The sequence below is a fragment of the Pholcus phalangioides genome, unplaced genomic scaffold (genome assembly GCF_987345545.1).
Source record: "Pholcus phalangioides strain wild (caught in Gottingen) unplaced genomic scaffold, Ppha-v1.0 ptg000017l_1, whole genome shotgun sequence".
In the NCBI taxonomy this organism is placed as follows: Eukaryota; Metazoa; Arthropoda; class Arachnida; order Araneae; family Pholcidae; genus Pholcus; species Pholcus phalangioides.
The window spans coordinates 22,011,683-22,083,771 of record NW_028301610.1 but is presented as its reverse complement, the minus strand read 5'-3'; positions in this window follow the sequence as shown (position 1 = coordinate 22,083,771).

Genomic DNA, 72,089 nt, shown 5'->3' with positions numbered 1-72,089 from the left:
AAAGCACGCAGATAAAATTCAATAGTAACAGTAGATGCAGTATGTAGAGTACTATCACAGAATTTTTAGTATTGCGTCCCACGAGGAACGTCTTGGGCCCCAGACGCCAATTTGCCATTTTTGATTGTCACGCTATATCTCCCGATAGAAAGCACGCAGGCAAAATTCAAGAGTGTCAGTAGTTGCAGTACGTCAAGTGCTATCCCACGAGTTTTAGTATTGCGTTTCACAATGAAAGTCTTGGGCCCTAGATGCCAATTTGCTATTCCAGTTTGTCACGCTATATCTCCCGATAGAAAGCACGCAGGCAAACTTCAAGAGTATCATTAGTTGCAGTACGTCAAGTGCTATCCCACGAATTTTAGTATTGCGTCCCACAATGAATGTCTTGGGCCCTAAACGCCGATTTGCCATTTCAGTTTGTCACGCTATATCTCCCGATAGAAAGCACGCACGCAAAATTCAAGAGTGTCAGTAGTTGCAGTACGTCAAGTGCTATTCCACGAATTTTGGTATTGCGTAACAGGACGAACGTCTTGGGCCCGAGACGCCAATTTGCCATTTTTGATTTTTACGCTATATTTCCCGAAAGAAAGCACGCAGACAAACTTCAAGAGTGTCAGTAGAGTCAGTACTTAAAGTACTATCCCATAATTTTTAGTATTGCGTCCCACAATGAACGTCTTGGGCCCTAGACGCCGATTTGCCATTTCAGTTTGTCACGCTATATCTCCCGATAGAAAGCACGCACGCAAAATTCAAGAGTCTCAGTAGTTGCAGTACGTCAAGTGCTATCCCACGAATTTTAGTATTGCGTCCCACAATGAACGTCTTGGGCCCTAGACGCCGATTTGCCATTTCAGTTTGTCACGCTATATCTTCCGATAGAAAGCACGCAGGCAAACTTCAATAGTGTCAGTAGTTGCAGTACGTAGAGTACTATCCTAGGAATTTTAGTATTGCGTCCCACGGCGAACGTCATGTGCCCCAGACGCCGATTTGCCATTTTAGATTGTCACGCTATATCTCTTGACAGAAAGCACGCAGATAAAATTCAATAGTATCAGTAGATGCAGTACGTAGAGTACTACCACAAAATTTTTAGTATTGCGTCCCACGACGAACGTCTTGGGCCCCAGACGCCAATTTGCCATTTTTGATTGTCACGCTATATCTCCCGATAGAAAGCACGCAGGCAAAATTCAAGAGTGTCAGTAGTTGCAGTACGTCAAGTGCTATCCCACGAATTTTAGTATTGCGTCCCACAATGAACGTCTTGGGCCCTAAACGCCGATTTGCCATTTCAGTTTGTCACGCTATATCTCCCGATTGAAAGCACGCACGCAAAATTCAAGAGTGTCAGTAGTTGCAGTACGTCAAGTGCTATCCCACGAATTTTAGTATTGCGTAACAGGACGAACGTCTTAGGCCCCAGACGCCAATTTGCCATTTTTGATTTTCACGCTATATCTCCCTAAAGAAAGCACGCAGACAAACTTCAAGAGTGTCAGTAGAGTCAGTACTTAAAGTACTATCCCATAATTTTTAGTATTGCGTCCCACAATGAACGTCTTGGGCCCCAGACGCCGATTTGCCATTTCAGTTTGTCACGCTATATCTCCCGATAGAAAGCACGCACGCAAAATTCAAGAGTCTCAGTAGTTGCAGTATGTCAAGTGCTATCCCACGAATTTTAGTATTGCGTCCCACAATGAACGTCTTGGGCCCTAGACGCCGATTTGCCATTTCAATTTGTCACGCTATATCTTCCGACAGAAAGCACGCAGGCAAAGTTCAATAGTGTCAGTAGATGCAGTACGTAGAGTACTATCCTAGGAATTTTAGTATTGCGTCCCACGGCGAACGTCATGTGCCCCAGACGCCGATTTGCTATTTTAGATTGTCACGCTATATCTCTTGACAGAAAGCACGCAGATAAAATTCAATAGTATCAGTAGATGCAGTATGTAGAGTACTATCACAGAAGTTTTAGTATTGCGTCCCACGACGAACGTCTTGGGCCCCAGACGCCAATTTGCCATTTTTGATTGTCACGCTATATCTCCCGATAGAAAGCACGCAGGCAAAATTCAAGAGTGTCAGTAGATGCAGTACGTAGAGTACTATCCTAAGAATTTTAGTATTGCGTCCCACGGCGAACGTCATGTGCCCCAGACGCCGATTTGCCATTTTAGATTGTCACGCTATATCTCTTGACAGAAAGCACGCAGATAAAATTCAATAGTATCAGTAGATGCAGTATGTAGAGTCCTATCACAGAAGTTTTAGTATTGCGTCCCACGACGAACGTCTTGGGCCCCAGACGCCAATTTGCCATTTTTGATTGTCACGCTATATCTCCCGATAGAAAGCACGCAGGCAAAATTCAAGAGTGTCAGTAGTTGCAGTACGTCAAGTGCTATCCCACGAGTTTTAGTATTGCGTCCCACAATGAACGTCTTGGGCCCTAAACGCCGATTTGCCATTTCAGTTTGTCACGCTATATCTCCCGATAGAAAGCACGCACGCAAAATTCAAGAGTGTCAGTCGTTGCAGTACGTCAAGTGCTATCCCACGAATTTTAGTATTGCGTAACAGGACGAACGTCTTGGGCCCCAGACGCCAATTTGCCATTTTTGATTTTCACGCTATATCTCCCTAAAGAAAGCACGCAGACAAACTTCAAGAGTGTCAGTAGAGTCAGTACTTAAAGTACTATCCCATAATTTTTAGTATTGCGTCCCACAATGAACGTCTTGGGCCCTAGACGCCGATTTGCCATTTCAGTTTGTCACGCTATATCTCCCGATAGAAAGCACGCACGCAAAATTCAAGAGTCTCAGTAGTTGCAGTACGTCAAGTGCTATCCCACGAATTTTAGTATTGCGTCCCACAATGAACGTCTTGGGCCCTAGACGCCGATTTGCCATTTCAGTTTGTCACGCTATATCTTCCGACAGAAAGCACGCAGGCAAAGTTCAATAGTGTCAGTAGATGCAGTACGTAGAGTACTATCCTAGGAATTTTAGTATTGCGTCCCACGGCGAACGTCATGTGCCCCAGACGCCGATTTGCCATTTTAGATTGTCACGCTATATCTCTTGACAGAAAGCACGCAGATAAAATTCAATAGTAACAGTAGATGCAGTATGTAGAGTACTATCACAGAATTTTTAGTATTGCGTCCCACGAGGAACGTCTTGGGCCCCAGACGCCAATTTGCCATTTTTGATTGTCACGCTATATCTCCCGATAGAAAGCACGCAGGCAAAATTCAAGAGTGTCAGTAGTTGCAGTACGTCAAGTGCTATCCCACGAGTTTTAGTATTGCGTTTCACAATGAAAGTCTTGGGCCCTAGATGCCAATTTGCTATTCCAGTTTGTCACGCTATATCTCCCGATAGAAAGCACGCAGGCAAACTTCAAGAGTATCATTAGTTGCAGTACGTCAAGTGCTATCCCACGAATTTTAGTATTGCGTCCCACAATGAATGTCTTGGGCCCTAAACGCCGATTTGCCATTTCAGTTTGTCACGCTATATCTCCCGATAGAAAGCACGCACGCAAAATTCAAGAGTGTCAGTAGTTGCAGTACGTCAAGTGCTATTCCACGAATTTTGGTATTGCGTAACAGGACGAACGTCTTGGGCCCGAGACGCCAATTTGCCATTTTTGATTTTTACGCTATATTTCCCGAAAGAAAGCACGCAGACAAACTTCAAGAGTGTCAGTAGAGTCAGTACTTAAAGTACTATCCCATAATTTTTAGTATTGCGTCCCACAATGAACGTCTTGGGCCCTAGACGCCGATTTGCCATTTCAGTTTGTCACGCTATATCTCCCGATAGAAAGCACGCACGCAAAATTCAAGAGTGTCAGTAGATGCAGCCAGTAGAGTACTATCACAGAATTTTTAGTATTGCGTCCCACAATGAAAGTCTTGGGCCCTAGATGCCAATTTGCCATTCCAGTTTGTCACGCTATATCTCCCGATAGAAAGCACGCAGGCAAACTTCAAGAGTATCAGTAGAGTCAGTACGTAAAGTACTATCCCAGAATTTTTAGTATTGCGTCCCACGAAAAACGTGCCTCGCGCCAGACGCCAATTTGCCATTTTAGATTGTCACGCTATATCTCCCGAAAGAAAGCACGCAGACAAACTTCAATAGTATCAGTAGATGCAGTATGTAGAGTCCTATCACAGAAGTTTTAGTATTGCGTCCCACGACGAACGTCTTGGGCCCCAGACGCCAATTTGCCATTTTTGATTGTCACGCTATATCTCCCGATAGAAAGCACGCAGGCAAAATTCAAGAGTGTCAGTAGTTGCAGTACGTCAAGTGCTATCCCACGAGTTTTAGTATTGCGTCCCACAATGAACGTCTTGGGCCCTAAACGCCGATTTGCCATTTCAGTTTGTCACGCTATATCTCCCGATAGAAAGCACGCACGCAAAATTCAAGAGTGTCAGTCGTTGCAGTACGTCAAGTGCTATCCCACGAATTTTAGTATTGCGTAACAGGACGAACGTCTTGGGCCCCAGACGCCAATTTGCCATTTTTGATTTTCACGCTATATCTCCCTAAAGAAAGCACGCAGACAAACTTCAAGAGTGTCAGTAGAGTCAGTACTTAAAGTACTATCCCATAATTTTTAGTATTGCGTCCCACAATGAACGTCTTGGGCCCTAGACGCCGATTTGCCATTTCAGTTTGTCACGCTATATCTCCCGATAGAAAGCACGCACGCAAAATTCAAGAGTCTCAGTAGTTGCAGTACGTCAAGTGCTATCCCACGAATTTTAGTATTGCGTCCCACAATGAACGTCTTGGGCCCTAGACGCCGATTTGCCATTTCAGTTTGTCACGCTATATCTTCCGATAGAAAGCACGCAGGCAAACTTCAATAGTGTCAGTAGTTGCAGTACGTAGAGTACTATCCTAGGAATTTTAGTATTGCGTCCCACGGCGAACGTCATGTGCCCCAGACGCCGATTTGCCATTTTAGATTGTCACGCTATATCTCTTGACAGAATGCACGCAGATAAAATTCAATAGTATCAGTAGATGCAGTACGTAGAGTACTACCACAGAATTTTTAGTATTGCGTCCCACGACGAACGTCTTGGGCCCCAGACGCCAATTTGCCATTTTTGATTGTCACGCTATATCTCCCGATAGAAAGCACGCAGGCAAAATTCAAGAGTGTCAGTAGTTGCAGTACGTCAAGTGCTATCTCACGAATTTTAGTATTGCGTCCCACAATGAACGTCTTGGGCCCTAAACGCCGATTTGCCATTTCAGTTTGTCACGCTATATCTCCCGGAAGAAAGCACGCAGACAAATTTGAATAGTGTCAGTATATACAGTACGTAGAGTAATATCCCACGAGTTTTAGTATTGCGTAACAGGACGAACGTCTTGGGCCCCAGACGCCAATTTGCCATTTTTGATTTTCACGCTATATCTCCCTAAAGAAAGCACGCAGACAAACTTCAAGAGTGTCAGTAGAGTCAGTACTTAAAGTACTATCCCATAATTTTTAGTATTGCGTCCCACAATGAACGTCTTGGGCCCTAGACGCCGATTTGCCATTTCAGTTTGTCACGCTATATCTTCCGACAGAAAGCACGCAGGCAAAGTTCAATAGTGTCAGTAGATGCAGTACGTAGAGTACTATCCTAGGAATTTTAGTATTGCGTCCCACGGCGAACGTCATGTGCCCCAGACGCCGATTTGCCATTTTAGATTGTCACGCTATATCTCTTGACAGAAAGCACGCAGATAAAATTCAATAGTATCAGTAGATGCAGTATGTAGAGTACTATCACAGAAGTTTTAGTATTGCGTCCCACGACGAACGTCTTGGGCCCCAGACGCCAATTTGCCATTTTTGATTGTCACGCTATATCTCCCGATAGAAAGCACGCAGGCAAAATTCAAGAGTGTCAGTAGTTGCAGTACGTCAAGTGCTATCCCACGAGTTTTAGTATTGCGTCCCACAATGAACGTCTTATGCCCTAAACGCCGATTTGCCATTTCAGTTTGTCACGCTATATCTCCCGATAGAAAGCACGCACGCAAAATTCAAGAGTGTCAGTCGTTGCAGTACGTCAAGTGCTATCCCACGAATTTTAGTATTGCGTAACAGGACGAACGTCTTGGGCCCCAGACGCCAATTTGCCATTTTTGATTTTCACGCTATATCTCCCTAAAGAAAGCACGCAGACAAACTTCAAGAGTGTCAGTAGAGTCAGTACTTAAAGTACTATCCCATAATTTTTAGTATTGCGTCCCACAATGAACGTCTTGGGCCCTAGACGCCGATTTGCCATTTCAGTTTGTCACGCTATATCTCCCGATAGAAAGCACGCACGCAAAATTCAAGAGTCTCAGTAGTTGCAGTACGTCAAGTGCTATCCCACGAATTTTAGTATTGCGTCCCACAATGAACGTCTTGGGCCCTAGACGCCGATTTGCCATTTCAGTTTGTCACGCTATATCTTCCGACAGAAAGCACGCAGGCAAAGTTCAATAGTGTCAGTAGATGCAGTACGTAGAGTACTATCCTAGGAATTTTAGTATTGCGTCCCACGGCGAACGTCATGTGCCCCAGACGCCGATTTGCCATTTTAGATTGTCACGCTATATCTCTTGACAGAAAGCACGCAGATAAAATTCAATAGTAACAGTAGATGCAGTATGTAGAGTACTATCACAGAATTTTTAGTATTGCGTCCCACGAGGAACGTCTTGGGCCCCAGACGCCAATTTGCCATTTTTGATTGTCACGCTATATCTCCCAATAGAAAGCACGCAGGCAAAATTCAAGAGTGTCCGTAGTTGCAGTACGTCAAGTGCTATCCCACGAGTTTTAGTATTGCGTCCCACAATGAAAGTCTTGGGCCCTAGATGCCAATTTGCTATTCCAGTTTGTCACGCTATATCTCCCGATAGAAAGCACGCAGGCAAACTTCAAGAGTATCATTAGTTGCAGTACGTCAAGTGCTATCCCACGAATTTTAGTATTGCGTCCCACAATGAACGTCTTGGGCCCTAAACGCCGATTTGCCATTTCAGTTTGTCACGCTATATCTCCCGATAGAAAGCACGCACGCAAAATTCAAGAGTGTCAGTAGTTGCAGTACGTCAAGTGCTATTCCACGAATTTTAGTATTGCGTAACAGGACGAACGTCTTGGGCCCGAGACGCCAATTTGCCATTTTTGATTTTTACGCTATATTTCCCGAAAGAAAGCACGCAGACAAACTTCAAGAGTGTCAGTAGAGTCAGTACTTAAAGTACTATCCCATAATTTTTAGTATTGCGTCCCACAATGAACGTCTTGGGCCCTAGACGCCGATTTGCCATTTCAGTTTGTCACGCTATATCTCCCGATAGAAAGCACGCACGCAAAATTCAAGAGTGTCAGTAGATGCAGCCAGTAGAGTACTATCACAGAATTTTTAGTATTGCGTCCCACAATGAAAGTCTTGGGCCCTAGATGCCAATTTGCCATTCCAGTTTGTCACGCTATATCTCCCGATAGAAAGCACGCAGGCAAACTTCAAGAGTATCAGTAGAGTCAGTACGTAAAGTACTATCCCAGAATTTTTAGTATTGCGTCCCACGAAAAACGTGCCTCGCGCCAGACGCCAATTTGCCATTTTAGATTGTCACGCTATATCTCCCGAAAGAAAGCACGCAGACAAACTTCAAGAGTGTCAGTAGATGCAGTACGTCAAGTAATATCCCACGAATTTTAGTATTGCGTAACAGGACGAACGTCTTGGGCCCGAGACGCCAATTTGCCATTTTTGATTTTTACGCTATATCTCCCGAAGAAAGCACGCAGACAAACTTCAAGAGTGTCAGTAGAGTCAGTACTTAAAGTACTATCCCATAATTTTTAGTATTGCGTCCCACAATGAACGTCTTGGGCCCTAGACACCGATTTGCCATTTCAGTTTGTCACGCTATATCTCCCGATAGAAAGCACGCAGGCAAACTTCAAGAGTATCAGTAGAGTCAGTACGTAAAGTACTATCCCAGAGTTTTTAGTATTGCGTCCCACAAAAAACGTGCCTCGCGCCAGACGCCAATTTGCCATTTTAGATTGTCACGCTATATCTCCCGATAGAAAGCACGCAGGCAAAATTCAACAGCGTCAGTAGATGCAATACCTTAAGTAATATCCCACGAATTTTATTATTGCGTCCCACAACGAACGTCTTGGGCCCTAGATGCCAATTTGCCATTTCAGTTTGTCACGCTATTTCTCCCAGCAGAAAGCACGCAGACAAATTTCAGTAGTGTCAGCAGATGCAGTACGTAGAGTACTATCACAGAATTTTTAGTATTGCGTCTCACGACGAACGTCTTGGGCCCCAGACGCCAATTTGCCATTTTAGATTGTCACGCTATATCTCCCGACAAAAAGCACGCAGGCAAACTTCAATAGTGGCAGTAGATGCAGCACGTAAAGCACTATCACAGAATTTTTAATATTGCGTCCCACAACGAACGTCTTGGGCCCCAGACGCCAATTTGCCATTTTAGATTGTCACGCTATATCTCCCGATAGAAAGCACGCAGGCAAAATTCAAGAGTGTCAGTAGTTGCAGTACGTCAAGTGCTATCCCACGAATTTTAGTATTGCGTCCCACGACGAAAGTCTTGGCCATGGATGCCGATTTGCCATTTGAGTTTGTCACGCTATATCTCCCGGCAGAAAGCACGCAGACAAATTTCAATAGTGTCAGTATATACAGTACGTAGAGTAATATCCCACGGATTTTAGTATTGCGTTCAATGACGAACGTCTTGGGCCCCAGACGCCAACTTGCCATTTTAGATTGTCACGCTATATCTCCCGATAGAAAGCACGCAGACAAAATTCAAGAGTGTCAGTAGTTGCAGTACGTCAAGTGCTATCCCACGAATTTTAGTATTGCGTCCCACAATGAACGTCTTGGGCCCTAAACGCCGATTTGCCATTTCAGTTTGTCACGCTATATCTCCCGATAGAAAGCACGCACGCAAAATTCAAGAGTGTCAGTAGTTGCAGTACGTCAAGTGCTATTCCACGAATTTTAGTATTGCGTAACAGGACGAACGTCTTGGGCCCGAGACGCCAATTTGCCATTTTTGATTTTTACGCTATATTTCCCGAAAGAAAGCACGCAGACAAACTTCAAGAGTGTCAGTAGAGTCAGTACTTAAAGTACTATCCCATAATTTTTAGTATTGCGTCCCACAATGAACGTCTTGGGCCCTAGACGCCGATTTGCCATTTCAGTTTGTCACGCTATATCTCCCGATAGAAAGCACGCACGCAAAATTCAAGAGTCTCAGTAGTTGCAGTACGTCAAGTGCTATCCCACGAATTTTAGTATTGCGTCCCACAATGAACGTCTTGGGCCCTAGACGCCGATTTGCCATTTCAGTTTGTCACGCTATATCTTCCGACAGAAAGCACGCAGGCAAAGTTCAATAGTGTCAGTAGATGCAGTACGTAGAGTACTATCCTAGGAATTTTAGTATTGCGTCCCACGGCGAACGTCATGTGCCCCAGACGCCGATTTGCCATTTTAGATTGTCACGCTATATCTCTTGACAGAAAGCACGCAGATAAAATTCAATAGTAACAGTAGATGCAGTATGTAGAGTACTATCACAGAATTTTTAGTATTGCGTCCCACGAGGAACGTCTTGGGCCCCAGACGCCAATTTGCCATTTTTGATTGTCACGCTATATCTCCCAATAGAAAGCACGCAGGCAAAATTCAAGAGTGTCAGTAGTTGCAGTACGTCAAGTGCTATCCCACGAGTTTTAGTATTGCGTCCCACAATGAAAGTCTTGGGCCCTAGATGCCAATTTGCTATTCCAGTTTGTCACGCTATATCTCCCGATAGAAAGCACGCAGGCAAACTTCAAGAGTATCATTAGTTGCAGTACGTCAAGTGCTATCCCACGAATTTTAGTATTGCGTCCCACAATGAACGTCTTGGGCCCTAAACGCCGATTTGCCATTTCAGTTTGTCACGCTATATCTCCCGATAGAAAGCACGCACGCAAAATTCAAGAGTGTCAGTAGTTGCAGTACGTCAAGTGCTATTCCACGAATTTTAGTATTGCGTAACAGGACGAACGTCTTGGGCCCGAGACGCCAATTTGCCATTTTTGATTTTTACGCTATATTTCCCGAAAGAAAGCACGCAGACAAACTTCAAGAGTGTCAGTAGAGTCAGTACTTAAAGTACTATCCCATAATTTTTAGTATTGCGTCCCACAATGAACGTCTTGGGCCCTAGACGCCGATTTGCCATTTCAGTTTGTCACGCTATATCTCCCGATAGAAAGCACGCACGCAAAATTCAAGAGTGTCAGTAGATGCAGCCAGTAGAGTACTATCACAGAATTTTTAGTATTGCGTCCCACAATGAAAGTCTTGGGCCCTAGATGCCAATTTGCCATTCCAGTTTGTCACGCTATATCTCCCGATAGAAAGCACGCAGGCAAACTTCAAGAGTATCAGTAGAGTCAGTACGTAAAGTACTATCCCAGAATTTTTAGTATTGCGTCCCACGAAAAACGTGCCTCGCGCCAGACGCCAATTTGCCATTTTAGATTGTCACGCTATATCTCCCGAAAGAAAGCACGCAGACAAACTTCAAGAGTGTCAGTAGATGCAGTACGTCAAGTAATATCCCACGAATTTTAGTATTGCGTAACAGGACGAACGTCTTGGGCCCGAGACGCCAATTTGCCATTTTTGATTTTTACGCTATATCTCCCGAAGAAAGCACGCAGACAAACTTCAAGAGTGTCAGTAGAGTCAGTACTTAAAGTACTATCCCATAATTTTTAGTATTGCGTCCCACAATGAACGTCTTGGGCCCTAGACACCGATTTGCCATTTCAGTTTGTCACGCTATATCTCCCGATAGAAAGCACGCAGGCAAACTTCAAGAGTATCAGTAGAGTCAGTACGTAAAGTACTATCCCAGAGTTTTTAGTATTGCGTCCCACAAAAAACGTGCCTCGCGCCAGACGCCAATTTGCCATTTTAGATTGTCACGCTATATCTCCCGATAGAAAGCACGCAGGCAAAATTCAACAGCGTCAGTAGATGCAATACCTTAAGTAATATCCCACGAATTTTATTATTGCGTCCCACAACGAACGTCTTGGGCCCTAGATGCCAATTTGCCATTTCAGTTTGTCACGCTATTTCTCCCAGCAGAAAGCACGCAGACAAATTTCAGTAGTGTCAGCAGATGCAGTACGTAGAGTACTATCACAGAATTTTTAGTATTGCGTCTCACGACGAACGTCTTGGGCCCCAGACGCCAATTTGCCATTTTAGATTGTCACGCTATATCTCCCGACAAAAAGCACGCAGGCAAACTTCAATAGTGACAGTAGATGCAGCACGTAAAGCACTATCACAGAATTTTTAATATTGCGTCCCACAACGAACGTCTTGGGCCCCAGACGCCAATTTGCCATTTTAGATTGTCACGCTATATCTCCCGATAGAAAGCACGCAGGCAAAATTCAAGAGTGTCAGTAGTTGCAGTACGTCAAGTGCTATCCCACGAATTTTAGTATTGCGTCCCACGACGAAAGTCTTGGCCATGGATGCCGATTTGCCATTTGAGTTTGTCACGCTATATCTCCCGGCAGAAAGCACGCAGACAAATTTCAATAGTGTCAGTATATACAGTACGTAGAGTAATATCCCACGGATTTTAGTATTGCGTTCAATGACGAACGTCTTGGGCCCCAGACGCCAACTTGCCATTTCAGTTTGTCACGCTATATCTCCCGATAGAAAGCACGCACGCAAAATTCAAGAGTGTCAGTAGTTGCAGTACGTCAAGTGCTATTCCACGAATTTTAGTATTGCGTAACAGGACGAACGTCTTGGGCCCCAGACGCCAATTTGCCATTTTTGATTTTTACGCTATATTTCCCGAAAGAAAGCACGCAGACAAACTTCAAGAGTGTCAGTAGAGTCAGTACTTAAAGTACTATCCCATAATTTTTAGTATTGCGTCCCACAATGAACGTCTTGGGCCCTAGACGCCGATTTGCCATTTCAGTTTGTCACGCTATATCTCCCGATAGAAAGCACGCACGCAAAATTCAAGAGTGTCAGTAGATGCAGCCAGTAGAGTACTATCACAGAATTTTTAGTATTGCGTCCCACAATGAAAGTCTTGGGCCCTAGATGCCAATTTGCCATTCCAGTTTGTCACGCTATATCTCCCGATAGAAAGCACGCAGGCAAACTTCAAGAGTATCAGTAGAGTCAGTACGTAAAGTACTATCCCAGAATTTTTAGTATTGCGTCCCACGAAAAACGTGCCTCGCGCCAGACGCCAATTTGCCATTTTAGATTGTCACGCTATATCTCCCGAAAAAAAGCACGCAGACAAACTTCAAGAGTGTCAGTAGATGCAGTACGTCAAGTAATATCCCACGAATTTTAGTATTGCGTAACAGGACGAACGTCTTGGGCCCGAGACGCCAATTTGCCATTTTTGATTTTTACGCTATATCTCCCGAAGAAAGCACGCAGACAAACTTCAAGAGTGTCAGTAGAGTCAGTACTTAAAGTACTATCCCATAATTTTTAGTATTGCGTCCCACAATGAACGTCTTGGGCCCTAGACACCGATTTGCCATTTCAGTTTGTCACGCTATATCTCCCGATAGAAAGCACGCAGGCAAACTTCAAGAGTATCAGTAGAGTCAGTACGTAAAGTACTATCCCAGAATTTTTAGTATTGCGTCCCACAAAAAACGTGCCTCGCGCCAGACGCCAATTTGCCATTTTAGATTGTCACGCTATATCTCCCGAAAGAAAGCACGCAGACAAACTTCGACAGTGTCAGTAGATGCAGTACTTGAAGTACTATCACAAAATTTTTAGTATTGCGTCCCACGACGAACGTCTTGGGCCCCAGACGCCAATTTGCCATTTTAGATTGTCACGCTATATCTCCCGATAGAAAGCACGCAGGCAAAATTCAACAGCGTCAGTAGATGCAATACCTTAAGTAATATCCCACGAATTTTATTATTGCGTCCCACAACGAACGTCTTGGGCCCTAGATGCCAATTTGCCATTTCATTTTGTCACGCTATTTCTCCCAGCAGAAAACACGCAGACAAATTTCAGTAGTGTCAGCAGATGCAGTACGTAGAGTACTATCACAGAATTTTTAGTATTGCGTCTCACGACGAACGTCTTAGGCCCTAGATGCCGATTTGCCATTTCAGTTTGTCATGCTATTTCTCCCGGCAGAAAGCACGCAGACAAATTTCAATAGTGTCAGTAGATGCAGTACTTGAAGTACTATCACAAAATTTTTAGTATTGCGTCCCACGACGAACGTCTTGGGCCCCAGACGCCAATTTGCCATTTTAGATTGTCACGCTATATCTCCCGATAGAAAGCACGCAGGCAAAATTCAACAGCGTCAGTAGATGCAATACCTTAAGTAATATCCCACGAATTTTATTATTGCGTCCCACAACGAACGTCTTGGGCCCTAGATGCCAATTTGCCATTTCATTTTGTCACGCTATTTCTCCCAGCAGAAAACACGCAGACAAATTTCAGTAGTGTCAGCAGATGCAGTACGTAGAGTACTATCACAGAATTTTTAGTATTGCGTCTCACGACGAACGTCTTGGGCCCCAGACGCCAATTTGCCATTTTAGATTGTCACGCTATATCTCCCGACAAAAAGCACGCAGGCAAACTTCAATAGTGACAGTAGATGCAGCACGTAAAGCACTATCACAGAATTTTTAATATTGCGTCCCACAACGAACGTCTTGGGCCCCAGACGCCAATTTGCCATTTTAGATTGTCACGCTATATCTCCCGATAGAAAGCACGCAGGCAAAATTCAAGAGTGTCAGTAGTTGCAGTACGTCAAGTGCTATCCCACGAATTTTAGTATTGCGTCCCACGACGAAAGTCTTGGCCATGGATGCCGATTTGCCATTTGAGTTTGTCACGCTATATCTCCCGGCAGAAAGCACGCAGACAAATTTCAATAGTGTCAGTATATACAGTACGTAGAGTAATATCCCACGGATTTTAGTATTGCGTTCAATGACGAACGTCTTGGGCCCCAGACGCCAACTTGCCATTTTAGATTGTCACGCTATATCTCCCGATAGAAAGCACGCAGACAAAATTCAAGAGTGTCAGTAGTTGCAGTACGTTAAGTGCTATCCCACGAATTTTAGTATTGCGTCCCACAATGAACGTCTTGGGCCCTAAACGCCGATTTGCCATTTCAGTTTGTCACGCTATATCTCCCGGAAGAAAGCACGCAGACAAATTTGAATAGTGTCAGTATATACAGTACGTAGAGTAATATCCCACGAGTTTTAGTATTGCGTAACAGGACGAACGTCTTGGGCCCCAGACGCCAATTTGCCATTTTTGATTTTCACGCTATATCTCCCGAAAGAAAGCACGCAGGCAAACTTCAATAGTGTCAGTAGATGCAGTACGTAGAGTACTATCCTAGGAATTTTAGTATTGCGTCCCACGGCGAACGTCTTGGGCCCTAGACGCCGATTTGCCATTTCAGTTTGTCACGCTATATCTCCCGATAGAAAGCACGCACGCAAAATTCAAGAGTCTCAGTAGTTGCAGTACGTCAAGTGCTATCCCACGAATTTTAGTATTGCGTCCCACAATGAACGTCTTGGGCCCTAGACGCCGATTTGCCATTTCAGTTTGTCACGCTATATCTCCCGATAGAAAGCACGCACGCAAAATTCAAGAGTCTCAGTAGTTGCAGTACGTCAAGTGCTATCCCACGAATTTTAGTATTGCGTCCCACAATGAACGTCTTGGGCCCTAGACGCCGATTTGCTATTTCAGTTTGTCACGCTATATCTTCCGATAGAAAGCACGCAGGCAAACTTCAATAGTGTCAGTAGATGCAGTACGTAGAGTACTATCCTAGGAATTTTAGTATTGCGTCCCACGGCGAACGTCATGTGCCCCAGACGCCGATTTGCCATTTTAGATTGTCACGCTATATCTCTTGACAGAAAGCACGCAGATAAAATTCAATAGTATCAGTAGATGCAGTACGTAGAGTACTACCACAAAATTTTTAGTATTGCGTCCCACGACGAACGTCTTGGGCCCCAGACGCCAATTTGCTATTTTTGATTGTCACGCTATATCTCCCGATAGAAAGCACGCAGGCAAAATTCAAGAGTGTCAGTAGTTGCAGTACGTCAAGTACTATCCCACGAATTTTAGTATTGCGTCCCACAATGAACGTCTTGGGCCCTAAACGCCGATTTGCCATTTCAGTTTGTCACGCTATATCTCCCGATAGAAAGCACGCACGCAAAATTCAAGAGTGTCAGTAGTTGCAGTACGTCAAGTGCTATCCCACGAATTTTAGTATTGCGTAACAGGACGAACGTCTTAGGCCCCAGACGCCAATTTGCCATTTTTGATTTTCACGCTATATCTCCCTAAAGAAAGCACGCAGACAAACTTCAAGAGTGTCAGTAGAGTCAGTACTTAAAGTACTATCCCATAATTTTTAGTATTGCGTCCCACAATGAACGTCTTGGGCCCTAGACGCCGATTTGCCATTTCAGTTTGTCACGCTATATCTCCCGATAGAAAGCACGCACGCAAAATTCAAGAGTCTCAGTAGTTGCAGTACGTCAAGTGCTATCCCACGAATTTTAGTATTGCGTCCCACAATGAACGTCTTGGGCCCTAGATGCCGATTTGCCATTTCAGTTTGTCACGCTATATCTTCCGACAGAAAGCACGCAGGCAAAGTTCAATAGTGTCAGTAGATGCAGTACGTAGAGTACTATCCTAGGAATTTTAGTATTGCGTCCCACGGCGAACGTCATGTGCCCCAGACGCCGATTTGCCATTTTAGATTGTCACGCTATATCTCTTGACAGAAAGCACGCAGATAAAATTCAATAGTATCAGTAGATGCAGTATGTAGAGTACTATCACAGAAGTTTTAGTATTGCGTCCCACGACGAACGTCTTGGGCCCCAGACGCCAATTTGCCATTTTTGATTGTCACGCTATATCTTCCGATAGAAAGCACGCAGGCAAAATTCAAGAGTGTCAGTAGTTGCAGTACGTCAAGTGCTATCCCACGAGTTTTAGTATTGCGTCCCAAAATGAACGTCTTGGGCCCTAAACGCCGATTTGCCATTTCAGTTTGTCACGCTATATCTCCCGGAAGAAAGCACGCAGACAAATTTGAATAGTGTCAGTATATACAGTACGTAGAGTAATATCCCACGAGTTTTAGTATTGCGTAACAGGACGAACGTCTTGGGCATCAGACGCCAATTTGCAATTTTTGATTTTCACGCTATATCTCCCGAAAGAAAGCACGCAGACAAACTTCAAGAGTGTCAGTAGAGTCAGTACTTAAAGTACTATCCCATAATTTTTAGTATTGCGTCCCACAATGAACGTCTTGGGCCCTAGACGCCGATTTGCCATTTCAGTTTGTCACGCTATATCTCCCGATAGAAAGCACGCACGCAAAATTCAAGAGTCTCAGTAGTTGCAGTACGTCAAGTGCTATCCCACGAATTTTAGTATTGCGTCCCACAATGAACGTCTTGGGCCCTAGACGCCGATTTGCCATTTCAGTTTGTCACGCTATATCTTCCGATAGAAAGCACGCAGGCAAACTTCAATAGTGTCAGTAGTTGCAGTACGTAGAGTACTATCCTAGGAATTTTAGTATTGCGTCCCACGGCGAACGTCATGTGCCCCAGACGCCGATTTGCCATTTTAGATTGTCACGCTATATCTCTTGACAGAAAGCACGCAGATAAAATTCAATAGTATCAGTAGATGCAGTACGTAGAGTACTACCACAAAATTTTTAGTATTGCGTCCCACGACGAACGTCTTGGGCCCCAGACGCCAATTTGCCATTTTTGATTGTCACGCTATATCTCCCGATAGAAAGCACGCAGGCAAAATTCAAGAGTGTCAGTAGTTGCAGTACGTCAAGTGCTATCCCACGAATTTTAGTATTGCGTCCCACAATGAACGTCTTGGGCCCTAAACGCCGATTTGCCATTTCAGTTTGTCACGCTATATCTCCCGATAGAAAGCACGCACGCAAAATTCAAGAGTGTCAGTAGTTGCAGTACGTCAAGTGCTATCCCACGAATTTTAGTATTGCGTAACAGGACGAACGTCTTAGGCCCCAGACGCCAATTTGCCATTTTTGATTTTCACGCTATATCTCCCTAAAGAAAGCACGCAGACAAACTTCAAGAGTGTCAGTAGAGTCAGTACTTAAAGTACTATCCCATAATTTTTAGTATTGCGTCCCACAATGAACGTCTTGGGCCCCAGACGCCGATTTGCCATTTCAGTTTGTCACGCTATATCTCCCGATAGAAAGCACGCACGCAAAATTCAAGAGTCTCAGTAGTTGCAGTACGTCAAGTGCTATCCCACGAATTTTAGTATTGCGTCCCACAATGAACGTCTTGGGCCCTAGACGCCGATTTGCCATTTCAGTTTGTCACGCTATATCTTCCGACAGAAAGCACGCAGGCAAAGTTCAATAGTGTCAGTAGATGCAGTACGTAGAGTACTATCCTAGGAATTTTAGTATTGCGTCCCACGGCGAACGTCATGTGCCCCAGACGCCGATTTGCTATTTTAGATTGTCACGCTATATCTCTTGACAGAAAGCACGCAGATAAAATTCAATAGTATCAGTAGATGCAGTATGTAGAGTACTATCACAGAAGTTTTAGTATTGCGTCCCACGACGAACGTCTTGGGCCCCAGACGCCAATTTGCCATTTTTGATTGTCACGCTATATCTCCCGATAGAAAGCACGCAGGCAAAATTCAAGAGTGTCAGTAGTTGCAGTACGTCAAGTGCTATCCCACGAGTTTTAGTATTGCGTCCCACAATGAACGTCTTGGGCCCTAAACGCCGATTTGCCATTTCAGTTTGTCACGCTATATCTCCCGATAGAAAGCACGCACGCAAAATTCAAGAGTGTCAGTAGTTGCAGTACGTCAAGTGCTATTCCACGATATTTAGTATTGCGTAACAGGACGAACGTCTTGGGCCCGAAACGCCAATTTGCCATTTTTGATTTTTACGCTATATTTCCCGAAAGAAAGCACGCAGACAAACTTCAAGAGTGTCAGTAGAGTCAGTACTTAAAGTACTATCCCATAATTTTTAGTATTGCGTCCCACAATGAACGTCTTGGGCCCTAGACGCCGATTTGCCATTTCAGTTTGTCACGCTATATCTCCCGATAGAAAGCACGCACGCAAAATTCAAGAGTGTCAGTAGATGCAGCCAGTAGAGTACTATCACAGAATTTTTAGTATTGCGTCCCACAATGAAAGTCTTGGGCCCTAGATGCCAATTTGCCATTCCAGTTTGTCACGCTATATCTCCCGATAGAAAGCACGCAGGCAAACTTCAAGAGTATCAGTAGAGTCAGTACGTAAAGTACTATCCCAGAATTTTTAGTATTGCGTCCCACGAAAAACGTGCCTCGCGCCAGACACCAATTTGCCATTTTAGATTGTCACGCTATATCTCCCGAAAGAAAGCACGCAGACAAACTTCAAGAGTGTCAGTAGATGCAGTACGTCAAGTAATATCCCACGAATTTTAGTATTGCGTAACAGGACGAACGTCTTGGGCCCGAGACGCCAATTTGCCATTTTTGATTTTTACGCTATATCTCCCGAAGAAAGCACGCAGACAAACTTCAAGAGTGTCAGTAGAGTCAGTACTTAAAGTACTATCCCATAATTTTTAGTATTGCGTCCCACAATGAACGTCTTGGGCCCTAGACACCGATTTGCCATTTCAGTTTGTCACGCTATATCTCCCGATAGAAAGCACGCAGGCAAACTTCAAGAGTATCAGTAGAGTCAGTACATAAAGTACTATCCCAGAATTTTTAGTATTGCGTCCCACAAAAAACGTGCCTCGCGCCAGACGCCAATTTGCCATTTTAGATTGTCACGCTATATCTCCCGAAAGAAAGCACGCAGACAAACTTCAACAGTGTCAGTAGATGCAGTACGTCAAGTAATATCCCACGAATTTTAGTATTGCGTCCCACGACGAACGTCTTAGGCCCTAGATGCCGATTTGCCATTTCAGTTTGTCATGCTATTTCTCCCGGCAGAAAGCACGCAGACAAATTTCAATAGTGTCAGTAGATGCAGTACTTGAAGTACTATCACAAAATTTTTAGTATTGCGTCCCACGATGAACGTCTTGGGCCCCAGACGCCAATTTGCCATTTTAGATTGTCACGCTATATCTCCCGATAGAAAGCACGCAGGCAAAATTCAACAGCGTCAGTAGATGCAATACCTTAAGTAATATCCCACGAATTTTATTATTGCGTCCCACAACGAACGTCTTGGGCCCTAGATGCCAATTTGCCATTTCAGTTTGTCACGCTATTTCTCCCAGCAGAAAGCACGCAGACAAATTTCAGTAGTGTCAGCAGATGCAGTACGTAGAGTACTATCACAGAATTTTTAGTATTGCGTCTCACGACGAACGTCTTGGGCCCCAGACGCCAATTTGCCATTTTAGATTGTCACGCTATATCTCCCGACAAAAAGCACGCAGGCAAACTTCAATAGTGACAGTAGATGCAGCACGTAAAGCACTATCACAGAATTTTTAATATTGCGTCCCACAACGAACGTCTTGGGCCCCAGACGCCAATTTGCCATTTTAGATTGTCACGCTATATCTCCCGATAGAAAGCACGCAGGCAAAATTCAAGAGTGTCAGTAGTTGCAGTACGTCCAGTGCTATCCCACGAATTTTAGTATTGCGTCCCACGACGAAAGTCTTGGCCATGGATGCCGATTTGCCATTTGAGTTTGTCACGCTATATCTCCCGGCAGAAAGCACGCAGACAAATTTCAATAGTGTCAGTATATACAGTACGTAGAGTAATATCCCACGGATTTTAGTATTGCGTTCAATGACGAACGTCTTGGGCCCCAGACGCCAACTTGCCATTTTAGATTGTCACGCTATATCTCCCGATAGAAAGCACGCAGACAAAATTCAAGAGTGTCAGTAGTTGCAGTACGTTAAGTGCTATCCCACGAATTTTAGTATTGCGTCCCACAATGAACGTCTTGGGCCCTAAACGCCGATTTGCCATTTCAGTTTGTCACGCTATATCTCCCGGAAGAAAGCACGCAGACAAATTTGAATAGTGTCAGTATATACAGTACGTAGAGTAATATCCCACGAGTTTTAGTATTGCGTAACAGGACGAACGTCTTGGGCCCCAGACGCCAATTTGCCATTTTTGATTTTCACGCTATATCTCCCGAAAGAAAGCACGCAGACAAACTTCAAGAGTGTCAGTAGAGTCAGTACTTAAAGTACTATCCCATAATTTTTAGTATTGCGTCCCACAATGAACGTCTTGGGCCCTACACGCCGATTTGCCATTTCAGTTTGTCACGCTATATCTCCCGATAGAAAGCACGCACGCAAAATTCAAGAGTCTCAGTAGTTGCAGTACGTCAAGTGCTATCCCACGAATTTTAGTATTGCGTCCCACAATGAACGTCTTGGGCCCTAGACGCCGATTTGCCATTTCAGTTTGTCACGCTATATCTTCCGACAGAAAGCACGCAGGCAAAGTTCAATAGTGTCAGTAGATGCAGTACGTAAAGTACTATCCTAGGAATTTTAGTATTGCGTCCCACGGCGAACGTCATGTGCCCCAGACGCCGATTTGCTATTTTAGATTGTCACGCTATATCTCTTGACAGAAAGAACGCAGATAAAATTCAATAGTATCAGTAGATGCAGTATGTAGAGTACTATCACAGAAGTTTTAGTATTGCGTCCCACGACGAACGTCTTGGGCCCCAGACGCCAATTTGCCATTTTTGATTGTCACGCTATATCTCCCGATAGAAAGCACGCAGGCAAAATTCAAGAGTGTCAGTAGTTGCAGTACGTCAAGTGCTATCCCACGAGTTTTAGTATTGCGTCCCACAATGAACGTCTTGGGCCCTAAACGCCGATTTGCCATTTCAGTTTGTCACGCTATATCTCCCGATAGAAAGCACGCACGCAAAATTCAAGAGTGTCAGTAGTTGCAGTACGTCAAGTGCTATTCCACGATATTTAGTATTGCGTAACAGGACGAACGTCTTGGGCCCGAAACGCCAATTTGCCATTTTTGATTTTTACGCTATATTTCCCGAAAGAAAGCACGCAGACAAACTTCAAGAGTGTCAGTAGAGTCAGTACTTAAAGTACTATCCCATAATTTTTAGTATTGCGTCCCACAATGAACGTCTTGGGCCCTAGACGCCGATTTGCCATTTCAGTTTGTCACGCTATATCTCCCGATAGAAAGCACGCACGCAAAATTCAAGAGTGTCAGTAGATGCAGCCAGTAGAGTACTATCACAGAATTTTTAGTATTGCGTCCCACAATGAAAGTCTTGGGCCCTAGATGCCAATTTGCCATTCCAGTTTGTCACGCTATATCTCCCGATAGAAAGCACGCAGGCAAACTTCAAGAGTATCAGTAGAGTCAGTACGTAAAGTACTATCCCAGAATTTTTAGTATTGCGTCCCACGAAAAACGTGCCTCGCGCAAGACGCCAATTTGCCATTTTAGATTGTCACGCTATATCTCCCGAAAGAAAGCACGCAGACAAACTTCAAGAGTGTCAGTAGATGCAGTACGTCAAGTAATATCCCACGAATTTTAGTATTGCGTAACAGGACGAACGTCTTGGGCCCGAGACGCCAATTTGCCATTTTTGATTTTTACGCTATATCTCCCGAAGAAAGCACGCAGACAAACTTCAAGAGTGTCAGTAGAGTCAGTACTTAAAGTACTATCCCATAATTTTTAGTATTGCGTCCCACGACGAACGTCTTAGGCCCTAGATGCCGATTTGCCATTTCAGTTTGTCATGCTATTTCTCCCGGCAGAAAGCACGCAGACAAATTTCAATAGTGTCAGTAGATGCAGTACTTGAAGTACTATCACAAAATTTTTAGTATTGCGTCCCACGATGAACGTCTTGGGCCCCAGACGCCAATTTGCCATTTTAGATTGTCACGCTATATCTCCCGATAGAAAGCACGCAGGCAAAATTCAACAGCGTCAGTAGATGCAATACCTTAAGTAATATCCCACGAATTTTATTATTGCGTCCCACAACGAACGTCTTGGGCCCTAGATGCCAATTTGCCATTTCAGTTTGTCACGCTATTTCTCCCAGCAGAAAGCACGCAGACAAATTTCAGTAGTGTCAGCAGATGCAGTACGTAGAGTACTATCACAGAATTTTTAGTATTGCGTCTCACGACGAACGTCTTGGGCCCCAGACGCCAATTTGCCATTTTAGATTGTCACGCTATATCTCCCGACAAAAAGCACGCAGGCAAACTTCAATAGTGACAGTAGATGCAGCACGTAAAGCACTATCACAGAATTTTTAATATTGCGTCCCACAACGAACGTCTTGGGCCCCAGACGCCAATTTGCCATTTTAGATTGTCACGCTATATCTCCCGATAGAAAGCACGCAGGCAAAATTCAAGAGTGTCAGTAGTTGCAGTACGTCCAGTGCTATCCCACGAATTTTAGTATTGCGTCCCACGACGAAAGTCTTGGCCATGGATGCCGATTTGCCATTTGAGTTTGTCACGCTATATCTCCCGGCAGAAAGCACGCAGACAAATTTCAATAGTGTCAGTATATACAGTACGTAGAGTAATATCCCACGGATTTTAGTATTGCGTTCAATGACGAACGTCTTGGGCCCCAGACGCCAACTTGCCATTTTAGATTGTCACGCTATATCTCCCGATAGAAAGCACGCAGACAAAATTCAAGAGTGTCAGTAGTTGCAGTACGTTAAGTGCTATCCCACGAATTTTAGTATTGCGTCCCACAATGAACGTCTTGGGCCCTAAACGCCGATTTGCCATTTCAGTTTGTCACGCTATATCTCCCGGAAGAAAGCACGCAGACAAATTTGAATAGTGTCAGTATATACAGTACGTAGAGTAATATCTCACGAGTTTTAGTATTGCGTAACAGGACGAACGTCTTGGGCCCCAGACGCCAATTTGCCATTTTTGATTTTCACGCTATATCTCCCGAAAGAAAGCACGCAGACAAACTTCAAGAGTGTCAGTAGATGCAGTACGTAGAGTACTATCCTAGGAATTTTAGTATTGCGTCCCACGGCGAACGTCATGTGCCCCAGACGCCGATTTGCCATTTTAGATTGTCACGCTATATCTCTTGACAGAAAGCACGCAGATAAAATTCAATAGTATCAGTAGATGCAGTACGTAGAGTACTACCACAAAATTTTTAGTATTGCGTCCCACGACGAACGTCTTGGGCCCCAGACGCCAATTTGCCATTTTTGATTGTCACGCTATATCTCCCGATAGAAAGCACGCAGGCAAAATTCAAGAGTGTCAGTAGTTGCAGTACGTCAAGTGCTATCCCACGAATTTTAGTATTGCGTCCCACAATGAACGTCTTGGGCCCTAAACGCCGATTTGCCATTTCAGTTTGTCACGCTATATCTCCCGATAGAAAGCACGCACGCAAAATTCAAGAGTGTCAGTAGTTGCAGTACGTCAAGTGCTATCCCACGAATTTTAGTATTGCGTAACAGGACGAACGTCTTAGGCCCCAGACGCCAATTTGCCATTTTTGATTTTCACGCTATATCTCCCTAAAGAAAGCACGCAGACAAACTTCAAGAGTGTCAGTAGAGTCAGTACTTAAAGTACTATCCCATAATTTTTAGTATTGCGTCCCACAATGAACGTCTTGGGCCCTAGACGCCGATTTGCCATTTCAGTTTGTCACGCTATATCTCCCGATAGAAAGCACGCACGCAAAATTCAATAGTATCAGTAGATGCAGTATGTAGAGTACTATCACAGAAGTTTTAGTATTGCGTCCCACGATGAACGTCTTGGGCCCCAGACGCCAATTTGCCATTTTTGATTGTCACGCTATATCTCCCGATAGAAAGCACGCAGGCAAAATTCAAGAGTGTCAGTAGTTGCAGTACGTCAAGTGCTATCCCACGAGTTTTAGTATTGCGTCCCACAATGAACGTCTTGGGCCCTAAACGCCGATTTGCCATTTCAGTTTGTCACGCTATATCTCCCGATAGAAAGCACGCACGCAAAATTCAAGAGTGTCAGCAGTTGCAGTACGTCAAGTGCTATTCCACGATATTTAGTATTGCGTAACAGGACGAACGTTTTGGGTCCGAAACGCCAATTTGCCATTTTTGATTTTTACGCTATATTTCCCGAAAGAAAGCACGCAGACAAACTTCAAGAGTGTCAGTAGAGTCAGTACTTAAAGTACTATCCCATAATTTTTAGTATTGCGTCCCACAATGAACGTCTTGGGCCCTAGACGCCGATTTGCCATTTCAGTTTGTCACGCTATATCTCCCGATAGAAAGCACGCACGCAAAATTCAAGAGTGTCAGTAGATGCAGCCAGTAGAGTACTATCACAGAATTTTTAGTATTGCGTCCCACAATGAAAGTCTTGGGCCCTAGATGCCAATTTGCCATTCCAGTTTGTCACGCTATATCTCCCGATAGAAAGCACGCAGGCAAACTTCAAGAGTATCAGTAGAGTCAGTACGTAAAGTACTATCCCAGAATTTTTAGTATTGCGTCCCACGAAAAACGTGCCTCGCGCCAGACGCCAATTTGCCATTTTAGAGTGTCACGCTATATCTCCCGAAAGAAAGCACGCAGACAAACTTCAAGAGTGTCAGTAGATGCAGTACGTCAAGTAATATCCCACGAATTTTAGTATTGCGTAACAGGACGAACGTCTTGGGCCCGAGACGCCAATTTGCCATTTTTGATTTTTACGCTATATCTCCCGAAGAAAGCACGCAGACAAACTTCAAGAGTGTCAGTAGAGTCAGTACTTAAAGTACTATCCCATAATTTTTAGTATTGCGTCCCACAATGAACGTCTTGGGCCCCAGACGCCGATTTGCCATTTCAGTTTGTCACGCTATATCTCCCGATAGAAAGCACACACGCAAAATTCAAGAGTCTCAGTAGTTGCAGTACGTCAAGTGCTATCCCACGAATTTTAGTATTGCGTCCCACAATGAACGTCTTGGGCCCTAGACGCCGATTTGCCATTTCAGTTTGTCACGCTATATCTTCCGACAGAAAGCACGCAGGCAAAGTTCAATAGTGTCAGTAGATGCAGTACGTAGAGTACTATCCTAGGAATTTTAGTATTGCGTCCCACGGCGAACGTCATGTGCCCCAGACGCCGATTTGCTATTTTAGATTGTCACGCTATATCTCTTGACAGAAAGAACGCAGATAAAATTCAATAGTATCAGTAGATGCAGTATGTAGAGTACTATCACAGAAGTTTTAGTATTGCGTCCCACGACGAACGTCTTGGGCCCCAGACGCCAATTTGCCATTTTTGATTGTCACGCTATATCTCCCGATAGAAAGCACGCAGGCAAAATTCAAGAGTGTCAGTAGTTGCAGTACGTCAAGTGCTATCCCACGAGTTTTAGTATTGCGTCCCACAATGAACGTCTTGGGCCCTAAACGCCGATTTGCTATTTTAGATTGTCACGCTATATCTCTTGACAGAAAGAACGCAGATAAAATTCAATAGTATCAGTAGATGCAGTATGTAGAGTACTATCACAGAAGTTTTAGTATTGCGTCCCACGACGAACGTCTTGGGCCCCAGACGCCAATTTGCCATTTTAGATTGTCACGCTATATCTCCCGATAGAAAGCACGCAGGCAAAATTCAACAGCGTCAGTAGATGCAATACCTTAAGTAATATCCCACGAATTTTATTATTGCGTCCCACAACGAACGTCTTGGGCCCTAGATGCCAATTTGCCATTTCATTTTGTCACGCTATTTCTCCCAGCAGAAAACACGCAGACAAATTTCAGTAGTGTCAGCAGATGCAGTACGTAGAGTACTATCACAGAATTTTTAGTATTGCGTCTCACGACGAACGTCTTGGGCCCCAGACGCCAATTTGCCATTTTAGATTGTCACGCTATATCTCCCGACAAAAAGCACGCAGGCAAACTTCAATAGTGACAGTAGATGCAGCACGTAAAGCACTATCACAGAATTTTTAATATTGCGTCCCACAACGAACGTCTTGGGCCCCAGACGCCAATTTGCCATTTTAGATTGTCACGCTATATCTCCCGATAGAAAGCACGCAGGCAAAATTCAAGAGTGTCAGTAGTTGCAGTACGTCAAGTGCTATCCCACGAATTTTAGTATTGCGTCCCACGACGAAAGTCTTGGCCATGGATGCCGATTTGCCATTTGAGTTTGTCACGCTATATCTCCCGGCAGAAAGCACGCAGACAAATTTCAATAGTGTCAGTATATACAGTACGTAGAGTAATATCCCACGGATTTTAGTATTGCGTTCAATGACGAACGTCTTGGGCCCCAGACGCCAACTTGCCATTTTAGATTGTCACGCTATATCTCCCGATAGAAAGCACGCAGACAAAATTCAAGAGTGTCAGTAGTTGCAGTACGTTAAGTGCTATCCCACGAATTTTAGTATTGCGTCCCACAATGAACGTCTTGGGCCCTAAACGCCGATTTGCCATTTCAGTTTGTCACGCTATATCTCCCGGAAGAAAGCACGCAGACAAATTTGAATAGTGTCAGTATATACAGTACGTAGAGTAATATCCCACGAGTTTTAGTATTGCGTAACAGGACGAACGTCTTGGGCCCCAGACGCCAATTTGCCATTTTTGATTTTCACGCTATATCTCCCGAAAGAAAGCACGCAGACAAACTTCAAGAGTGTCAGTAGAGTCAGTACTTAAAGTACTATCCCATAATTTTTAGTATTGCGTCCCACAATGAACGTCTTGGGCCCTAGACGCCGATTTGCCATTTCAGTTTGTCACGCTATATCTCCCGATAGAAAGCACGCACGCAAAATTCAAGAGTCTCAGTAGTTGCAGTACGTCAAGTGCTATCCCACGAATTTTAGTATTGCGTCCCACAATGAACGTCTTGGGCCCTAGACGCCGATTTGCTATTTCAGTTTGTCACGCTATATCTTCCGATAGAAAGCACGCAGGCAAACTTCAATAGTGTCAGTAGATGCAGTACGTAGAGTACTATCCTAGGAATTTTAGTATTGCGTCCCACGGCGAACGTCATGTGCCCCAGACGCCGATTTGCCATTTTAGATTGTCACGCTATATCTCTTGACAGAAAGCACGCAGATAAAATTCAATAGTATCAGTAGATGCAGTACGTAGAGTACTACCACAAAATTTTTAGTATTGCGTCCCACGACGGACGTCTTGGGCCCCAGACGCCAATTTGCCATTTTTGATTGTCACGCTATATCTCCCGATAGAAAGCACGCAGGCAAAATTCAAGAGTGTCAGTAGTTGCAGTACGTCAAGTGCTATCCCACGAATTTTAGTATTGCGTCCCACAATGAACGTCTTGGGCCCTAAACGCCGATTTGCCATTTCAGTTTGTCACGCTATATCTCCCGATAGAAAGCACGCACGCAAAATTCAAGAGTGTCAGTAGTTGCAGTACGTCAAGTGCTATCCCACGAATTTTAGTATTGCGTAACAGGACGAACGTCTTAGGCCCCAGACGCCAATTTGCCATTTTTGATTTTCACGCTATATCTCCCTAAAGAAAGCACGCAGACAAACTTCAAGAGTGTCAGTAGAGTCAGTACTTAAAGTACTATCCCATAATTTTTAGTATTGCGTCCCACAATGAACGTCTTGGGCCCTAGACGCCGATTTGCCATTTCAGTTTGTCACGCTATATCTCCCGATAGAAAGCACGCACGCAAAATTCAAGAGTCTCAGTAGTTGCAGTACGTCAAGTGCTATCCCACGAATTTTAGTATTGCGTCCCACAATGAACGTCTTGGGCCCTAGATGCCGATTTGCCATTTCAGTTTGTCACGCTATATCTTCCGACAGAAAGCACGCAGGCAAAGTTCAATAGTGTCAGTAGATGCAGTACGTAGAGTACTATCCTAGGAATTTTAGTATTGCGTCCCACGGCGAACGTCATGTGCCCCAGACGCCGATTTGCCATTTTAGATTGTCACGCTATATCTCTTGACAGAAAGCACGCAGATAAAATTCAATAGTATCAGTAGATGCAGTATGTAGAGTACTATCACAGAAGTTTTAGTATTGCGTCCCACGACGAACGTCTTGGGCCCCAGACGCCAATTTGCCATTTTTGATTGTCACGCTATATCTTCCGATAGAAAGCACGCAGGCAAAATTCAAGAGTGTCAGTAGTTGCAGTACGTCAAGTGCTATCCCACGAGTTTTAGTATTGCGTCCCAAAATGAACGTCTTGGGCCCTAAACGCCGATTTGCCATTTCAGTTTGTCACGCTATATCTCCCGGAAGAAAGCACGCAGACAAATTTGAATAGTGTCAGTATATACAGTACGTAGAGTAATATCCCACGAGTTTTAGTATTGCGTAACAGGACGAACGTCTTGGGCATCAGACGCCAATTTGCAATTTTTGATTTTCACGCTATATCTCCCGAAAGAAAGCACGCAGACAAACTTCAAGAGTGTCAGTAGAGTCAGTACTTAAAGTACTATCCCATAATTTTTAGTATTGCGTCCCACAATGAACGTCTTGGGCCCTAGACGCCGATTTGCCATTTCAGTTTGTCACGCTATATCTCCCGATAGAAAGCACGCACGCAAAATTCAAGAGTCTCAGTAGTTGCAGTACGTCAAGTGCTATCCCACGAATTTTAGTATTGCGTCCCACAATGAACGTCTTGGGCCCTAGACGCCGATTTGCCATTTCAGTTTGTCACGCTATATCTTCCGATAGAAAGCACGCAGGCAAACTTCAATAGTGTCAGTAGTTGCAGTACGTAGAGTACTATCCTAGGAATTTTAGTATTGCGTCCCACGGCGAACGTCATGTGCCCCAGACGCCGATTTGCCATTTTAGATTGTCACGCTATATCTCTTGACAGAAAGCACGCAGATAAAATTCAATAGTATCAGTAGATGCAGTACGTAGAGTACTACCACAAAATTTTTAGTATTGCGTCCCACGACGAACGTCTTGGGCCCCAGACGCCAATTTGCCATTTTTGATTGTCACGCTATATCTCCCGATAGAAAGCACGCAGGCAAAATTCAAGAGTGTCAGTAGTTGCAGTACGTCAAGTGCTATCCCACGAATTTTAGTATTGCGTCCCACAATGAACGTCTTGGGCCCTAAACGCCGATTTGCCATTTCAGTTTGTCACGCTATATCTCCCGATAGAAAGCACGCACGCAAAATTCAAGAGTGTCAGTAGTTGCAGTACGTCAAGTGCTATCCCACGAATTTTAGTATTGCGTAACAGGACGAACGTCTTAGGCCCCAGACGCCAATTTGCCATTTTTGATTTTCACGCTATATCTCCCTAAAGAAAGCACGCAGACAAACTTCAAGAGTGTCAGTAGAGTCAGTACTTAAAGTACTATCCCATAATTTTTAGTATTGCGTCCCACAATGAACGTCTTGGGCCCCAGACGCCGATTTGCCATTTCAGTTTGTCACGCTATATCTCCCGATAGAAAGCACGCACGCAAAATTCAAGAGTCTCAGTAGTTGCAGTACGTCAAGTGCTATCCCACGAATTTTAGTATTGCGTCCCACAATGAACGTCTTGGGCCCTAGACGCCGATTTGCCATTTCAGTTTGTCACGCTATATCTTCCGACAGAAAGCACGCAGGCAAAGTTCAATAGTGTCAGTAGATGCAGTACGTAGAGTACTATCCTAGGAATTTTAGTATTGCGTCCCACGGCGAACGTCATGTGCCCCAGACGCCGATTTGCTATTTTAGATTGTCACGCTATATCTCTTGACAGAAAGCACGCAGATAAAATTCAATAGTATCAGTAGATGCAGTATGTAGAGTACTATCACAGAAGTTTTAGTATTGCGTCCCACGACGAACGTCTTGGGCCCCAGACGCCAATTTGCCATTTTTGATTGTCACGCTATATCTCCCGATAGAAAGCACGCAGGCAAAATTCAAGAGTGTCAGTAGTTGCAGTACGTCAAGTGCTATCCCACGAGTTTTAGTATTGCGTCCCACAATGAACGTCTTGGGCCCTAAACGCCGATTTGCCATTTCAGTTTGTCACGCTATATCTCCCGATAGAAAGCACGCACGCAAAATTCAAGAGTGTCAGTAGTTGCAGTACGTCAAGTGCTATTCCACGATATTTAGTATTGCGTAACAGGACGAACGTCTTGGGCCCGAAACGCCAATTTGCCATTTTTGATTTTTACGCTATATTTCCCGAAAGAAAGCACGCAGACAAACTTCAAGAGTGTCAGTAGAGTCAGTACTTAAAGTACTATCCCATAATTTTTAGTATTGCGTCCCACAATGAACGTCTTGGGCCCTAGACGCCGATTTGCCATTTCAGTTTGTCACGCTATATCTCCCGATAGAAAGCACGCACGCAAAATTCAAGAGTGTCAGTAGATGCAGCCAGTAGAGTACTATCACAGAATTTTTAGTATTGCGTCCCACAATGAAAGTCTTGGGCCCTAGATGCCAATTTGCCATTCCAGTTTGTCACGCTATATCTCCCGATAGAAAGCACGCAGGCAAACTTCAAGAGTATCAGTAGAGTCAGTACGTAAAGTACTATCCCAGAATTTTTAGTATTGCGTCCCACGAAAAACGTGCCTCGCGCCAGACACCAATTTGCCATTTTAGATTGTCACGCTATATCTCCCGAAAGAAAGCACGCAGACAAACTTCAAGAGTGTCAGTAGATGCAGTACGTCAAGTAATATCCCACGAATTTTAGTATTGCGTAACAGGACGAACGTCTTGGGCCCGAGACGCCAATTTGCCATTTTTGATTTTTACGCTATATCTCCCGAAGAAAGCACGCAGACAAACTTCAAGAGTGTCAGTAGAGTCAGTACTTAAAGTACTATCCCATAATTTTTAGTATTGCGTCCCACAATGAACGTCTTGGGCCCCAGACGCCGATTTGCCATTTCAGTTTGTCACGCTATATCTCCCGATAGAAAGCACGCACGCAAAATTCAAGAGTCTCAGTAGTTGCAGTACGTCAAGTGCTATCCCACGAATTTTAGTATTGCGTCCCACAATGAACGTCTTGGGCCCTAGACGCCGATTTGCCATTTCAGTTTGTCACGCTATATCTTCCGACAGAAAGCACGCAGGCAAAGTTCAATAGTGTCAGTAGATGCAGTACGTAGAGTACTATCCTAGGAATTTTAGTATTGCGTCCCACGGCGAACGTCATGTGCCCCAGACGCCGATTTGCTATTTTAGATTGTCACGCTATATCTCTTGACAGAAAGAACGCAGATAAAATTCAATAGTATCAGTAGATGCAGTATGTAGAGTACTATCACAGAAGTTTTAGTATTGCGTCCCACGACGAACGTCTTGGGCCCCAGACGCCAATTTGCCATTTTTGATTGTCACGCTATATCTCCCGATAGAAAGCACGCAGGCAAAATTCAAGAGTGTCAGTAGTTGCAGTACGTCAAGTGCTATCCCACGAGTTTTAGTATTGCGTCCCACAATGAACGTCTTGGGCCCTAAACGCCGATTTGCCATTTCAGTTTGTCACGCTATATCTCCCGATAGAAAGCACGCACGCAAAATTCAAGAGTGTCAGTAGTTGCAGTACGTCAAGTGCTATTCCACGATATTTAGTATTGCGTAACAGGACGAACGTCTTGGGCCCGAAACGAAAATTTGCCATTTTTGATTTTTACGCTATATTTCCCGAAAGAAAGCACGCAGACAAACTTCAAGAGTGTCAGTAGAGTCAGTACTTAAAGTACTATCCCATAATTTTTAGTATTGCGTCCCACAATGAACGTCTTGGGCCCTAGACGCCGATTTGCCATTTCAGTTTGTCACGCTATATCTCCCGATAGAAAGCACGCACGCAAAATTCAAGAGTGTCAGTAGATGCAGCCAGTAGAGTACTATCACAGAATTTTTAGTATTGCGTCCCACAATGAAAGTCTTGGGCCCTAGATGCCAATTTGCCATTCCAGTTTGTCACGCTATATCTCCCGATAGAAAGCACGCAGGCAAACTTCAAGAGTATCAGTAGAGTCAGTACGTAAAGTACTATCCCAGAATTTTTAGTATTGCGTCCCACGAAAAACGTGCCTCGCGCAAGACGCCAATTTGCCATTTTAGATTGTCACGCTATATCTCCCGAAAGAAAGCACGCAGACAAACTTCAAGAGTGTCAGTAGATGCAGTACGTCAAGTAATATCCCACGAATTTTAGTATTGCGTAACAGGACGAACGTCTTGGGCCCGAGACGCCAATTTGCCATTTTTGATTTTTACGCTATATCTCCCGAAGAAAGCACGCAGACAAACTTCAAGAGTGTCAGTAGAGTCAGTACTTAAAGTACTATCCCATAATTTTTAGTATTGCGTCCCACGACGAACGTCTTAGGCCCTAGATACCGATTTGCCATTTCAGTTTGTCATGCTATTTCTCCCGGCAGAAAGCACGCAGACAAATTTCAATAGTGTCAGTAGATGCAGTACTTGAAGTACTATCACAAAATTTTTAGTATTGCGTCCCACGATGAACGTCTTGGGCCCCAGACGCCAATTTGCCATTTTAGATTGTCACGCTATATCTCCCGATAGAAAGCACGCAGGCAAAATTCAACAGCGTCAGTAGATGCAATACCTTAAGTAATATCCCACGAATTTTATTATTGCGTCCCACAACGAACGTCTTGGGCCCTAGATGCCAATTTGCCATTTCAGTTTGTCACGCTATTTCTCCCAGCAGAAAGCACGCAGACAAATTTCAGTAGTGTCAGCAGATGCAGTACGTAGAGTACTATCACAGAATTTTTAGTATTGCGTCTCACGACGAACGTCTTGGGCCCCAGACGCCAATTTGCCATTTTAGATTGTCACGCTATATCTCCCGACAAAAAGCACGCAGGCAAACTTCAATAGTGACAGTAGATGCAGCACGTAAAGCACTATCACAGAATTTTTAATATTGCGTCCCACAACGAACGTCTTGGGCCCCAGACGCCAATTTGCCATTTTAGATTGTCACGCTATATCTCCCGATAGAAAGCACGCAGGCAAAATTCAAGAGTGTCAGTAGTTGCAGTACGTCCAGTGGTATCCCACGAATTTTAGTATTGCGTCCCACGACGAAAGTCTTGGCCATGGATGCCGATTTGCCATTTGAGTTTGTCACGCTATATCTCCCGGCAGAAAGCACGCAGACAAATTTCAATAGTGTCAGTATATACAGTACGTAGAGTAATATCCCACGGATTTTAGTATTGCGTTCAATGACGAACGTCTTGGGCCCCAGACGCCAACTTGCCATTTTAGATTGTCACGCTATATCTCCCGATAGAAAGCACGCAGACAAAATTCAAGAGTGTCAGTAGTTGCAGTACGTTAAGTGCTATCCCACGAATTTTAGTATTGCGTCCCACAATGAACGTCTTGGGCCCTAAACGCCGATTTGCCATTTCAGTTTGTCACGCTATATCTCCCGGAAGAAAGCACGCAGACAAATTTGAATAGTGTCAGTATATACAGTACGTAGAGTAATATCCCACGAGTTTTAGTATTGCGTAACAGGACGAACGTCTTGGGCCCCAGACGCCAATTTGCCATTTTTGATTTTCACGCTATATCTCCCGAAAGAAAGCACGCAGACAAACTTCAAGAGTGTCAGTAGAGTCAGTACTTAAAGTACTATCCCATAATTTTTAGTATTGCGTCCCACAATGAACGTCTTGGGCCCTAGACGCCGATTTGCCATTTCAGTTTGTCACGCTATATCTCCCGATAGAAAGCACGCACGCAAAATTCAAGAGTCTCAGTAGTTGCAGTACGTCAAGTGCTATCCCACGAATTTTAGTATTGCGTCCCACAATGAACGTCTTGGGCCCTAGACGCCGATTTGCCATTTCAGTTTGTCACGCTATATCTTCCGACAGAAAGCACGCAGGCAAAGTTCAATAGTGTCAGTAGATGCAGTACGTAAAGTACTATCCTAGGAATTTTAGTATTGCGTCCCACGGCGAACGTCATGTGCCCCAGACGCCGATTTGCCATTTTAGATTGTCACGCTATATCTCTTGACAGAAAGCACGCAGATAAAATTCAATAGTATCAGTAGATGCAGTATGTAGAGTACTATCACAGAAGTTTTAGTATTGCGTCCCACGACGAACGTCTTGGGCCCCAGACGCCAATTTGCCATTTTTGATTGTCACGCTATATCTCCCGATAGAAAGCACGCAGGCAAAATTCAAGAGTGTCAGTAGTTGCAGTACGTCAAGTGCTATCCCACGAGTTTTAGTATTGCGTCCCACAATGAACGTCTTGGGCCCTAAACGCCGATTTGCCATTTCAGTTTGTCACGCTATATCTCCCGATAGAAAGCACGCACGCAAAATTCAAGAGTGTCAGCAGTTGCAGTACGTCAAGTGCTATTCCACGATATTTAGTATTGCGTAACAGGACGAACGTCTTGGGCCCGAAACGCCAATTTGCCATTTTTGATTTTTACGCTATATTTCCCGAAAGAAAGCACGCAGACAAACTTCAAGAGTATCAGTAGAGTCAGTACTTAAAGTACTATCCCATAATTTTTAGTATTGCGTCCCACAATGAACGTCTTGGGCCCTAGACGCCGATTTGCCATTTCAGTTTGTCACGCTATATCTCCCGATAGAAAGCACGCACGCAAAATTCAAGAGTGTCAGTAGATGCAGCCAGTAGAGTACTATCACAGAATTTTTAGTATTGCGTCCCACAATGAAAGTCTTGGGCCCTAGATGCCAATTTGCCATTCCAGTTTGTCACGCTATATCTCCCGATAGAAAGCACGCAGGCAAACTTCAAGAGTATCAGTAGAGTCAGTACGTAAAGTACTATCCCAGAATTTTTAGTATTGCGTCCCACGAAAAACGTGCCTCGCGCCAGACGCCAATTTGCCATTTTAGATTGTCACGCTATATCTCCCGAAAGAAAGCACGCAGACAAACTTCAAGAGTGTCAGTAGATGCAGTACGTCAAGTAATATCCCACGAATTTTAGTATTGCGTAACAGGACGAACGTCTTGGGCCCGAGACGCCAATTTGCCATTTTTGATTTTTACGCTATATCTCCCGAAGAAAGCACGCAGACAAACTTCAAGAGTGTCAGTAGAGTCAGTACTTAAAGTACTATCCCATAATTTTTAGTATTGCGTCCCACAATGAACGTCTTGGGCCCCAGACGCCGATTTGCCATTTCAGTTTGTCACGCTATATCTCCCGATAGAAAGCACGCACGCAAAATTCAAGAGTCTCAGTAGTTGCAGTACGTCAAGTGCTATCCCACGAATTTTAGTATTGCGTCCCACAATGAACGTCTTGGGCCCTAGACGCCGATTTGCCATTTCAGTTTGTCACGCTATATCTTCCGACAGAAAGCACGCAGGCAAAGTTCAATAGTGTCAGTAGATGCAGTACGTAGAGTACTATCCTAGGAATTTTAGTATTGCGTCCCACGGCGAACGTCATGTGCCCCAGACGCCGATTTGCTATTTTAGATTGTCACGCTATATCTCTTGACAGAAAGAACGCAGATAAAATTCAATAGTATCAGTAGATGCAGTATGTAGAGTACTATCACAGAAGTTTTAGTATTGCGTCCCACGACGAACGTCTTGGGCCCCAGACGCCAATTTGCCATTTTTGATTGTCACGCTATATCTCCCGATAGAAAGCACGCAGGCAAAATTCAAGAGTGTCAGTAGTTGCAGTACGTCAAGTGCTATCCCACGAGTTTTAGTATTGCGTCCCACAATGAACGTCTTGGGCCCTAAACGCCGATTTGCCATTTCAGTTTGTCACGCTATATCTCCCGATAGAAAGCACGCACGCAAAATTCAAGAGTGTCAGTAGTTGCAGTACGTCAAGTGCTATTCCACGATATTTAGTATTGCGTAACAGGACGAACGTCTTGGGCCCGAAACGCCAATTTGCCATTTTTGATTTTTACGCTATATTTCCCGAAAGAAAGCACGCAGACAAACTTCAAGAGTGTCAGTAGAGTCAGTACTTAAAGTACTATCCCATAATTTTTAGTATTGCGTCCCACAATGAACGTCTTGGGCCCTAGACGCCGATTTGCCATTTCAGTTTGTCACGCTATATCTCCCGATAGAAAGCACGCACGCAAAATTCAAGAGTGTCAGTAGATGCAGCCAGTAGAGTACTATCACAGAATTTTTAGTATTGCGTCCCACAATGAAAGTCTTGGGCCCTAGATGCCAATTTGCCATTCCAGTTTGTCACGCTATATCTCCCGATAGAAAGCACGCAGGCAAACTTCAAGAGTATCAGTAGAGTCAGTACGTAAAGTACTATCCCAGAATTTTTAGTATTGCGTCCCACGAAAAACGTGCCTCGCGCAAGACGCCAATTTGCCATTTTAGATTGTCACGCTATATCTCCCGAAAGAAAGCACGCAGACAAACTTCAAGAGTGTCAGTAGATGCAGTACGTCAAGTAATATCCCACGAATTTTAGTATTGCGTAACAGGACGAACGTCTTGGGCCCGAGACGCCAATTTGCCATTTTTGATTTTTACGCTATATCTCCCGAAGAAAGCACGCAGACAAACTTCAAGAGTGTCAGTAGAGTCAGTACTTAAAGTACTATCCCATAATTTTTAGTATTGCGTCCCACGACGAACGTCTTAGGCCCTAGATGCCGATTTGCCATTTCAGTTTGTCATGCTATTTCTCCCGGCAGAAAGCACGCAGACAAATTTCAATAGTGTCAGTAGATGCAGTACTTGAAGTACTATCACAAAATTTTTAGTATTGCGTCCCACGATGAACGTCTTGGGCCCCAGACGCCAATTTGCCATTTTAGATTGTCACGCTATATCTCCCGATAGAAAGCACGCAGGCAAAATTCAACAGCGTCAGTAGATGCAATACCTTAAGTAATATCCCACGAATTTTATTATTGCGTCCCACAACGAACGTCTTGGGCCCTAGATGCCAATTTGCCATTTCAGTTTGTCACGCTATTTCTCCCAGCAGAAAGCACGCAGACAAATTTCAGTAGTGTCAGCAGATGCAGTACGTAGAGTACTATCACAGAATTTTTAGTATTGCGTCTCACGACGAACGTCTTGGGCCCCAGACGCCAATTTGCCATTTTAGATTGTCACGCTATATCTCCCGACAAAAAGCACGCAGGCAAACTTCAATAGTGACAGTAGATGCAGCACGTAAAGCACTATCACAGAATTTTTAATATTGCGTCCCACAACGAACGTCTTGGGCCCCAGACGCCAATTTGCCATTTTAGATTGTCACGCTATATCTCCCGATAGAAAGCACGCAGGCAAAATTCAAGAGTGTCAGTAGTTGCAGTACGTCTAGTGCTATCCCACGAATTTTAGTATTGCGTCCCACGACGAAAGTCTTGGCCATGGATGCCGATTTGCCATTTGAGTTTGTCACGCTATATCTCCCGGCAGAAAGCACGCAGACAAATTTCAATAGTGTCAGTATATACAGTACGTAGAGTAATATCCCACGGATTTTAGTATTGCGTTCAATGACGAACGTCTTGGGCCCCAGACGCCAACTTGCCATTTTAGATTGTCACGCTATATCTCCCGATAGAAAGCACGCAGACAAAATTCAAGAGTGTCAGTAGTTGCAGTACGTTAAGTGCTATCCCACGAATTTTAGTATTGCGTCCCACAATGAACGTCTTGGGCCCTAAACGCCGATTTGCCATTTCAGTTTGTCACGCTATATCTCCCGGAAGAAAGCACGCAGACAAATTTGAATAGTGTCAGTATATACAGTACGTAGAGTAATATCCCACGAGTTTTAGTATTGCGTAACAGGACGAACGTCTTGGGCCCCAGACGCCAATTTGCCATTTTTGATTTTCACGCTATATCTCCCGAAAGAAAGCACGCAGACAAACTTCAAGAGTGTCAGTAGATGCAGTACGTAGAGTACTATCCTAGGAATTTTAGTATTGCGTCCCACGGCGAACGTCATGTGCCCCAGACGCCGATTTGCCATTTTAGATTGTCACGCTATATCTCTTGACAGAAAGCACGCAGATAAAATTCAATAGTATCAGTAGATGCAGTACGTAGAGTACTACCACAAAATTTTTAGTATTGCGTCCCACGACGAACGTCTTGGGCCCCAGACGCCAATTTGCCATTTTTGATTGTCACGCTATATCTCCCGATAGAAAGCACGCAGGCAAAATTCAAGAGTGTCAGTAGTTGCAGTACGTCAAGTGCTATCCCACGAATTTTAGTATTGCGTCCCACAATGAACGTCTTGGGCCCTAAACGCCGATTTGCCATTTCAGTTTGTCACGCTATATCTCCCGATAGAAAGCACGCACGCAAAATTCAAGAGTGTCAGTAGTTGCAGTACGTCAAGTGCTATCCCACGAATTTTAGTATTGCGTAACAGGACGAACGTCTTAGGCCCCAGACGCCAATTTGCCATTTTTGATTTTCACGCTATATCTCCCTAAAGAAAGCACGCAGACAAACTTCAAGAGTGTCAGTAGAGTCAGTACTTAAAGTACTATCCCATAATTTTTAGTATTGCGTCCCACAATGAACGTCTTGGGCCCTAGACGCCGATTTGCCATTTCAGTTTGTCACGCTATATCTCCCGATAGAAAGCACGCACGCAAAATTCAAGAGTCTCAGTAGTTGCAGTACGTCAAGTGCTATCCCACGAATTTTAGTATTGCGTCCCACAATGAACGTCTTGGGCCCTAGACGCCGATTTGCCATTTCAGTTTGTCACGCTATATCTTCCGACAGAAAGCACGCAGGCAAAGTTCAATAGTGTCAGTAGATGCAGTACGTAGAGTACTATCCTAGGAATTTTAGTATTGCGTCCCACAGCGAACGTCATGTGCCCCAGACGCCGATTTGCCATTTTAGATTGTCACGCTATATCTCTTGACAGAAAGCACGCAGATAAAATTCAATAGTATCAGTAGATGCAGTATGTAGAGTACTATCACAGAAGTTTTAGTATTGCGTCCCACGATGAACGTCTTGGGCCCCAGACGCCAATTTGCCATTTTTGATTGTCACGCTATATCTCCCGATAGAAAGCACGCAGGCAAAATTCAAGAGTGTCAGTAGTTGCAGTACGTCAAGTGCTATCCCACGAGTTTTAGTATTGCGTCCCACAATGAACGTCTTGGGCCCTAAACGCCGATTTGCCATTTCAGTTTGTCACGCTATATCTCCCGATAGAAAGCACGCACGCAAAATTCAAGAGTGTCAGCAGTTGCAGTACGTCAAGTGCTATTCCACGATATTTAGTATTGCGTAACAGGACGAACGTTTTGGGTCCGAAACGCCAATTTGCCATTTTTGATTTTTACGCTATATTTCCCGAAAGAAAGCACGCAGACAAACTTCAAGAGTGTCAGTAGAGTCAGTACTTAAAGTACTATCCCATAATTTTTAGTATTGCGTCCCACAATGAACGTCTTGGGCCCTAGACGCCGATTTGCCATTTCAGTTTGTCACGCTATATCTCCCGATAGAAAGCACGCACGCAAAATTCAAGAGTGTCAGTAGATGCAGCCAGTAGAGTACTATCACAGAATTTTTAGTATTGCGTCCCACAATGAAAGTCTTGGGCCCTAGATGCCAATTTGCCATTCCAGTTTGTCACGCTATATCTCCCGATAGAAAGCACGCAGGCAAACTTCAAGAGTATCAGTAGAGTCAGTACGTAAAGTACTATCCCAGAATTTTTAGTATTGCGTCCCACGAAAAACGTGCCTCGCGCCAGACGCCAATTTGCCATTTTAGATTGTCACGCTATATCTCCCGAAAGAAAGCACGCAGACAAACTTCAAGAGTGTCAGTAGATGCAGTACGTCAAGTAATATCCCACGAATTTTAGTATTGCGTAACAGGACGAACGTCTTGGGCCCGAGACGCCAATTTGCCATTTTTGATTTTTACGCTATATCTCCCGAAGAAAGCACGCAGACAAACTTCAAGAGTGTCAGTAGAGTCAGTACTTAAAGTACTATCCCATAATTTTTAGTATTGCGTCCCACAATGAACGTCTTGGGCCCCAGACGCCGATTTGCCATTTCAGTTTGTCACGCTATATCTCCCGATAGAAAGCACACACGCAAAATTCAAGAGTCTCAGTAGTTGCAGTACGTCAAGTGCTATCCCACGAATTTTAGTATTGCGTCCCACAATGAACGTCTTGGGCCCTAGACGCCGATTTGCCATTTCAGTTTGTCACGCTATATCTTCCGACAGAAAGCACGCAGGCAAAGTTCAATAGTGTCAGTAGATGCAGTACGTAGAGTACTATCCTAGGAATTTTAGTATTGCGTCCCACGGCGAACGTCATGTGCCCCAGACGCCGATTTGCTATTTTAGATTGTCACGCTATATCTCTTGACAGAAAGAACGCAGATAAAATTCAATAGTATCAGTAGATGCAGTATGTAGAGTACTATCACAGAAGTTTTAGTATTGCGTCCCACGACGAACGTCTTGGGCCCCAGACGCCAATTTGCCATTTTAGATTGTCACGCTATATCTCCCGATAGAAAGCACGCAGGCAAAATTCAACAGCGTCAGTAGATGCAATACCTTAAGTAATATCCCACGAATTTTATTATTGCGTCCCACAACGAACGTCTTGGGCCCTAGATGCCAATTTGCCATTTCATTTTGTCACGCTATTTCTCCCAGCAGAAAACACGCAGACAAATTTCAGTAGTGTCAGCAGATGCAGTACGTAGAGTACTATCACAGAATTTTTAGTATTGCGTCTCACGACGAACGTCTTGGGCCCCAGACGCCAATTTGCCATTTTAGATTGTCACGCTATATCTCCCGACAAAAAGCACGCAGGCAAACTTCAATAGTGACAGTAGATGCAGCACGTAAAGCACTATCACAGAATTTTTAATATTGCGTCCCACAACGAACGTCTTGGGCCCCAGACGCCAATTTGCCATTTTAGATTGTCACGCTATATCTCCCGATAGAAAGCACGCAGGCAAAATTCAAGAGTGTCAGTAGTTGCAGTACGTCAAGTGCTATCCCACGAATTTTAGTATTGCGTCCCACGACGAAAGTCTTGGCCATGGATGCCGATTTGCCATTTGAGTTTGTCACGCTATATCTCCCGGCAGAAAGCACGCAGACAAATTTCAATAGTGTCAGTATATACAGTACGTAGAGTAATATCCCACGGATTTTAGTATTGCGTTCAATGACGAACGTCTTGGGCCCCAGACGCCAACTTGCCATTTTAGATTGTCACGCTATATCTCCCGATAGAAAGCACGCAGACAAAATTCAAGAGTGTCAGTAGTTGCAGTACGTTAAGTGCTATCCCACGAATTTTAGTATTGCGTCCCACAATGAACGTCTTGGGCCCTAAACGCCGATTTGCCATTTCAGTTTGTCACGCTATATCTCCCGGAAGAAAGCACGCAGACAAATTTGAATAGTGTCAGTATATACAGTACGTAGAGTAATATCCCACGAGTTTTAGTATTGCGTAACAGGACGAACGTCTTGGGCCCCAGACGCCAATTTGCCATTTTTGATTTTCACGCTATATCTCCCGAAAGAAAGCACGCAGACAAACTTCAAGAGTGTCAGTAGAGTCAGTACTTAAAGTACTATCCCATAATTTTTAGTATTGCGTCCCACAATGAACGTCTTGGGCCCTAGACGCCGATTTGCCATTTCAGTTTGTCACGCTATATCTCCCGATAGAAAGCACGCACGCAAAATTCAAGAGTCTCAGTAGTTGCAGTACGTCAAGTGCTATCCCACGAATTTTAGTATTGCGTCCCACAATGAACGTCTTGGGCCCTAGACGCCGATTTGCTATTTCAGTTTGTCACGCTATATCTTCCGATAGAAAGCACGCAGGCAAACTTCAATAGTGTCAGTAGATGCAGTACGTAGAGTACTATCCTAGGAATTTTAGTACTGCGTCCCACGGCGAACGTCATGTGCCCCAGACGCCGATTTGCCATTTTAGATTGTCACGCTATATCTCTTGACAGAAAGCACGCAGATAAAATTCAATAGTATCAGTAGATGCAGTACGTAGAGTACTACCACAAAATTTTTAGTATTGCGTCCCACGACGAACGTCTTGGGCCCCAGACGCCAATTTGCCATTTTTGATTGTCACGCTATATCTCCCGATAGAAAGCACGCAGGCAAAATTCAAGAGTGTCAGTAGTTGCAGTACGTCAAGTGCTATCCCACGAATTTTAGTATTGCGTCCCACAATGAACGTCTTGGGCCCTAAACGCCGATTTGCCATTTCAGTTTGTCACGCTATATCTCCCGATAGAAAGCACGCACGCAAAATTCAAGAGTGTCAGTAGTTGCAGTACGTCAAGTGCTATCCCACGAATTTTAGTATTGCGTAACAGGACGAACGTCTTAGGCCCCAGACGCCAATTTGCCATTTTTGATTTTCACGCTATATCTCCCTAAAGAAAGCACGCAGACAAACTTCAAGAGTGTCAGTAGAGTCAGTACTTAAAGTACTATCCCATAATTTTTAGTATTGCGTCCCACAATGAACGTCTTGGGCCCTAGACGCCGATTTGCCATTTCAGTTTGTCACGCTATATCTCCCGATAGAAAGCACGCACGCAAAATTCAAGAGTCTCAGTAGTTGCAGTACGTCAAGTGCTATCCCACGAATTTTAGTATTGCGTCCCACAATGAACGTCTTGGGCCCTAGATGCCGATTTGCCATTTCAGTTTGTCACGCTATATCTTCCGACAGAAAGCACGCAGGCAAAGTTCAATAGTGTCAGTAGATGCAGTATGTAGAGTACTATCACAGAAGTTTTAGTATTGCGTCCCACGATGAACGTCTTGGGCCCCAGACGCCAATTTGCCATTTTTGATTGTCACGCTATATCTCCCGATAGAAAGCACGCAGGCAAAATTCAAGAGTGTCAGTAGTTGCAGTACGTCAAGTGCTATCCCACGAGTTTTAGTATTGCGTCCCACAATGAACGTCTTGGGCCCTAAACGCCGATTTGCCATTTCAGTTTGTCACGCTATATCTCCCGATAGAAAGCACGCACGCAAAATTCAAGAGTGTCAGCAGTTGCAGTACGTCAAGTGCTATTCCACGATATTTAGTATTGCGTAACAGGACGAACGTTTTGGGTCCGAAACGCCAATTTGCCATTTTTGATTTTTACGCTATATTTCCCGAAAGAAAGCACGCAGACAAACTTCAAGAGTGTCAGTAGAGTCAGTACTTAAAGTACTATCCCATAATTTTTAGTATTGCGTCCCACAATGAACGTCTTGGGCCCTAGACGCCGATTTGCCATTTCAGTTTGTCACGCTATATCTCCCGATAGAAAGCACGCACGCAAAATTCAAGAGTGTCAGTAGATGCAGCCAGTAGAGTACTATCACAGAATTTTTAGTATTGCGTCCCACAATGAAAGTCTTGGGCCCTAGATGCCAATTTGCCATTCCAGTTTGTCACGCTATATCTCCCGATAGAAAGCACGCAGGCAAACTTCAAGAGTATCAGTAGAGTCAGTACGTAAAGTACTATCCCAGAATTTTTAGTATTGCGTCCCACGAAAAACGTGCCTCGCGCCAGACGCCAATTTGCCATTTTAGATTGTCACGCTATATCTCCCGAAAGAAAGCACGCAGACAAACTTCAAGAGTGTCAGTAGATGCAGTACGTCAAGTAATATCCCACGAATTTTAGTATTGCGTAACAGGACGAACGTCTTGGGCCCGAGACGCCAATTTGCCATTTTTGATTTTTACGCTATATCTCCCGAAGAAAGCACGCAGACAAACTTCAAGAGTGTCAGTAGAGTCAGTACTTAAAGTACTATCCCATAATTTTTAGTATTGCGTCCCACAATGAACGTCTTGGGCCCCAGACGCCGATTTGCCATTTCAGTTTGTCACGCTATATCTCCCGATAGAAAGCACACACGCAAAATTCAAGAGTCTCAGTAGTTGCAGTACGTCAAGTGCTATCCCACGAATTTTAGTATTGCGTCCCACAATGAACGTCTTGGGCCCTAGACGCCGATTTGCCATTTCAGTTTGTCACGCTATATCTTCCGACAGAAAGCACGCAGGCAAAGTTCAATAGTGTCAGTAGATGCAGTATGTAGAGTACTATCACAGAAGTTTTAGTATTGCGTCCCACGACGAACGTCTTGGGCCCCAGACGCCAATTTGCCATTTTAGATTGTCACGCTATATCTCCCGATAGAAAGCACGCAGGCAAAATTCAACAGCGTCAGTAGATGCAATACCTTAAGTAATATCCCACGAATTTTATTATTGCGTCCCACAACGAACGTCTTGGGCCCTAGATGCCAATTTGCCATTTCATTTTGTCACGCTATTTCTCCCAGCAGAAAACACGCAGACAAATTTCAGTAGTGTCAGCAGATGCAGTACGTAGAGTACTATCACAGAATTTTTAGTATTGCGTCTCACGACGAACGTCTTGGGCCCCAGACGCCAATTTGCCATTTTAGATTGTCACGCTATATCTCCCGACAAAAAGCACGCAGGCAAACTTCAATAGTGACAGTAGATGCAGCACGTAAAGCACTATCACAGAATTTTTAATATTGCGTCCCACAACGAACGTCTTGGGCCCCAGACGCCAATTTGCCATTTTAGATTGTCACGCTATATCTCCCGATAGAAAGCACGCAGGCAAAATTCAAGAGTGTCAGTAGTTGCAGTACGTCAAGTGCTATCCCACGAATTTTAGTATTGCGTCCCACGACGAAAGTCTTGGCCATGGATGCCGATTTGCCATTTGAGTTTGTCACGCTATATCTCCCGGCAGAAAGCACGCAGACAAATTTCAATAGTGTCAGTATATACAGTACGTAGAGTAATATCCCACGGATTTTAGTATTGCGTTCAATGACGAACGTCTTGGGCCCCAGACGCCAACTTGCCATTTTAGATTGTCACGCTATATCTCCCGATAGAAAGCACGCAGACAAAATTCAAGAGTGTCAGTAGTTGCAGTACGTTAAGTGCTATCCCACGAATTTTAGTATTGCGTCCCACAATGAACGTCTTGGGCCCTAAACGCCGATTTGCCATTTCAGTTTGTCACGCTATATCTCCCGGAAGAAAGCACGCAGACAAATTTGAATAGTGTCAGTATATACAGTACGTAGAGTAATATCCCACGAGTTTTAGTATTGCGTAACAGGACGAACGTCTTGGGCCCCAGACGCCAATTTGCCATTTTTGATTTTCACGCTATATCTCCCGAAAGAAAGCACGCAGACAAACTTCAAGAGTGTCAGTAGAGTCAGTACTTAAAGTACTATCCCATAATTTTTAGTATTGCGTCCCACAATGAACGTCTTGGGCCCTAGACGCCGATTTGCCATTTCAGTTTGTCACGCTATATCTCCCGATAGAAAGCACGCACGCAAAATTCAAGAGTCTCAGTAGTTGCAGTACGTCAAGTGCTATCCCACGAATTTTAGTATTGCGTCCCACAATGAACGTCTTGGGCCCTAGACGCCGATTTGCTATTTCAGTTTGTCACGCTATATCTTCCGATAGAAAGCACGCAGGCAAACTTCAATAGTGTCAGTAGATGCAGTACGTAGAGTACTATCCTAGGAATTTTAGTATTGCGTCCCACGGCGAACGTCATGTGCCCCAGACGCCGATTTGCCATTTTAGATTGTCACGCTATATCTCTTGACAGAAAGCACGCAGATAAAATTCAATAGTATCAGTAGATGCAGTACGTAGAGTACTACCACAAAATTTTTAGTATTGCGTCCCACGACGAACGTCTTGGGCCCCAGACGCCAATTTGCCATTTTTGATTGTCACGCTATATCTCCCGATAGAAAGCACGCAGGCAAAATTCAAGAGTGTCAGTAGTTGCAGTACGTCAAGTGCTATCCCACGAATTTTAGTATTGCGTCCCACAATGAACGTCTTGGGCCCTAAACGCCGATTTGCCATTTCAGTTTGTCACGCTATATCTCCCGATAGAAAGCACGCACGCAAAATTCAAGAGTGTCAGTAGTTGCAGTACGTCAAGTGCTATCCCACGAATTTTAGTATTGCGTAACAGGACGAACGTCTTAGGCCCCAGACGCCAATTTGCCATTTTTGATTTTCACGCTATATCTCCCTAAAGAAAGCACGCAGACAAACTTCAAGAGTGTCAGTAGAGTCAGTACTTAAAGTACTATCCCATAATTTTTAGTATTGCGTCCCACAATGAACGTCTTGGGCCCTAGACGCCGATTTGCCATTTCAGTTTGTCACGCTATATCTCCCGATAGAAAGCACGCACGCAAAATTCAAGAGTCTCAGTAGTTGCAGTACGTCAAGTGCTATCCCACGAATTTTAGTATTGCGTCCCACAATGAACGTCTTGGGCCCTAGATGCCGATTTGCCATTTCAGTTTGTCACGCTATATCTTCCGACAGAAAGCACGCAGGCAAAGTTCAATAGTGTCAGTAGATGCAGTACGTAGAGTACTATCCTAGGAATTTTAGTATTGCGTCCCACGGCGAACGTCATGTGCCCCAGACGCCGATTTGCCATTTTAGATTGTCACGCTATATCTCTTGACAGAAAGCACGCAGATAAAATTCAATAGTATCAGTAGATGCAGTATGTAGAGTACTATCACAGAAGTTTTAGTATTGCGTCCCACGACGAACGTCTTGGGCCCCAGACGCCAATTTGCCATTTTTGATTGTCACGCTATATCTTCCGATAGAAAGCACGCAGGCAAAATTCAAGAGTGTCAGTAGTTGCAGTACGTCAAGTGCTATCCCACGAGTTTTAGTATTGCGTCCCAAAATGAACGTCTTGGGCCCTAAACGCCGATTTGCCATTTCAGTTTGTCACGCTATATCTCCCGGAAGAAAGCACGCAGACAAATTTGAATAGTGTCAGTATATACAGTACGTAGAGTAATATCCCACGAGTTTTAGTATTGCGTAACAGGACGAACGTCTTGGGCATCAGACGCCAATTTGCAATTTTTGATTTTCACGCTATATCTCCCGAAAGAAAGCACGCAGACAAACTTCAAGAGTGTCAGTAGAGTCAGTACTTAAAGTACTATCCCATAATTTTTAGTATTGCGTCCCACAATGAACGTCTTGGGCCCTAGACGCCGATTTGCCATTTCAGTTTGTCACGCTATATCTCCCGATAGAAAGCACGCACGCAAAATTCAAGAGTCTCAGTAGTTGCAGTACGTCAAGTGCTATCCCACGAATTTTAGTATTGCGTCCCACAATGAACGTCTTGGGCCCTAGACGCCGATTTGCCATTTCAGTTTGTCACGCTATATCTTCCGATAGAAAGCACGCAGGCAAACTTCAATAGTGTCAGTAGTTGCAGTACGTAGAGTACTATCCTAGGAATTTTAGTATTGCGTCCCACGGCGAACGTCATGTGCCCCAGACGCCGATTTGCCATTTTAGATTGTCACGCTATATCTCTTGACAGAAAGCACGCAGATAAAATTCAATAGTATCAGTAGATGCAGTACGTAGAGTACTACCACAAAATTTTTAGTATTGCGTCCCACGACGAACGTCTTGGGCCCCAGACGCCAATTTGCCATTTTTGATTGTCACGCTATATCTCCCGATAGAAAGCACGCAGGCAAAATTCAAGAGTGTCAGTAGTTGCAGTACGTCAAGTGCTATCCCACGAATTTTAGTATTGCGTCCCACAATGAACGTCTTGGGCCCTAAACGCCGATTTGCCATTTCAGTTTGTCACGCTATATCTCCCGATAGAAAGCACGCACGCAAAATTCAAGAGTGTCAGTAGTTGCAGTACGTCAAGTGCTATCCCACGAATTTTAGTATTGCGTAACAGGACGAACGTCTTAGGCCCCAGACGCCAATTTGCCATTTTTGATTTTCACGCTATATCTCCCTAAAGAAAGCACGCAGACAAACTTCAAGAGTGTCAGTAGAGTCAGTACTTAAAGTACTATCCCATAATTTTTAGTATTGCGTCCCACAATGAACGTCTTGGGCCCCAGACGCCGATTTGCCATTTCAGTTTGTCACGCTATATCTCCCGATAGAAAGCACGCACGCAAAATTCAAGAGTCTCAGTAGTTGCAGTACGTCAAGTGCTATCCCACGAATTTTAGTATTGCGTCCCACAATGAACGTCTTGGGCCCTAGACGCCGATTTGCCATTTCAGTTTGTCACGCTATATCTTCCGACAGAAAGCACGCAGGCAAAGTTCAATAGTGTCAGTAGATGCAGTACGTAGAGTACTATCCTAGGAATTTTAGTATTGCGTCCCACGGCGAACGTCATGTGCCCCAGACGCCGATTTGCTATTTTAGATTGTCACGCTATATCTCTTGACAGAAAGCACGCAGATAAAATTCAATAGTATCAGTAGATGCAGTATGTAGAGTACTATCACAGAAGTTTTAGTATTGCGTCCCACGACGAACGTCTTGGGCCCCAGACGCCAATTTGCCATTTTTGATTGTCACGCTATATCTCCCGATAGAAAGCACGCAGGCAAAATTCAAGAGTGTCAGTAGTTGCAGTACGTCAAGTGCTATCCCACGAGTTTTAGTATTGCGTCCCACAATGAACGTCTTGGGCCCTAAACGCCGATTTGCCATTTCAGTTTGTCACGCTATATCTCCCGATAGAAAGCACGCACGCAAAATTCAAGAGTGTCAGTAGTTGCAGTACGTCAAGTGCTATTCCACGATATTTAGTATTGCGTAACAGGACGAACGTCTTGGGCCCGAAACGCCAATTTGCCATTTTTGATTTTTACGCTATATTTCCCGAAAGAAAGCACGCAGACAAACTTCAAGAGTGTCAGTAGAGTCAGTACTTAAAGTACTATCCCATAATTTTTAGTATTGCGTCCCACAATGAACGTCTTGGGCCCTAGACGCCGATTTGCCATTTCAGTTTGTCACGCTATATCTCCCGATAGAAAGCACGCACGCAAAATTCAAGAGTGTCAGTAGATGCAGCCAGTAGAGTACTATCACAGAATTTTTAGTATTGCGTCCCACAATGAAAGTCTTGGGCCCTAGATGCCAATTTGCCATTCCAGTTTGTCACGCTATATCTCCCGATAGAAAGCACGCAGGCAAACTTCAAGAGTATCAGTAGAGTCAGTACGTAAAGTACTATCCCAGAATTTTTAGTATTGCGTCCCACGAAAAACGTGCCTCGCGCCAGACACCAATTTGCCATTTTAGATTGTCACGCTATATCTCCCGAAAGAAAGCACGCAGACAAACTTCAAGAGTGTCAGTAGATGCAGTACGTCAAGTAATATCCCACGAATTTTAGTATTGCGTAACAGGACGAACGTCTTGGGCCCGAGACGCCAATTTGCCATTTTTGATTTTTACGCTATATCTCCCGAAGAAAGCACGCAGACAAACTTCAAGAGTGTCAGTAGAGTCAGTACTTAAAGTACTATCCCATAATTTTTAGTATTGCGTCCCACAATGAACGTCTTGGGCCCTAGACACCGATTTGCCATTTCAGTTTGTCACGCTATATCTCCCGATAGAAAGCACGCAGGCAAACTTCAAGAGTATCAGTAGAGTCAGTACATAAAGTACTATCCCAGAATTTTTAGTATTGCGTCCCACAAAAAACGTGCCTCGCGCCAGACGCCAATTTGCCATTTTAGATTGTCACGCTATATCTCCCGAAAGAAAGCACGCAGACAAACTTCAACAGTGTCAGTAGATGCAGTACGTCAAGTAATATCCCACGAATTTTAGTATTGCGTCCCACGACGAACGTCTTAGGCCCTAGATGCCGATTTGCCATTTCAGTTTGTCATGCTATTTCTCCCGGCAGAAAGCACGCAGACAAATTTCAATAGTGTCAGTAGATGCAGTACTTGAAGTACTATCACAAAATTTTTAGTATTGCGTCCCACGATGAACGTCTTGGGCCCCAGACGCCAATTTGCCATTTTAGATTGTCACGCTATATCTCCCGATAGAAAGCACGCAGGCAAAATTCAACAGCGTCAGTAGATGCAATACCTTAAGTAATATCCCACGAATTTTATTATTGCGTCCCACAACGAACGTCTTGGGCCCTAGATGCCAATTTGCCATTTCAGTTTGTCACGCTATTTCTCCCAGCAGAAAGCACGCAGACAAATTTCAGTAGTGTCAGCAGATGCAGTACGTAGAGTACTATCACAGAATTTTTAGTATTGCGTCTCACGACGAACGTCTTGGGCCCCAGACGCCAATTTGCCATTTTAGATTGTCACGCTATATCTCCCGACAAAAAGCACGCAGGCAAACTTCAATAGTGACAGTAGATGCAGCACGTAAAGCACTATCACAGAATTTTTAATATTGCGTCCCACAACGAACGTCTTGGGCCCCAGACGCCAATTTGCCATTTTAGATTGTCACGCTATATCTCCCGATAGAAAGCACGCAGGCAAAATTCAAGAGTGTCAGTAGTTGCAGTACGTCCAGTGCTATCCCACGAATTTTAGTATTGCGTCCCACGACGAAAGTCTTGGCCATGGATGCCGATTTGCCATTTGAGTTTGTCACGCTATATCTCCCGGCAGAAAGCACGCAGACAAATTTCAATAGTGTCAGTATATACAGTACGTAGAGTAATATCCCACGGATTTTAGTATTGCGTTCAATGACGAACGTCTTGGGCCCCAGACGCCAACTTGCCATTTTAGATTGTCACGCTATATCTCCCGATAGAAAGCACGCAGACAAAATTCAAGAGTGTCAGTAGTTGCAGTACGTTAAGTGCTATCCCACGAATTTTAGTATTGCGTCCCACAATGAACGTCTTGGGCCCTAAACGCCGATTTGCCATTTCAGTTTGTCACGCTATATCTCCCGATAGAAAGCACGCACGCAAAATTCAAGAGTCTCAGTAGTTGCAGTACGTCAAGTGCTATCCCACGAGTTTTAGTATTGCGTCCCAAAATGAACGTCTTGGGCCCTAAACGCCGATTTGCCATTTCAGTTTGTCACGCTATATCTCCCGGAAGAAAGCACGCAGACAAATTTGAATAGTGTCAGTATATACAGTACGTAGAGTAATATCCCACGAGTTTTAGTATTGCGTAACAGGACGAACGTCTTGGGCCCCAGACGCCAATTTGCCATTTTTGATTTTCACGCTATATCTCCCGAAAGAAAGCACGCAGACAAACTTCAAGAGTGTCAGTAGATGCAGTACGTAGAGTACTATCCTAGGAATTTTAGTATTGCGTCCCACGGCGAACGTCATGTGCCCCAGACGCCGATTTGCCATTTTAGATTGTCACGCTATATCTCTTGACAGAAAGCACGCAGATAAAATTCAATAGTATCAGTAGATGCAGTACGTAGAGTACTACCACAAAATTTTTAGTATTGCGTCCCACGACGAACGTCTTGGGCCCCAGACGCCAATTTGCCATTTTTGATTGTCACGCTATATCTCCCGATAGAAAGCACGCAGGCAAAATTCAAGAGTGTCAGTAGTTGCAGTACGTCAAGTGCTATCCCACGAATTTTAGTATTGCGTCCCACAATGAACGTCTTGGGCCCTAAACGCCGATTTGCCATTTCAGTTTGTCACGCTATATCTCCCGATAGAAAGCACGCACGCAAAATTCAAGAGTGTCAGTAGTTGCAGTACGTCAAGTGCTATCCCACGAATTTTAGTATTGCGTAACAGGACGAACGTCTTAGGCCCCAGACGCCAATTTGCCATTTTTGATTTTCACGCTATATCTCCCTAAAGAAAGCACGCAGACAAACTTCAAGAGTGTCAGTAGAGTCAGTACTTAAAGTACTATCCCATAATTTTTAGTATTGCGTCCCACAATGAACGTCTTGGGCCCTAGACGCCGATTTGCCATTTCAGTTTGTCACGCTATATCTCCCGATAGAAAGCACGCACGCAAAATTCAAGAGTCTCAGTAGTTGCAGTACGTCAAGTGCTATCCCACGAATTTTAGTATTGCGTCCCACAATGAACGTCTTGGGCCCTAGACGCCGATTTGCCATTTCAGTTTGTCACGCTATATCTTCCGACAGAAAGCACGCAGGCAAAGTTCAATAGTGTCAGTAGATGCAGTACGTAGAGTACTATCCTAGGAATTTTAGTATTGCGTCCCACAGCGAACGTCATGTGCCCCAGACGCCGATTTGCCATTTTAGATTGTCACGCTATATCTCTTGACAGAAAGCACGCAGATAAAATTCAATAGTATCAGTAGATGCAGTATGTAGAGTACTATCACAGAAGTTTTAGTATTGCGTCCCACGATGAACGTCTTGGGCCCCAGACGCCAATTTGCCATTTTTGATTGTCACGCTATATCTCCCGATAGAAAGCACGCAGGCAAAATTCAAGAGTGTCAGTAGTTGCAGTACGTCAAGTGCTATCCCACGAGTTTTAGTATTGCGTCCCACAATGAACGTCTTGGGCCCTAAACGCCGATTTGCCATTTCAGTTTGTCACGCTATATCTCCCGATAGAAAGCACGCACGCAAAATTCAAGAGTGTCAGCAGTTGCAGTACGTCAAGTGCTATTCCACGATATTTAGTATTGCGTAACAGGACGAACGTTTTGGGTCCGAAACGCCAATTTGCCATTTTTGATTTTTACGCTATATTTCCCGAAAGAAAGCACGCAGACAAACTTCAAGAGTGTCAGTAGAGTCAGTACTTAAAGTACTATCCCATAATTTTTAGTATTGCGTCCCACAATGAACGTCTTGGGCCCTAGACGCCGATTTGCCATTTCAGTTTGTCACGCTATATCTCCCGATAGAAAGCACGCACGCAAAATTCAAGAGTGTCAGTAGATGCAGCCAGTAGAGTACTATCACAGAATTTTTAGTATTGCGTCCCACAATGAAAGTCTTGGGCCCTAGATGCCAATTTGCCATTCCAGTTTGTCACGCTATATCTCCCGATAGAAAGCACGCAGGCAAACTTCAAGAGTATCAGTAGAGTCAGTACGTAAAGTACTATCCCAGAATTTTTAGTATTGCGTCCCACGAAAAACGTGCCTCGCGCCAGACGCCAATTTGCCATTTTAGATTGTCACGCTATATCTCCCGAAAGAAAGCACGCAGACAAACTTCAAGAGTGTCAGTAGATGCAGTACGTCAAGTAATATCCCACGAATTTTAGTATTGCGTAACAGGACGAACGTCTTGGGCCCGAGACGCCAATTTGCCATTTTTGATTTTTACGCTATATCTCCCGAAGAAAGCACGCAGACAAACTTCAAGAGTGTCAGTAGAGTCAGTACTTAAAGTACTATCCCATAATTTTTAGTATTGCGTCCCACAATGAACGTCTTGGGCCCCAGACGCCGATTTGCCATTTCAGTTTGTCACGCTATATCTCCCGATAGAAAGCACACACGCAAAATTCAAGAGTCTCAGTAGTTGCAGTACGTCAAGTGCTATCCCACGAATTTTAGTATTGCGTCCCACAATGAACGTCTTGGGCCCTAGACGCCGATTTGCCATTTCAGTTTGTCACGCTATATCTTCCGACAGAAAGCACGCAGGCAAAGTTCAATAGTGTCAGTAGATGCAGTACGTAGAGTACTATCCTAGGAATTTTAGTATTGCGTCCCACGGCGAACGTCATGTGCCCCAGACGCCGATTTGCTATTTTAGATTGTCACGCTATATCTCTTGACAGAAAGAACGCAGATAAAATTCAATAGTATCAGTAGATGCAGTATGTAGAGTACTATCACAGAAGTTTTAGTATTGCGTCCCACGACGAACGTCTTGGGCCCCAGACGCCAATTTGCCATTTTTGATTGTCACGCTATATCTCCCGATAGAAAGCACGCAGGCAAAATTCAAGAGTGTCAGTAGTTGCAGTACGTCAAGTGCTATCCCACGAGTTTTAGTATTGCGTCCCACAATGAACGTCTTGGGCCCTAAACGCCGATTTGCCATTTCAGTTTGTCACGCTATATCTCCCGATAGAAAGCACGCACGCAAAATTCAAGAGTGTCAGTAGATGCAGCCAGTAGAGTACTATCACAGAATTTTTAGTATTGCGTCCCACAATGAAAGTCTTGGGCCCTAGATGCCAATTTGCCATTCCAGTTTGTCACGCTATATCTCCCGATAGAAAGCACGCAGGCAAACTTCAAGAGTGTCAGTAGAGTCAGTACGTAAAGTACTATCCCAGAATTTTTAGTATTGCGTCCCACAAAAAACGTGCCTCGCGCCAGACGCCAATTTGCCATTTTAGATTGTCACGCTATATCTCCCGAAAGAAAGCACGCAGACAAACTTCAACAGTGTCAGTAGATGCAGTACGTCAAGTAATATCCCACGAATTTTAGTATTGCGTCCCACGACGAACGTCTTAGGCCCTAGATGCCGATTTGCCATTTCAGTTTGTCATGCTATTTCTCCCGGCAGAAAGCACGCAGACAAATTTCAATAGTGTCAGTAGATGCAGTACTTGAAGTACTATCACAAAATTTTTAGTATTGCGTCCCACGACGAACGTCTTGGGCCCCAGACGCCAATTTGCCATTTTAGATTGTCACGCTATATCTCCCGATAGAAAGCACGCAGGCAAAATTCAACAGCGTCAGTAGATGCAATACCTTAAGTAATATCCCACGAATTTTATTATTGCGTCCCACAACGAACGTCTTGGGCCCTAGATGCCAATTTGCCATTTCAGTTTGTCACGCTATTTCTCCCAGCAGAAAGCACGCAGACAAATTTCAGTAGTGTCAGCAGATGCAGTACGTAGAGTACTATCACAGAATTTTTAGTATTGCGTCTCACGACGAACGTCTTGGGCCCCAGACGCCAATTTGCCATTTTAGATTGTCACGCTATATCTCCCGACAAAAAGCACGCAGGCAAACTTCAATAGTGACAGTAGATGCAGCACGTAAAGCACTATCACAGAATTTTTAATATTGCGTCCCACAACGAATGTCTTGGGCCCCAGACGCCAATTTGCCATTTTAGATTGTCACGCTATATCTCCCGATAGAAAGCACGCAGGCAAAATTCAAGAGTGTCAGTAGTTGCAGTACGTCAAGTGCTATCCCACGAATTTTAGTATTGCGTCCCACGACGAAAGTCTTGGCCATGGATGCCGATTTGCCATTTGAGTTTGTCACGCTATATCTCCCGGCAGAAAGCACGCAGACAAATTTCAATAGTGTCAGTATATACAGAACGTAGAGTAATATCCCACGGATTTTAGTATTGCGTTCAATGACGAACGTCTTGGGCCCCAGACGCCAACTTGCCATTTTAGATTGTCACGCTATATCTCCCGATAGAAAGCACGCAGACAAAATTCAAGAGTGTCAGTAGTTGCAGTACGTTAAGTGCTATCCCACGAATTTTAGTATTGCGTCCCACAATGAACGTCTTGGGCCCTAAACGCCGATTTGCCATTTCAGTTTGTCACGCTATATCTCCCGGAAGAAAGCACGCAGACAAATTTGAATAGTGTCAGTATATACAGTACGTAGAGTAATATCCCACGAGTTTTAGTATTGCGTAACAGGACGAACGTCTTGGGCCCCAGACGCCAATTTGCCATTTTTGATTTTCACGCTATATCTCCCGAAAGAAAGTACGCAGACAAACTTCAAGAGTGTCAGTAGAGTCAGTACTTAAAGTACTATCCCATAATTTTTAGTATTGCGTCCCACAATGAACGTCTTGGGCCCTAGACGCCGATTTGCCATTTCAGTTTGTCACGCTATATCTCCCGATAGAAAGCACGCACGCAAAATTCAAGAGTCTCAGTAGTTGCAGTACGTCAAGTGCTATCCCACGAATTTTAGTATTGCGTCCCACAATGAACGTCTTGGGCCCTAGACGCCGATTTGCCATTTCAGTTTGTCACGCTATATCTTCCGATAGAAAGCACGCAGGCAAACTTCAATAGTGTCAGTAGATGCAGTACGTAGAGTACTATCCTAGGAATTTTAGTATTGCGTCCCACGGCGAACGTCATGTGCCCCAGACGCCGATTTGCCATTTTAGATTGTCACGCTATATCTCTTGACAGAAAGCACGCAGATAAACTTCAATAGTATCAGTAGATGCAGTACGTAGAGTACTACCACAGAATTTTTAGTATTGCGTCCCACGACGAACGTCTTGGGCCCCAGACGCCAATTTGCCATTTTTGATTGTCACGCTATATCTCCCGATAGAAAGCACGCAGGCAAAATTCAAGAGTGTCAGTAGTTGCAGTACGTCAAGTGCTATCCCACGAATTTTAGTATTGCGTCCCACAATGAACGTCTTGGGCCCTAAACGCCGATTTGCCATTTCAGTTTGTCACGCTATATCTCCCGATAGAAAGCACGCACGCAAAATTCAAGAGTGTCAGTAGTTGCAGTACGTCAAGTGCTATCCCACGAATTTTAGTATTGCGTAACAGGACGAACGTCTTGGGCCCCAGACGCCAATTTGCCATTTTTGATTTTCACGCTATATCTCCCTAAAGAAAGCACGCAGACAAACTTCAAGAGTGTCAGTAGAGTCAGTACTTAAAGTACTATCCCATAATTTTTAGTATTGCGTCCCACAATGAACGTCTTGGACCCTAGACGCCGATTTGCCATTTCAGTTTGTCACGCTATATCTCCCGATAGAAAGGACGCACGCAAAATTCAAGAGTCTCAGTAGTTGCAGTACGTCAAGTGCTATCCCACGAATTTTAGTATTGCGTCCCACAATGAACGTCTTGGGCCCTAGACGCCGATTTGCCATTTCAGTTTGTCACGCTATATCTTCCGACAGAAAGCACGCAGGCAAAGTTCAATAGTGTCAGTAGATGCAGTACGTAGAGTACTATCCTAGGAATTTTAGTATTGCGTCCCACGGCGAACGTCATGTGCCCCAGACGCCGATTTGCCATTTTAGATTGTCACGCTATATCTCTTGACAGAAAGCACGCAGATAAAATTCAATAGTATCAGTAGATTCAGTATGTAGAGTACTATCACAGAAGTTTTAGTATTGCGTCCCACGACGAACGTCTTGGGCCCCTGACGCCAATTTGCCATTTTTGATTGTCACGCTATATCTCCCGATAGAAAGCACGCAGGCAAAATTCAAGAGTGTCAGTAGTTGCAGTACGTCAAGTGCTATCCCACGAGTTTTAGTATTGCGTCCCACAATGAAAGTCTTGGGCCCTAGATGCCAATTTGCTATTCCAGTTTGTCACGCTATATCTCCCGATAGAAAGCACGCAGGCAAACTTCAAGAGTATCATTAGTTGCAGTACGTCAAGTGCTATCCCACGAATTTTAGTATTGCGTCCCACAATGAACGTCTTGGGCCCTAAACGCCGATTTGCCATTTCAGTTTGTCACGCTATATCTCCCGATAGAAAGCACGCACGCAAAATTCAAGAGTGTCAGTAGTTGCAGTACGTCAAGTGCTATTCCACGATATTTAGTATTGCGTAACAGGACGAACGTCTTGGGCCCGAGACGCCAATTTGCCATTTTTGATTTTTACGCTATATTTCCCGAAAGAAAGCACGCAGACAAACTTCAAGAGTGTCAGTAGAGTCAGTACTTAAAGTACTATCCCATAATTTTTAGTATTGCGTCCCACAATGAACGTCTTGGGCCCTAGACGCCGATTTGCCATTTCAGTTTGTCACGCTATATCTCCCGATAGAAAGCACGCAGGCAAACTTCAAGAGTATCAGTAGAGTCAGTACGTAAAGTACTATCCCAGAATTTTTAGTATTGCGTCCCACAAAAAACGTGCCTCGCGCCAGACGCCAATTTGCCATTTTAGATTGTCACGCTATATCTCCCGAAAGAAAGCACGCAGACAAACTTCAACAGTGTCAGTAGATGCAGTACGTCAAGTAATATCCCACGAATTTTAGTATTGCGTCCCACGACGAACGTCTTAGGCCCTAGATGCCGATTTGCCATTTCAGTTTGTCATGCTATTTCTCCCGGCAGAAAGCACGCAGACAAATTTCAATAGTGTCAGTAGATGCAGTACTTGAAGTACTATCACAAAATTTTTAGTATTGCGTCCCACGACGGACGTCTTGGGCCCCAGACGCCAATTTGCCATTTTAGATTGTCACGCTATATCTCCCGATAGAAAGCACGCAGGCAAAATTCAACAGCGTCAGTAGATGCAATACCTTAAGTAATATCCCACGAATTTTATTATTGCGTCCCACAACGAACGTCTTGGGCCCTAGATGCCAATTTGCCATTTCAGTTTGTCACGCTATTTCTCCCAGCAGAAAGCACGCAGACAAATTTCAGTAGTGTCAGCAGATGCAGTACGTAGAGTACTATCACAGAATTTTTAGTATTGCGTCTCACGACGAAAGTCTTGGGCCCCAGACGCCAATTTGCCATTTTAGATTGTTACGCTATATCTCCCGACAAAAAGCACGCAGGCAAACTTCAATAGTGACAGTAGATGCAGCACGTAAAGCACTATCACAGAATTTTTAATATTGCGTCCCACAACGAACGTCTTGGGCCCCAGACGCCAATTTGCCATTTTAGATTGTCACGCTATATCTCCCGATAGAAAGCACGCAGGCAAAATTCAAGAGTGTCAGTAGTTGCAGTACGTCAAGTGCTATCCCACGAATTTTAGTATTGCGTCCCACGACGAAAGTCTTGGCCATGGATGCCGATTTGCCATTTGAGTTTGTCACGCTATATCTCCCGGCAGAAAGCACGCAGACAAATTTCAATAGTGTCAGTATATACAGTACGTAGAGTAATATCCCACGGATTTTAGTATTGCGTTCAATGACGAACGTCTTGGGCCCCAGACGCCAACTTGCCATTTTAGATTGTCACGCTATATCTCCCGATAGAAAGCACGCAGACAAAATTCAAGAGTGTCAGTAGTTGCAGTACGTTAAGTGCTATCCCACGAATTTTAGTATTGCGTCCCACAATGAACGTCTTGGGCCCTAGACGCCGATTTGCCATTTCAGTTTGTCACGCTATATCTCCCGATAGAAAGCACGCACGCAAAATTCAAGAGTCTCAGTAGTTGCAGTACGTCAAGTGCTATCCCACGAATTTTAGTATTGCGTCCCACAATGAACGTCTTGGGCCCTAGACGCCGATTTGCCATTTCAGTTTGTCACGCTATATCTTCCGATAGAAAGCACGCAGACAAACTTCAAGAGTGTCAGTAGAGTCAGTACATAAAGTACTATCCCAGAATTTTTAGTATTGCTACCCACGACGAACGTCATGGGCCCATTTTGCCCCGGCAGAAATGTTTTACATGATCAGGCTACGCGTTTGTGTTTTCCTAGCGTGGCGCATAAGATCAGGGCAGCCCTCGGAGCAGAATCTGCCAAAATCTGCGAAGTACGTCGCAGAACAATTAGCGCTACTGCAGAAGAATTCGGAAGAATTTTAAGAAAAAGTGCAAAAAACACTATTACATGTATGGGGATTTTTACTGCAGAACATTTCCAGTCAGCCGAGGGCTCGTCGCAGAACAGTGCTAAACATTCTGCTTTTGGGAGGGCAGCTATATTATAGTCCTCCTACCACGAGATGAGATTTGGCTACGGCACGTCATGTCAAACGATTCTATTTTATCCTAGAAGGACATGCCAATCGTGAAAGCTCAGTCATGTCACGAGTGCGCCTTACACACACTCTCTCGCCTTCTCATAGAGAAACCACACATCATACATACATCAATACATGGGATGCAACACGTGTGCTCTCCTTTCCCTCACCAGGTGTTTCTAAGACGCACTTGAGCACCGAATAAGTACGTATCACATAACACAATCACAACTCTACAGACAGACATTGTGCCTCTGGACCAATGAAAACCCCTTACAGAAATCAGGCGATTGCCTTTGACCAATAGCAGAGGTCTTCACCAACTTGGTTTGGGAACACGCGAGGCTTTTGCCAGAGAGAGTATTGCTGGAGGTTGGACGACCAACATGTCGCGCTTGAAGAGTCGTTTATTTACTCTCTCTCTCTCTCTCTCCTCCTAACCCCGGGTCGAGATCCCTCAATGTAGGGGACGCAAGAAACCTTGCCCAGAGATGACGGTGAGTGATTCAAACTATATATAATTATTGTGTGTTTAATTTGGTGGAGTGAGAGTGTCCATGTTGAATGTAAATTGTATCGAGTTTAGTGTTATTCACGGTGTCGAAGTATTTTCAATTCATATCGTCAGTATTCCGCTACATAGAGTCGACGACGTGATTTCAGTATCGTGAAACGTTATGACGCACCACTATATGTTGTGATATCGATACGCCATTTTCCATATTATTTATTACTGGACAATTATAAACAGGTATTTGCGAGAAAAATAATAATAATTCCAATTAGAGAATTACAATTTAATTTTATTTATTCATTGAAAATTCTTCGACACCGTGAATTACAATAAACTCGATACAATTTACATTCAACACTCTCACTCCACCAAATTAAACACACAATAATTATATATAGTTTGAATCACTCACCGTCATCTCTGGGCAAGGTTTCTTACGTCCCCTACATTGAGGGATCTCGACCCGGGGTTAGGAGGAGAGAGAGAGTAAATAAACGACTCTTCAAGCGCGTCCAACCTCCAGCAATACTCTCTCTGGCAAAAGCCTCGCGTGTTCCCAAACCAAGTTGGTGAAGACCTCTGCTATTGGTCAAAGGCAATCGCCTGATTTCTGTAAGGGGTTTTCATTGGTCCAGAGGCACAATGTCTGTCTGTAGAGTTGTGATTGTGTTATGTAATACGTACTTATTCGGTGCTCAAGTGCGTCTTAGAAACACCTGGTGAGGGAAAGGAGAGCACACGTGTTGCATCCCATGTATTGATGTATGTATGATGTGTGGTTTCTCTATGAGAAGGCGAGAGAGTGTGTGTAAGGTGCACTCGTGACAGTCACTGATGAACTTTTCTCGATGTGCAATCGTTTTACCAAGAAAAAATTGAATAAAATCATTCGACGTGACGCAGCGAAAATTCATCTCGTGGTCGGAGGACTATATAGTATATGGCCATGGCATCAGCTACTCTGTCGTCTGCATGCTCCGGTTTGAAGGGAAGGGAAAGGAAACACACAAGAGTGAAGAGAACATAGGCTAGACGCGCGGCGCACTTGATTCCTCCAGAACATGGGCGGAGATACAGGAGGGGCATTGCCCCCCCCCCCAACGTCAAAGGTGAAGTTGGCTACTGATCATATGCATATATGAACTGACATCATCGTGCCTCCCCCCAGACTTACAAGTCTATCCCCGCCTATGCTCCAGAAGCAGTCGGCCAATCACACCCCACGTGAAGTGCTGTCGTGAGGCATATTGTGCTCTGTAGGAAAACAGTCATACTGATTTTCTCAAGCCTGGTTTTCCTAGGAGCAGGTTTTCACCATGGAGGAAAGAACAACAGGAGGTGACGCGACCAGCGCGTTCATTAAGAAAGCATGGGGAATCTGGGTTGCCAAATGAAGCCAGTGATCGCTCTATTAAAGGGACCAAGTAAGCCCAAACAAATCGTGACTTCCCATGCTTTCCTATGAGAAACATCCCCGTTTTTAAAAATCATTTAAAAATTTACTATTCACTTTAGGAAGTCGATTTTTTCCCCTCAATTTTTTTGGATATATTTATACGATTGAACGAGTGCTTTTACAATTTTAGTTGTTATTTATTTTCGAATATCAACTTCAACAACATAGAACCTTTTGCAAAAATAACCAAAATTTACCCATATCTTGTGCCCCAAAATTCCTTCTCGGCATTTTAATTTTAAAAAAATTATGCCAAAGCATGTAATACCTCAGTGCTGAGAGAGAGACAATGTTTAAAGACACTTGAACAAGCGGTGTTTGAAAAAATCTGACTTTTTTTTTTTGCGAAAAACGTTATATATGCAAAACATTAACATATATAATGCCTTCCAGCTGTTTATATTAAAATATTGTAGAAATACTTCCAGTCCAGGTAGAACAACAAAAACTTCAGCACAGACAATTTTAAATTTCAAATTCAATTCGAAACTGGTTTTTTTTTCAAATTTTCGTACACATACCACTTTAAAAGCAAAATAATAAGTACAAAATGAAGAAAAAAAACAGTCCAATTGATTATTTTCCTAAATACTATAGGCCAGAGAGATGACTTATCGCGGCTCGTAAAAAAAGTTTTTTATTTTTAATATTTTTTTTTTCTCAATACTACATCTACATAGCGGAAGGTTCAGATGGGCGGCATATATTTCAATCGTATGTATTCAAGAATATGCGGAAGAAGGCAGCAAAACCATAAATACACAGTGGCGAAGGACGCTCGAGCACTTCCAGTACTTTGAGGCCCCGGATGGCAAAAATCCTAGCTACGTCCCTGTCAGAAGGTGCTCGAGCACCTCAGAATTGATTCAGAAATCAAAATTCCTCATGTAAAGCTTAGGACGAGCGCCCACGGGCCTCAAACACTTTCGAAATGTCCCGGATCTATGATAATGATGAACGAAACAAAAAGGCAAAATAAACAGTTAAAAGAAAAAATTATGAAAATTGCATTTTATTGGAGCTTTATATTATTTTAATTAATCATATTTCCATAGACATTAATGTGATGCATCGAATTTTTAAAATAAATTGAAGGCACTGAACTAAAAACGTATGACGAGTTGAGTGAAAAATGATCTTCCCCTTTCAAAAATAAATTAAAAATATAAAAACCCCTTATACAAGGATAAAGTTTTATCTTTCCCCATTATTGGATCATGTAGATTACCTGAAGACGAATTGAACAGTCATGGTGCTTAAATTTATTTAGATATTAATATTTTAAGAGAATTCGATCCGGCAAAACACATGTTAAGTATAGGGAAAAGAGCGGTTTGTTTGTGCTTACTCTTCAGCCCATAGGGTTGCCACAACGGCTTCAATTTTCGTGCCTGATGTCACCTCCTGTTATTCTTTCCTCCATGGGTTTTCACGCTGCACACAGCGCAAAAGTTCTACTCCTAGGAAAACTCGGCTTTACTGTTCACGTTGCACAGAAATATGCTCCTAGGAGCAGGTTTCCTGTGCCGCGCGCAACGTGATTCACCCAGCGCGACACGCCGTCCACTCACCAGTAAGAAAAGCAGCATGACTGTTTTCCTACAGAGCGCAATACTGCTCACGACAGCGCTTTACGTAGGGCGTTATTGGCTGATTCCTTCTGGAGGAGTCAAATGCGTCGTGCGCCGCGGTTTTGCCGGTATTCTCTTCACTCTTGTGTTTTCTTCCCTTCAAACCGGAGCATGCAGACGACAGAGTAGCTGATGCCAAAGACATATACTTTATATAGCCGCTCTGATCTTATGCGCCTCGCTAGAAAAACACAAACGCGTAGCGTGATTATGTAACACGTTTCTGTCGGCGCGAAATAGTCTGATTCGGTTCACGCTACGCAACAAACCTATTCCTAGGAAAACCCGGCTTTAAAGACAAAAAAATGAATTAAGTAATGAAATAAAAATCTTTCAAATAAATTAAAACCATCTTTATGCCCACCTCAGTAAATGAAAAACATGACGGCCCAAGTAATAAGAGCTCAAGTAATGGGAGAAGTGAAGGAAGAGTTATTGATTCCCTGAAATAAAGTTCTAAAAAACTCGAAAACGTCCCGTTTTGTATCAAATTTGGCGACTTTTTCTAATGGATGTAGTAATTTGGAGTTTTAGTAATGCAAGATAGATATATAACTCTGAACTTTTCGCCTTTTTGGCACAATATCCCGCTGAAAATCGAGTAAATATGGTATAAAATTTTAAAATGCGCTGCCATCTAGCAGCAGAAGTTTAAAGTACTATCAAGGAGGTAGGTTTATATTCTTCTTTTCTAACTTTTAATTACATTTTTGTTGCAATACAATGTTTTAAAACTTGCAAATTTATTTTTAAATGAAAAATTGTATTGTTTAAAATATAAATGTGCAGCTGACTTACTGTGAATTATTCAATTTATGATGCTTTCTACCAAGGGCGTAGCGAGGGGGGGGGGGAGGACTTAAGGGTCTGGTTCCCCCCCCCCCCGAATGAAATTTCTGGCTACGCCCCTGCTCTTTCTACAGTAGAACTTTTGCGGCCTACCACGTTTATCAAACCAGTTTATAGAATAGAGCATAACTCTAGTTTGTTCCATGAATTTAAAATCACCCTGTATAGTAGAAAGATATATGTAGGGAATGAAAATCCCTAACGGCCGTATTCACCAACACAGTTTCAACTGCAAGCGCATCTTAAACGATCAGCGATCGACACGGATTGGTTAAAATCCTTAATTTAACCAATCCGTTTCGATCTTCAATCCTTTCACCTGCGATTGCAGTTGAAACTGTGTTGGTGAATACGGCCGTTACAGGTGTATCTTTTTCAGATCCAAAGCATTAATTTTTTTTTTATTTTTGAAAATCCAACGCCAGCAAATCTTTATATTTCAAATTCAACTTTTTTTGTGAAGAAATAATTCACTTTGTTCAAATTCTTCCAGCCAAAATGCAGGGTATATTTATATTCATATACAATTTTTCCAGAATTTTATTATTAAATTTTATGTAATAAATCACATTTTTCTCCAAGGCACTTTCTCCTGGAAGCCATCTCAAAAAACCCTCCTGAAAGTTCAACTTTAAGTGCTGCTTTGTGATATAAGCACCCAAAGTTCATATTCATCATATTTCTAACTCAAAGCTTATACAATCCTATAAGTCAGGGCTTAACTCACTGAGATAAAAAAATATTCTACAGTGAGGAAAAGCACCCCACATGTGTGCATGCAGAGTCTGAAACCGGATACCTAATTTTTGAATCCATATTATTGGAAAACATGGAAAGAAAATTATACAAAATACAGATTCAATGGATATTCCAATATCTAAATGAAAATTAAAATTATTTTTCTTTAATTATCATGATTTTTTTTTCTCTGAAAAAGGAGCAAATAACTTTCTTGCTGCTTCTACTGGAGCTAAGAACTCTGAGCTTTCTTGACTTTGTCCTCCAATGTTGATTTTAAGAACATTCTGATACAAATTACAGTCCGCTTATAACGAAGTCACGGAAACAGTGAAACTATTAGTCACAGGCCCATCATTTGGGGTGGCAGGCCCCCCCCCCACCCCCGGCTTTTGAAAATACACTAAAAATGGTCTGTATACATACATTGAGTACATAAGCTTTGCCCCCCCCCCCCGGAAAAAGTTGAAATGACGGCCCTGAGATTAGTCACATGCAAACTTTGTTATATCTGTACTGACTTGGAAAATCATGCGTTAAAGCAAAATAAATAAGCCATGCTCAGGTGGCAAAGTAAATAGACACTACTAAAAGAAGCACAGCAACCAGGCTGAAAGAGTGCAAAAGACGTTGAAGATTGGGACAAGGAGATAAGTTGGCCATATTAAAAGTTACATAATATGTACAGAACATGGTTCATACCCTTTGAAAGTAAAAACATTCAAAGACTGTTCAAGCACTTTTCCAGGCGAAATTTTAAAATTCAAAGACCTTCATAATGCAGTAGATAAAAATCATGATTAAAAAAAAATTACTTGGATTTTTTTAATTTATACTCAACATTTACTCATTTTTAATTTCAAGTTGAAGAGTTGAGAATGCAAAGTTGAGAAATGCTAATTTATCAACGATATATAATTTTTTAAAACAATTATAATTCTCATTTCAACTTGTAGATAATGTCAAGTTGTAAAGAGGTCTTGCTTTGAAAAAAAGCCATTGTAGCTGAGAATTCAAATGATATTTAAGCAGAAATCATTTTATGTTTGAAAGAGCGTTGAAATTTTGCCTTTGATAAAAAAAATTAGAAAGCATGTAATCATATATCTATGGTCAGCCCACATATATGCAACTGACATTCATTAATTCAGTTTAAAATATTTTGAAGCAATATCTTAAGCACAGTGTTATACTGCCAGATTTTAGGCATCATCTTAAGCATAGAAATACCTCAGATATTACCCATACATACCACCCCATTACACCCATACTCAGGTATGGGTGGCCATATGTCCTGTGTCTGTTTTGAACAGTCTCCCAATCATTGTATCTTTGTTGCTCTATACATTTTTGTCCAAATGGCATATGCTTTAGAGGGAGATTTAGTTGAAGGGGGCAACAAAAATTGATGGAATAAATACACACAAGCAAAAAAAAATTTCAAGCACTTATAAGAACTTGAAAATTATTTTTTTTCAAGGACTTTAAAAGACTTGGAAATGAACTTTTTTCAAGGTTTCAAGGACTGCACGAACCGTGGAGAAACAAATGGTGGTGTTAAATCGGGGTTCCACTATATGTGAAAATATTGGTCACATCTCATATGGCCCTGTAAGCTAAATGGATGTCAATGGCTAGCAGTTTTGGAAAAAATCTGTATAAACAGAGGTTCTCAATCTGTGTGCTGAGGCGATGGCCACTCTAGGGCAGTAAAATTAATCAGTAAATTTGATAGAAATTATATATTGCCATAGAAATTGTGGACCAAAAAAAGTTAGTCAAAAATGGGTGACAACTGCTGGGTTAAATGAGATTAAAATAAGTGTGGAATAGATTTTTTTTGTACTTATTGTGTATTTTATACCTCAGACATTTAATAAAAGAAATGGACACAACATGAATTTTGTTTGCACAAGCCACTCACAGATTGAATGAATTTTAATCAATCCATGCATTGCATGCACCGGAAAATTTAAGGATCAAAGTTCGGCACCTTGTAAATTAGCAAAATGAGGTGAATGAATTCAAAATCACGTCCGGGTCAACATGAATAAGTATGGGATAAGTATGGGAGTGGCAAAGTCATGGCGTTCATTCATTCAAACAAGGAGGTGAATGAGTAGCTGGGTGAATGTGAGAGCAAGCAATTGAGTGGATGAATGAGCAGGTCAGGGTGCAAATAAGCTTGGGTAATGGAGCCGCAAACATATCACTAGGGAGAGTGACTGCTTTACTCAGTACAACTTGTTGTTGGTGGTGGTCGGACTTCCTATGTATATGAAGTACAAATGATTGGATACCAAGCAAAAAAAACTGGAAAGAAAAGTCACATTCCTCTCTGTGGGAGATCGAACCACCAACCTCACACTTTCCAGGCGTGTGTTCTACCATTAAACTACAGAGGATAGACATTTTCTTTCTTAAGAACACTGTGTTTCTTTGGGCTGAACGGGACTGCGCAATAGACAGCTTCCTAACTTAGCAGCAGCTCATAACGAAATCAGCCTTCAGATGGAGACATAGGAATTTCCTATGTCGAAAATGGGGGCTGGTGGTTCGATTCCCCACAGAGGAATGCGACTGTTCTTTCCAATTATCTTCGCTTAGTATTTAGTTTCATTTGTACTATGTACAATTAGAGGAGAGGTTCATCGTTTTGTCCTTATGTATATTCTCAAAGGGCAATCCAATCAGAGGCGTACGCAGGATCAACATTTGGAGAGGGCTAAAGCAGCAAGAAAAGTAGTTCACGGCGGCCATCTTGGAAAAGAGGAAATTTCGTCTCTGGCCGCGAGTTCTCGCTGTGATATTTAGTGATGAAATATGCTGGGTTTTTTTTTTCGAATTAAAAAATTTTTTACGATAATAATGACAGACATAACTTAGATTATATCTTCGATGTCATCAAAGTTGAAGTGATTCATCGTTATATCCTGCAAAACCTGATGTTGACATCGGCGATCGAAGCCACGAGGAAGTGCTAGCATGTTCATTACTGAGGTAAGAATTATTTTATTGCTATCGAACTATATAAGAAGAGTGTTTAGAAATATTCTTAATATTTTTTTGCTCGGTAAATGCGTTATTTAAAAATATAAATGGGCAATGTCACGCAATCAATAGGGCAGTGGATCCCACTTGGTAATGCTGAAAAATATCAAATAGCCCATGTATACTTTGGATTGTATTGAAAATATTTACATGGCAAATGAAACATAAATCTGCAATTACGATAATATGATTGAAATTTTACATTCTATGTTTTTTGCCGTATTAATTTTTTTCAATGAAAAATTATGTCTAAATAAATTGAGCATGTGTGTAAATAAATAATTTGAATATTGTTGGCACAATAAAAATTGTGCTTGGATGACTATGCTATAAATAATCGCCTATAAATAAGGAAATTGAAAATTTGTGTTTTAGATCAACCTCCCTTCAATGCACAAAGTAACTAATAAGCTACAATTCATTGATAATAAATTACAGCACCTAAATGACAAAAAATTTAATTATTTTTTTGTGATGAGTAATGGTGAAATTGAAATAAAGCATGGTAAAAATTGGCAGAAATATTAATTTTTGTAAAACTCGTGCACTAAAGGATTAAAATATAGATTTGATATTTTGAACTGTTCAAATGAACAATATTGTAATACTTAGTGGAAGTTAAATTTTGAGAAAAAAATCATGTGCCACTTCCTGAAAAATTGCACTCTGTAACTCGCTCTGAGATGAGGAATATTTAATAAGGAATCATTATATTGTTTTGTTGATATGAAAAATGAAATTCGTACAATGGAACTAAAAAACAAAGTTGGAATTTCAGGCAGTTTTTATTGAGGTATATACATTATAACTAGAGGAAGCAGATTAGTGTTCGAAACGTATTACTACTTCAGTATTTGGGCCTTGCTGTGTGTGTTCAAATTTAATTTTTTGCCAAAAATTGTTTTTGATTTTGTGTGTATGGGTAAACACAGAAAACAAATTTCCATGTCGAATATTTAAGAACTTTGAAATATAACATTTTGAGATGTTATGGAAGTGAAACTTTTAACAAGCATTTATTTTTTAACAATGTTGTTAGTAAACAGCTGAGAGATTATATATACATTAGTGTATATACATTTGTGAGACTTTTCTAACTCCGAAAAATTTTGTTTCCCAGGAACTTGGCTGTAGGTAGCTACGAAGTTATGTGAAGGTTTTCAAGGTTACCAAACAATTCTACCAGAGCAAACAAAGGTAATTTTAATTCTTTGTATTTGACTTTGAGCAACAGTTTCCATTATTATTTTCATGTAAAATGAAATATTTCCATGCATGATTTAATGACATAAATTTTAACAATCATCATTTTCACTGATTTCATTTGTATCAACAACCCTAGTGGAACGAATACAGTCGAACCCGATTTAACACCACCATCCCACCCACAGAATTTTGACGTTGTATCAGATCATAATCATAATAGCGTTTCGGAGAGGCTGTATTACATAAATTCACATGTTTATTAAGAAATGTTGTATTTCAGTGTCTTATTTATATTGCACCATGAATAAAATAACCTATTTATACACATTCAATTTTAAGTTGAGAAAATTCATAAAAATTGTAAACTGTAAAATCACTTGAATATTTCTCAATATGAAACTTAACAGAAACATACTTCCCTCTGAAATTATTGTAATTTCAGCGACACATTTTATATGTGCAAAAACAAAATAAGCAAGGGGGAAAGGTGGCATTGTTTTTAGTCCATACCATATTGGTTTCTCTCGAGAAATATCTTGCTATAAGTAATTATCTTTATAATAATTTTTTCAGATACTATTGAAAGAACAACTGTTTTTGACATAATTGAATTGAGGAAATTAAGATAGACGATTTCTTAATGGCTACCTATACCACTCAAAATTTGACCAGTGCAAGTAAAAACATGTACTGTTGAAAAACTTGTCTTGGCTATATAAATGAGAGGGAGGGCATTAAAAAATAACTTTTAGAAGCTTTACTAACTGAAAAGCAATATTAATTCTTTGAAAAACGTGTTATATTTACTGATGAGCAAATTTTGTGAATGAAAATATTAAAACAATATACTTGACGACAAATAATATCATACTTTTTAACTAGTGAGACCATACAACACTGCAAAATTTCTATGTTAATTTAAATAGGGGTTCCCCGATCCACAAGAGGTTGGTAAGGATGTGTTTTAGAGCAAAGCTGAAAGAGTAGAGTGAAAATATATGGTAAGCTGCGTGCCAATAGGTTTTTGTACTTCATCTGTCTGACCAAAATTTTAGGGTAGAAACATGGCTCAAAAAATTTAAAAAGGCGCGGGCCAAATTTTTTGGCAGCCAAGCATATTTTTAGAAGAAATAATCCGAAGTAAAAGAAAATTATATTCAACTTTTTCAGCACTTTGAATCTTCCAACATGTGAAGATCACTGACATAAACTCCAAATATTTTATGATCTGCATAGGAAATTTTAGGTGTCAGTATGAATTTTTTTTTTTTGCAATGTTGGCTCTTAAGATTTGCCAAGCCCTAGGTAAATACATCTAGACATGAACATGAGCATCTATGTGGAACGCCAGGCCTCCCTTGCAAAACACAGTTTATACATTTTGGATCCTACTGTGATAAAATGGTGGCGAGTCGACTCAATGTCGACTAAGTGCTATTGTGCACGAATTATCTCTACTTATACAACTAAAGCACACAACTAAAGACTGTGTTATAATTTGAAATAAAATATACAGTACATTTAAATATTGATAAGCATAATAAAAGTGTTTTTTTTCCTTCCTCTTTTTAATTTCAGGTAAATCAACATTTGAAGATGCAGATGAAAATTTATGAATCTTAAAAAATTATATTCTTGAAAGATGCGATTTCTAAGAAAAGTACAACCAATAAATTGTGATTATGATAACTCTCTATGAACATATGTTTGAAATAAAATGTTTTTGTATGACAAATCATATGTGCAAGTTGTTATTTAATTCATGCTTCTATTAATCAATTTCAATCAATCATTCATCTTCTAATCAACTCAAATATATTGTCAAAATGAAAGTTATCAGGTGAAATTATTTGTTGGAAGCTAAATATGAAACAGATAAATTGATGAAAGATCTTTAATATAGACGTATATATATTTTAAATATTGAAGTATTCACTTCCATTAACAGGTAAGTGCTCATTCATAGAAAATCGTGTTCTGATATTTTTTAATACTGAGGAGAAACCTATAGTTTAAAATATAGAACTACAATACGCAGCAAGGCAGTTAATTCTTTTAATTATAAATTATCAATAATTTAATATTTTAGTTGCTCCGAAAATAATTTGCAATTCATTGTTTCAATGAATTTAAAAGGAATAAAAATGGATAATAAAAAATCATTTTTAACAAATTGGTCTTAAAAAAAAGTGGCACTCAATATTAAAAATAGTATTCAGCTGGGGCCCCCGAGGCGAATAGGGGGCCCAAAAATCTACAATTATTTTGCATAATAACCCTTTCAAGAAGAGCCCCCCCCCCCCAAAAAAAAAGGGAAAGGCACACTACGACCATAGGCTCAACTAGTGCCGGTAACCTTAACTTAAAATTTTGCATTTTGTTGTAAAAATTTTCTTTTTTTCAAATTTTGATTTCATCAGTATGTGACCCACTTATATGCAGCTGGGGTCCCAGATACTCGCTTTTTCAAGTATCCAAAAGTGGGATCCATGAGCTCGGACAAGAAAAATACCGAATCTTATTCTAAAAAAAGTCGCAAGATGAAAAATGCAACGTCTCATACGTTTGCAAAATAATTAAACTAGCTGGCGATGTTAGAGTAAAAAAAATTGCAAAGCACGGGTGACAAAAATGTGTGGCGAGTCCCTCGAAAAAAAAGTTTGTTTACAATCAGTTGTAAACATGAAATCGCTGCCACCACCCACTGCCGAAAAACGATTGTTAAATAATTAGTAGTAGTTGTAGGCTTCAAA